At 47.9% G+C, this 54,021-nt stretch overlaps 2 protein-coding genes across 2 annotated transcripts; one reads left to right on the forward strand and one right to left on the reverse strand.

Moving 5' to 3' along the window:
* The first annotated feature begins 1,226 nt into the window (after window positions 1-1,226).
* On the forward strand, window positions 1,227-8,233 carry NODAL (nodal growth differentiation factor). Its single transcript, XM_081790537.1, has 3 exons — window positions 1,227-1,494; window positions 5,583-6,280; window positions 7,709-8,233. The coding sequence occupies exons 1-3, from the start codon at window positions 1,299-1,301 to the stop codon at window positions 7,859-7,861; spliced, it is 1,047 nt and encodes a 348-aa protein (XP_081646663.1). The 5' UTR covers window positions 1,227-1,298; the 3' UTR covers window positions 7,862-8,233.
* A 2,655-nt stretch (window positions 8,234-10,888) lies between these two features.
* Window positions 10,889-35,938, reverse strand: EIF4EBP2 (eukaryotic translation initiation factor 4E binding protein 2). The gene is made up of 3 exons (XM_081790536.1): window positions 35,478-35,938; window positions 18,263-18,448; window positions 10,889-17,349 (listed from the first exon to the last, which is right to left on the reverse strand). The coding sequence occupies exons 1-3, from the start codon at window positions 35,620-35,622 to the stop codon at window positions 17,318-17,320; spliced, it is 363 nt and encodes a 120-aa protein (XP_081646662.1). The 5' UTR covers window positions 35,623-35,938; the 3' UTR covers window positions 10,889-17,317.
* Window positions 35,939-54,021: the final 18,083 nt, after the last annotated feature.

Consider the following 54,021-nt stretch of genomic DNA (forward strand, 5'->3'; position numbering starts at 1 on the left):
TTGGAGCTCCCAGCTGAACCTGCTGGGCCTCCTCCCACTGTCTGTACCTGCTCCGGGCCGAGCCTGTGGTTCTTTGGAGCTGGAGCGTCCTGTGAAAGGCCTGGATGTGGGCCCAGCACAGAGCATTTCAGTAAATGTCGCCCAGGCTAAGAAAGGACGTGGGGAGGAGGAGCCCTCCTGTGCTGAGGGAAACAGCTGGGGCCTGACAAGGGGCAGGGATTTATATTTCTTTACAGGTAGTTCCAGCTCTGATGTGACGGCACCCGGAAGGGAGGCCGCATGAGGATCACTCCCAAGCAGCTGAGGAAAGCAGGGCCCAGAGAAAGGGAAATGAGAGGCCCTGAGCTGAAACCCAGGTCCCCCGGGGGGCAACTGCCAGGCCACACAGGGACTGCAGGCCATGGACAACACAGGACACACCTTTCTCCTGAAATCACTGGGATGACGCCCACCACACGTGCTCCACTCTCAGGGGCTGGGATCACCCTGTTAGCTATGCCCCGGGCTCCGGCTTCTGCTGAAACACTTCCCCTTTCTGATGGAGAAGTCTGTCCTTCATCCTGGTCACTTGTGCCCTTTGCCTTCTAGAGAACACTTCCATCCCTGTCTGAGGCAGGTCCCCAGGGGCCTTCCTCCGGAGCTCACCTTCTTGGTTCCAGCAACTCCCAGTACCGTCGCCCCTGGTTTCCCAGAGCCATCCAGACAGGCCTTGCCAGTTAAGGCCAGGAGTGCTCCAGGAGGCCATCTGGGTGAAGGCCCGGAAGGCTGGCACCTGGCCAGGCTGGGGGAGGGGGGTGGGGAGCATCGCAGGTCAGCCTGGGGCCTCACCTGGCCTGAGAGCCTCCAGGATGCACTGTCATTCCCTACCTGCTGCTGTTGAGCCAGACATCCATTTGGAGCTTGGAGAAACAGGAAAGGGCAGGGATCCGAGGTTAAGGCAGAGCAAGGAAGCCACAATTGTGACCTGCCAGTTTGAGGGTGAGGAGTTTACCAGGGCCTCAGAAACATGGCCTGGAGTATCTAAAGTAGCAGAGTGCCAGGGTCCTCAAACGCGGCAAACTAGAGGGTCGCGGGACCTAAGGGCTCCTCTAGCTCAGCGGGTCTCCTCCCTCCCAGGCTCAGGTCTGGCCCTCCCGCAGCAGGTGGTCCCTCTGGGGGCCACCCCCCTGGATGGGGTGGGGGGGGGGGAGGTACAGGATCCCAAGGCTTCCCCCAGGGAAGGAGGGAGAGGGCGGGGCGGCAGCGAAGGCCCAGGATAAAAGGGGGCGGAGGCGCCGTCCGGGCCCAGCCAGCCCACCATGCAAGCCCCCCGTCTGCCCTGGTTCTTCCTGCACGCCTGGTGGGCCCTGCTCCAGGCGGGCGCCGCGACCGTGGCCCCGTCGCCCCTCCGTACGCGGGGGCAGCCCTCGTCGCCGTCCCCTCTAGCGTACATGCTGAGCCTCTACCGCGACCCGCTGCCCCGGGCGGACATCATCCGCAGCCTGCAGGCGCAAGGTAGGCCGCGCAGCCCCGCCGAGCCCCGGGGGCGCCTTGGGACTCCGGAAGGGCGCTGGGAAATGCTGCGGGAGGGTGGCTCCGGGCTGGGGACCCCGCCGCTGAGGGCGCTCTGCGCTGGGAGGGAGGAGCATCGGGGGTCCAGGTCTGGGGTGGCACCGGCGTCGGCACTGGCTCGGCGCGCAGGGTCGGCGGGTGGAGGGGATTCTGGCATCGGGAAGGGCCCCGGGGCGGAGACCCCTGCGTTCTGGGCCTTGGTTTAGGGTGGGTAGAGCGCAGCGCTGGAGGGTGGGAGCCCGATTGCGCCAGTCGACGATGCGGTCTTGTTCAACTACGTAACCTCCGGGCGCCTCGGTTTGCGCTTCCGTGAAATGGGGACAGCAGTCCCTCCCTTATAAAAGTGTGGCGAGCGCCAGGTGACAAAGCACATAAAACGCTTAGCACAAAACCAGGCATGGTAATAAGTGGTCGTTATTATTGCTACATACGTTCTGTCGAATTTCTTTTCGCGCGTCAGGGTGAATGGATGCCGGAGGCTGACCGCGAACTTCGAAACCCAGCACCGAGCGCGTAACAAACATCCGGGATTATAGTTCAGAGATACGGCACTAGAGGCGGAGTGCCCCGAAGTCGGGAACTGAGGCAGGCTTGGGGACTCGAGTCCAGGCTGGGAAGGTGCCAGTGTCCCGAGTAGTACCGGGTTCGGGGCCTAGATTTGGTTTGGGGAAACGCTCAGCGACCGTGGTGACGCGGGTGTTTCACCCTCGGAGTCGGGGCAGGGCGTTCTGGGCATCGGGCGCGACGGACAGGTGGGTGCTGAGTGGAGGGACTCTTTCCGCGGGGGTCCCCTTGCCCCATGCAATCCACATCCTGACTCCTGGGGTCGGGGGCAGACCCCTGCCGCCCTGCGCCGGCCTGTGCCTCCCTCTGCCGGCTGGGGCCAGACGGCCCTCCCCCACGCTGGGGCGCAATCCACATCCGATCATCTGACCTAATTGGCCACCCGCCAGGCCTTTGGTCGGGTGCGGGGGTGGGGGCTCTTAGCTCCCTGGCCTGCCACGTCTGGGGTCAGACAGCCGATGACCCCTCTTGAAGGGTCATCTGGGGATCAGCCAGATTTAGGGACACCTGAGGGGCTAACCCGAGGGGCTTGAAAATTACTGGAGGGCTCTGCTCAGTCCCTCTACTGGAAAGCTGGTGTGGGGAGGAGGCTGGGCAAAGGGGCAGAGAGTGCCCTTCTTCAGTTCACTCTCTCCTTCTGGAGAGTTCCGGAAGGTTCGTGGTGGTTTGAGAGTCTGGGAGACTGGAAAACTGGGTTCAGTTCCCTCAAACCCTGCTTCCCAATTCCTGGTGTATCCCTTGCAGAACCAGTTTCCCCTTTTGTAAAACCGGGGGCTGGCTTTCCTTCTGCCTCATTTGTGTGTGAATGAGGCAAAATATACATGACAAAACCTACCATTTTACTGTTTTTAAAATGTACAGTGACTTTAAGCACGTTCACAGTGTTGTGAACTGGTTTCAGTTTTTGAAAGCAGCCAGAGGAGCCTGCCTGGAGGGACACGGGTGGAGAAGGGATGGTCTAACTGCTCCTTTCCCTCTTGGGTTTATCTGTCATGCCGCACCTGTAAAGCGGGAAACGGGGTGTTGGAGTCTAACCAAATTGCGTTTGCATCTTCGTCTGTGGCTGTGGACCTTCAGTTTTCTCTCATCTGCGAAACCGTGATAATGGTGGGGAGGATTCAAAGAGACAATGCTTGGCCCGGGAAGCAATGAGTGGCAATTAACTGCTAGTTTGTAATAATGTAGAGTGGACACTTAGCGTCATACCCACACCCTCCTTTCCTACGGAGCCCGGAATCCTAACTCAGCCTCAGCATCCTGTTTGAGGGTGAGGGAACCCCCAGGGCATGGGCCCAACCACTTTCTTCTTTAGAATTGGACGCGGGTCAAGAATATCCCTGGGGCCTGTGTGGCCGATTCTGTTGAGTTGCGTGGATAGGTTTCAGGGTGTCCACGAACCCTTTCCTGATACCTGATACCAACAAGTCACATTTGCTGTAGAAGTGGGAGATGCTTTCTTTCCTGGGGAGAGCATTCTTGGCTTGTAGCAAGCATCGGTGACCCCCAAAAGATTAGGCACCCCTATCCTAACAAGAACCGGAGACCGATCTAAGAGAACCTATCAGCACTGTGTCCCAAGGACCCCTTGGCTGGGGGTGGGGTCATGGAGTCAGAGACTCCGCCCCACTGGGAAGGAGCGCTCCATACACATTGTCCATCCTGGTAATGGCTGACTTTGCTCTTCTGTCCGGGTCTTTCACTACCTATCTGGACACCTTCGTTTCTAACCTTGGACGTCCGCAATAATAAGGAAGTGGTTGATGACAGCTGACACCTATTGCACGTTGGTTGTGCTGGGCCAAACCCTTTCTGCACATTATCTCAGCGAATCCTAACACTTCTGTGAGGTGATACTGTCACTGGCTCCCTTTTGCAAAGCAGGAAACTGAGGCCCAGAGAAGGAAACTAGCCTGCCCAGTGTTAAACAGCAAGTGGCAGGATTTGAACCATCACAGGAGGCACGAGAGCCCCTGCTCTTGATCACTGAGCTGGAATGTCTTCCTCTAAAAGGCCGTTTGTGGATACTTGAGATGAAAAGTCTTTAACTCCTGGTGCAGGTGGCCAGGAGTTGTTACACGTCCCACGGAATCCCCAGGTGGCTAGGGGGTGCTGCAGTGGGCAATGAGTAATGCAGGCCTCCTCCCCACACCTCCAGGGAGAGTTGCTAGCCAGGGGCGGGTTATTGCCCCCTACAGGTGCTAATGAGGAGGGAAGTGGAAATTAAGTGAAGAGCCTCTGGGGATGGGCTCGGAGAAGCTGCCAGGAGGCTGAAGCTGGAAACTGCTTCCTTATAATAACGCAGGCTGGATTCCTCAGGGAAATTCACTTACATCATGTCACCAAAGATGCTCTAGGAGGCAATAAAAAAAGGAAACTGTCGTGCGGTCTGCCCAGAGTGGACCCAAATCGGAGATCGTCACTACCCTTGAGATCTGTTCGCAAAAGGGTTAGTGTTTTTATTCTAAGGAATGAATAATCCCTGACTTTTATTTAGCAACAGACGGTCAACCCTCTTTATTTCCATGAAAGCTTGTGATGAGGCCGAGATGGGCAGGGCATGACCATTCCCATTGCAAAGGAGAGGAAACTGGGCTCGAAACAAGTTCAAGGTCACTTTTAGCCTGCGCACATACATGCTATTCCCAGATATTGGGCCAAATTAGTCCGGGACTAAGATGAACGGAACACGCTTCCCCATTCTGTTTCATCCATTTTGGGTTTTGTCATCTTGGGGAGGGGGCTGGGACCAGGCTGGGGGCTGTGTGTGTGCAGGCTGTGTCTGCCCCAGGTGTGTGAATGACCTGACAGGGGGCGGTGATGATCACCTTGCAGGTAGATGGGAAAGCCCACTGGTTGGAAAACTGCCAGGTCAGTGCAAAGTCATGCTTAGAATGCCTACAGAACCCTATGTGTGAGGCTGTCAAAAACCCCGGCAGTTTCTGCCTCCATCTTTAGGAATAGGTGGAGGAGAGGGTGGCCGGCCTTGGGCTTCTGTTGCCTGGGCCTCCCAAGAAGGTTCGGGGCCTTTCCACGTGCCCGTGAATCAGGCCACCGTTTCCAATGAGAAAACGGAGTCTGGGGAGCTCAGGGTCACAGGGTGAGGGGAAGCCCAGGGTTTAGGTCAGAAAGCTCAGGGTTTGGCCAAAGAGCAGGGAGAACGCATCGTCTACCAGCTGTTCTCTGGCTGCGGGGTGTCTTAGCGGGAACAGCAGAACCGGAATTTGGAGTGTGGGCTTTGCGGTTGGGCAAATCTGGGTCAATTCTTGGCCCCGCCACCTCGTGCAGGTAATTTAACCTCTCTGAGCCTCGATTTGAATGGGACTAAAATGGACTCCACAGTCCCAACTCGTAGGGTTGGGGTGAGGATTGAGAGGGTCCCTGTCAGGTGAAGGCTGCAACATGAGCTCTGGGGAGCATACAGGGGGCCCCCACTCACCCTGCTTCCTTCCTGGTTTCTCCCCACCCAGATGTGCACGCCGATGGGCAGAACTGGACCTTTGCTTTTGACTTCTCCTTCCTGAGCCAAGCGGAGGATCTGGTGTGGGCCGAGCTCCGGCTGCAGCTGGCCGGCCCTGTGGACCTTCCCCCTGGCGTGCTGCCCTCCATCGAGATTTTGCACCAGCTAAAGCCGGTTGCGGAGCAGGACCCAGCCGACTGCCGGGAGCGTCTTCGGATGGACTCGTTCACTGTTCCTCTGTCCCAGATGACCTTTTCCTCAGGCAGCATGGTCCTGGAGGTGACCAGGCCTCTCTCCAAGTGGCTGAAGCACCCTGGGGAGCTGGCGGAGCAGGCGTCCAGTTTGGCCAGAGAGTGTCCGCAGGGGCCTCCCGTGCCGCCGGTCGCCAGTGCGCTCCTCGTGCTCTACTCCAACCTCTTCCCGGAGCAGAGGCGGCTGGGTGGCTCCACCTTGCTGTGGGAGGCGGAGAGCTCCTGGCGGGCCCGAGAGGGACAGCTCTCCCAGGAGAGGGGCCGGAGGCACCGCCGGCACCACTTGCCGGACAGAAGCCAGCTGTGTCGGAAGGTCAAGTTCCAGGTGGACTTCAACCTCATCGGATGGGGCTCCTGGATCATCTACCCCAAGCAGTACAACGCCTACCGTTGTGAGGGCGAGTGTCCTAACCCTGTGGGGGAGGAGTTCCATCCCACCAACCACGCATACATCCAGGTGCGGAGCCCTGCCAAGGGAGGGGAGGCGGCGGGCTCTGTGGGAGAAGTGGCCATACTGCCGGATCGGGGGACAGGACTCGAGCTCTGCCATCCCATTGCTGTCCATTCATTCACTTATCCAAGCACCAACAGCGTGCCAGCTGCTGTGCTGGGATATAGGGATGGCCTGTGGCACCAGCCTCAGAGGGGCCTACGAGGAGTCATGCCCCACCGGGTAACCTCGAACACCTCCCTCCCTTAGGACTTCTTCCTTGTCTTTTCGTAAAATTAGGGGTGGCGGGGTATAGACTAGAAGGTCTCAGCTTCCCCTTGGCCCTGATTTCTAGGAAAGGGAGTTCAGAATCTGGATTTTGGGAATACACCTGGATTTGATTCCTACAGATTAGCTGTGTGATATTGACCAAATTGCTTGGTCTCTTTGAGCCTCAGTTTTACCACCTGTGAAATGGGGACGGCAATGCCGTGTTTCACAGGAATGTCGTAGGGTTCAAGGAGACGATACGTATACCCATGTACATCTGTGGGCAGATAACCAGCACGTGTGATGTTTATTATCATTACTAGAAGTCTGTGATTCGCTGATGAAACGGGGGCCACATTTATGGGGCCATGGTTGGCATAATACTGTTTCCACCACTGTACTTTTGCTGCCTGAAAGAGGAGGGTTTTTTTGCAGTAGAGAAGGCCCGAGCCTACCCCCAGGTGCCACACTCATCAGCCTAAGGTCTAGAAGGTGGTGGAGGAAAGCAAAGGGAGAATGAGAGGCAGAAAACAGAGAAGCGGGCCTAACATCGTGACCCTAATATTCGGATTCAGAGCCTCTGGGGAGTATGTGAGCTGAGCTCATGCAAGGGAAGCACCGGTGGGGCCAGAGCTCTGTGGGACCTTCCCTGGGCGGAGGCCTGAGCCTCTCCCGGGACTTCTCGCCACTAACCTACCTGCTGCATGATTAAGGGGGCCTGCAGAGACCCAGACAGTCCCAACTGGCAACTCGCGGGTAACACTCGGATCTGAAAAGACTTCGCTGGACCACAGGGACAGGGCCCAGTTCCAGAGTGCCAAGGGATTGTTACCTTTTCTCCTATTGACTCCATTCGCCCTTCTCTGGGCAACAAAACAAATCCCACAAGAATTTCCACATGACTCGCTTTTGCTTCATGTTTCTGGAATTAAACCAGGAGTTTCTTGGAATTGGTATGCACGCTAGGCTAGAACAATAGAAGGACATGTAAGTTTGCTGCTGCTTTACCCAGAGACGGCTTTTAGAATCTTCTGTTTAGCTCCTTTTTTTTTTTTTAAACAGCCTGTAAAGTTAGACTTTGCATGTCAGACTTTATGATGTGTTAGCAGGCTGATTCCTTTATGAAAACCATTTTCTTCTGTTTTTGTACCCAGAAACTGACTTTAACTTATTTCCCCCCGCCAGAGCCTGCTGAAACGATACCAGCCCCACCGAGTCCCTTCTACGTGCTGTGCCCCAGTGAAGACCAAGCCATTGAGCATGCTGTACGTGGACAATGGCAGGGTCCTTCTAGACCATCACAAAGACATGATTGTGGAAGAATGTGGGTGCCTCTGAGGAGATCCTGGTGGGAGCTGGATTTGCCTGTACCCTGGGAAGGTTCTAGAAGGTTCGGGAAGGTCCTAGAAGACACGATAGCCGTCTAACCCAATGAGGAGAGTGGGGGGAAGTTTGCTCTGCCTGCCAGATGTGAGGAGGAAGGCGCCCACTCTGTAAAGGAAGGTTCCTGCCGTCAGGAGAGAGGGCAAGCCTGTGGAAGCAGCCTTGTTGGGTTTTCTCTTTACTGAAGAGACAGTGGTGAATAAAAGCACTAGCGAAAGGGTTCTTTGACTTTTTAACCTGTGAACCCCCAGAAATTATATGCAAACGTTGGGGCATACGTGCATTCATTTTTGAGGTGGGACAGATTATAACTTTGATGTATTCTCAAAAGTGGTCTTTGACCACCCCTGCCAAGATTGAGTTCACTGTGTTAAATTAAAAACAGTTGGCTCAAGGGGCGCCTGGGTGGCTCAAGTTGGTTTGGCTAAGCGCCCTACTCTTGATCTCAGCTCAGGTCTTAAATCTCAGGGTTGTGAGTTCAAGCCCGGCTTTGGGCTCCACGCTGGGCGTGAAGCCTACTTCAAAAATTAAAAAAATAAATTAATTAAAAGACAATAATAAAGAGTTGGCGCTTATTGCCTCCGGCTGGTTGAGGGGAGCCCCCGCATCTTTCAGGCTGGCCAGTGGCAATCTGTCGGCCTTGTCCAGAGGCTCCCTGGAGTGGGTCTCTGCTAATGAGTTGCACAAACAATAAAGCCATTGTGAAATCCTCCTAGGCCAGCTGGTGCCTTTGAAGGGAGAGGCAGGAACTCTGAACTGGCCACACTGGACTATAGTGGCGGAGCCCTCAGTCATCCCCGTCAGCCTGCTCGGGCAGACACAATCTGAGTCTATTAAAGTTGGTGACAATTCACTTTGGTCTCTCATTGTGTGCTGTTAATGAGGCCCTGGAGCTTCCCATCCGGCAGGGGTGAAGTAGCCGAAGACTCGGGTGAACTTGGCTTATGGTCACACAGCTCAGCCACTGAGAAGCTGTGTGACCTCAGGCGAGTAATTCCTTGCCCAACCTCTTCCTGTGAAATCAAAGCGGATGGATCCTAATGCACTCCTGTAAAACGTCTGTTAGTGGGTGCAGAAGTGCCACAGACCTGAGGTCCTGGACTGTCCTCTGGGCCTCATCCCCATCCCCCTCTACAACGTGTGAGGCCTGCTCTACCCCCTTTATCCAACCTTTATCAGCCCAGGGTTCTAAGTCTGGCTTAATTTCAGGCTCCGCCTAGCAGCACAGCAGAAAGAACCCAAGCTTTCTCATAGGAAGCTCTCCCACAAAAACAACAGAGCGTGTCTTTGCCTCTTGGATAAAAAGACCCCAAAGGCAGCGATTCTGCTTTTCTTTTAGTTGACTCATTAAGCATTGCCAAAACGGACTATTTTTGTTTGCTTGGCAGGGATCGGGGCGGGGGGGGGGGGGGGGGGGGGGTGGCGTTTTACTGGGGATGGGAGTTTACAGTAGTTCTGCTGCTCTTTCCCAAGAAGCCCGTCCCCGTGCTCCAGAATGATCCCCACCGCGTGGGAATCCCTCCTGACTTAAGACGTGACTCAGCCACAGCCTTGGGAGTCAAGGTAGTAATCCTGGCCTAAGCATCGGCTGGCTAAGCTGAAGCCAGGCCTGGGCTTGAGAAACCTCGAAGCCCTGTTTCAGCAACAAAGCTGATTGAGCTGTGCATTCCTTGGAGTGGAAATAGACCAGCCCTCACCACAATTCCGAATCACAGTAGGATTCTGCATTGGATTCTACTCGGAAAGCATTAGAGGTGGGGAGGCCTCGCGAGGCCAGCTTTCATCCCACTGCTTTCCTAAGCGAGAGACCGTGGCGGCCTAGAGGCCTGACCACAGCTACAAGTGGCTGCGTCAAGAACTCAGCTCTGGTCTCCGGAGCCGCCCCAGGGACACTGTCCTGAATCGCGAGGTTTTTGCTCCCCTACCTTTAGGTCAAGGCCTGGACTTTGGAACCAAATGTTTGGACCCAATTTCGCTACCAGACTGAAGTTCTTGGGAGGGAAAAATCCCATCCTAAGGCTTTAGAGCATCTTCCTCACTAGATAGGTCCCCAACATTTCTTCTACGGCTAGGGCCCGGAGAGCAAAAGTTCAAGCTATTTGTGGCCACAGCTTGTGGGAGTGTTTAGTTAGCAGCTTTACGGACTCCGAACAAACCTCACGGGCAAGGCGCGTAGATGGAGGCAGAGGAGTGGACTACATTTTGCTGACCCCTGCTGGGAGCTCAGCACTGGGCCTGTCTGCAGCAGGTCACCCTGCTGCCTGGCCAGAGGCACTTGGAGTCAAGCCTAGAAACACTGCTTCATGCTCTGGGCCCTGCAGTAAGGCTTTGAACCGGAGGAAATACCGTCTCTAAGAACGGAGCCCTAACCTGGGGGCCAGGAAGGGGCTTTACGGAACAGGGATTTGAACTTGCTCTCCAGCCAAAGGCCTATCGTACTTGGAGTAGTGCTAAGCCAGTAGCTGAGTGGGGAAAATGGGATGCCTGGCTCTCCTTGGCTGGGGAAGCGGGTGGACCCGGTGGCACGTGGGAGTGGAGAAAAGGAAGGACAACGAAAAGGGAGAGCAGCAGAAGCATGGGCTACACAGGATGTGGGAAGCGGTTGTGACTCCAGCAGCACCATTAGGGGTTTGCCTCCTTCTTCTCCAGTCTCCCATTCCTAACAAGTGCTCCTGGGGGCACAGGCAGCCCTCTTCAGAAAGAGGAAAAGCCCTTGTTTGGGCTTCTGCGAGGCTGGTTCCTGGACAGGGCCTTCCCTGGCGTGTCCGGCTCCACAAGCACCTGTTCACCACCAAGCTGCTGAGGAAAGGGACACGTCACCTCGCTGTATATACAAGGCCAGATAGACAAAGAAAGTGCTCCACGAATGCTGAGAACGGACACGCGAAGTGACTGACCGTCTGGGTCCACCTACCTCACCAGTCAAGGCCCTCCAAATGGGAGGTCACCTGAAATTTTACAAACTCAAATAAAACGCAAGGCGATACTCAAGATCTTTATTGATTTGACTGTAACAGCAACCATTGGTGAGAATTTAATTTTTTCCCTAATTTCCAAACACCTGCTGGTTTAGGACAGTTACCAAAAAAAAAAAAAACCAAAAAAAAAAAAACCAACAAAAAACTGACCACGGATTCACACAGGGCTGCCTCCAGGCTGCATGGTGCCCTCTGCTATCCATCCATAGCCGTGAAATGGATGGGAGGAGTGGAGGGACAATCACATCAAAGGAGACGAAGGGAAGACCGAGGAAAGTACTGGCACTCTCCACTTTTCCACTCAGAGCCCATGGAAATGGGCCACTGGTGGCACTAAGACGGGAAAGGGCATTTTTATATATAAAATCTCTTAAAGATGCTTAAAATGGACACTTGGATACTGAGTGTCCTCTGGGCTCTCCAAGACACGTCCTTTGAGGTTTGTCCCCTGGGCACCCAGGCGGGAAGAGGTGGGCTCCGTCTCCAGGGGAAGGAAAGGCACTGGCTCACAGTACTCAGGGACTCGGACACAGCCACCAGGGGCAGGATGGCTAACAGGTACAACTCATCCTTATCTCGAGTGATCCTCCCCCACCCTCCTGGTTTCAAGTAAAAGTTACCCTCGGCTCGGGTTTGGGTTTTTCTGTTTTGCTTTTAAAGATTTAGATGGAGAGGAGGGGTGGGGTACCCTGGGTGCAAGAATGGGTATCCTGTGCTAGATTCAGGGAATTGTCTCGGGAGTGTCCAGGAATTTGGGGTTTAAGCACCGGCAAGAGCTCCCTTTGGAATTTCAGCGCGGCCACATGATTATCAAGCATTGCAGCAACTGTCAGCTTCCCGCTCTTAGAAAGGTAGCAGAGTTAAGAACTCAAGGCCCCCAGGAACTGTGTTTCATCTCGGCAATGCTTCGCCCTGGCCCTCCATTCAGTATGATGGTATGCCAGAGCTGCGGGCAGAGGGTAAGCAAAGAGAAACCAAAGACCATCTGAACAGGGACTTGAGACTTCCTAAATCTACCTTTGCCAAAAGGTATGAACTTCCAGGACCGGCCCAGAGACAGAAATTTAAATTCCAGAGGATGGGCAAGGTGACGTGAATGATTTTTTGAAAAAATAAGTTTGTATCCATCTCCCTCGAGTAGTCGGTAAGAAATTTCTCTGAGCTAGCCTCAAGGAAACTTCAGAGCTCAACCGGAAAATCCTTACTAGAACAGGAAACGCCCCTGGGGTATAAGCATTCAAAAGAATTCTGACCCAATTGCCTCAAGATCTGATTTTGTCCTTTATTAAAAGCCCAGAGCTAAAGGAACGGGGATGGGTGTGTGCGTGTGTGTGTGTGGTAACCACACCCCCTTCAAAGTCTAGACAGCAATTGCCCTTCCAAAGAAACAATGCTTTTTTAAAATGAGTATTACCCTGTCCCAGATGTCATGGGTGGGTAGGTGATTGGGTTTTCGCAGATTAGTCAACAGCTGTTGTGCCCGTAGTCCAGAAACCTGCCTAGAGGGGAAATTTCTGACCCAGACGGAGACGCAGTGGACCTCCTCTCTCCAGGAGAATGCAAAGGGCCAAGGGTCCTGGCTTCCAGCAGCCAAGACGCCTGACACCCCACCAAATATCCAAGAAGGGGAGAATGGGTAGAGAGTCTGGTTCTGGGACACGACTGCCAACATGATGAGCCCCTCGTACCAGCTGGCTTGACCCAACAGAGGCACTCAGCGTGTGCTGGCTGAACGATGGGACTCTGGGGGTGAATCCCACTCATGCAGCAGGCTGCGGGCTAATGGGAACGTCTGACCTGAGGTTGGAGCGTCCCAAAGAGCCGGTAACCCGAACAACAAAGAATAAAAGACCATCTATTCTGAATCCACCTCAAAATCAGAAGGAAAAACACAACTCATCTGAAAGTGCTGTGAAGAGGAGTTCCTTACTTGGGGAGGAAGTACCCTTTTTCTGACAGCTGCCTCGGCAGCAGTGCCTCTGGTTCAAGTTCACACTAAAACCAAGCAGGGCTAAAGAAAACGCCCGGGAAGAGGCGGGGCCTAAAGCCGGACAGGAATGTGCATCTCGAAGAGGTCTGAAATCTCTACAGTGTGGCTGGACGCGGGTGCCAGAAACACAGCAGACATTCACTAAGAATGTGTTCAACTGACTAGCCTCGTCTAAGCTTCTCTCACAGGTGAAGACAGGGTCAGTTCTCTTTAAGAACACATTCCCCTCAGGAAGCCCAGGACGAGGTGGGCGCACATGTCAGAGAAAACCGGATTTGAGAAGAGCAATCAAGCACCGCCAGACATCTCTAATTCCCAGATGTTCTGACTTCACTGGAGAAGTGGCTTCTTGGGTGAGAGAGCCAACCCCAACCTGTTCCAGCTGGTACGGCTGCAAAGACCGGGTGCCAGGCACAGACTCTCACAGGGACCCGGCTTCCAGATGCTATCATCTATTTCACCCTGAATCTGAACCGTTAAGCTTTTTACCCAGCCCGGTAACCCAACATCTGACTCCCATTTCCTCCTCTTGCTTACCAACCCTGACTCCAATGAAGTCAGCTTTAGGGGCTCCGCTAGGAGGATCCAATTCCCTTTGGCAGTTCCTGGCTACGGGAGATACCAGGAAGTGGTATGGAGTCTCAGAGTCACCGAGCCTGGGACTCGTCATGATGCATTGTCACGCTGCTGGTCATTAGGCAAATGTATGGCTCTTTATTCTCCCGGGAGATGTCATTTCTTGTCACTCTTAAAGCCAGCAGGTGGCTTTGGGGAAAGAGAGAGTGTCCACCTTCTAGCCAGGAGACATAGTAGCAGCATCGCTCTTGGTGTGTTACCTAGTTTAACCAACACCCCCCGTCGGACTGATTTTATCCTCTGTCGGGGGTAAGGTGGTTTTAAGGTACATCCTCAAATTCTTCGCTACTGCCCCATTCCTAGGTGGGGTGTAATTCCCGGCCCCTTGAATGCAGGCCGGACTTCGGAGCCTGCTTCTAAGGAACAGAATCAGGAAGAGGTGCTGGTGTGTGCTTTCAGAGACGTCACGAAAGGCACTGCAGACTCCCTCCCTGGGAGACTTACCCTCTCCCTGGGACCCCCTGCTCAGGGGAAGCCAGCCCCTGTGGTGCGAGGACACGCACGCTGCCCTACTGAGACACCCCTGTGGAGGGAACCCAGGCTTCCTACCAACAGCCACAAAGAGAGCGGAGCAGTGGCCTCTCCAGCCCCAGATGACTGCAGACCCTACCAACATCTTGCCTGCAACTTCCTGAGACCCTGTGCCGGAACCGTCCGGCTCAGCTGCTTCCCAATCCCTAACTCCAGAAGCTGACAGGTAATGTTTGCTCTCTCAAGATTCACAGTTTGGGAATAATCTGTTACACGGCAACAGAGAATGAAGACAGGTGGAAGGACAAACACGAAGGCCGCTGCTCTACAATGTGCTCTTGAGAATGTGAGCGAGTGGGGATCTCGGCAAACCGTACCAGAAGGAAGCCAGACCAAGACAATGGGCGTCTCCTGGTGGAATCTGGAGGAACAAGGTCATTTCTCATTAAGATGGACTGTCCCCAAAGCACAGAAACACGGTTTCCTCATAAGGGCAACAAATGATCACCAAGATTTTAAGAACCATCTCATTCAAATGGTACCCTCAGGGGACTCCCTCCTCGAGGGACAGATATTCATTCTTCTGGATCTGGCTTGCCCTGAAAATCATTCTATGAGGCACGGCACAAAGGCGCCATCTGTTACAAGTTACTCTGTTGCCTTGTGAAATTATCTTTAAAATGCAGACTCACGGAGGTTAAGGTATCTCTCCTAGTAGTGGCCTCCAGGAGAGAATTGCACCAAGCAGTAAGGAACTCCTTGCAGAGAGGGACTAAAGGACTGGGCCGCTGCTCTATTATACAGCTGCTAGAAAAATGGCCTTCGATTAGGGAGCTATGCGCAGAGATTCCCCAGAATGGCCAAAAAGGGGAAAATGGCACCTTGATATTACCCAAGCTGGCATGTTGTCAAGGCACTCCCCGCTGCTCAGCAAGGAGGCCAGGTTTTTATGTGCAGCAATAAAGATCAAGAAGGGGGCGCTCTTCTGCTCGTGGTCCAACCAGCCTAGCGGGAGCTGGAGCCAGGTTCCACGGATGCCAAAGTCAGCTATGAAGAATGAGAAGCCTCATTCCCAAGGAATCATGCTCCTAGGGGACAAAGGGGTCCTGAGCAAACTTCCCATGCAAACTGCAGTGCAACTGAAGTTTTTCCAAGAGTAGGTAAAGTGAAATTTGGAGTTTAATTAAAATCAGAACAGGGATACATTAAACAAACAAACAAACAAACAAAAAATACTTTTCTGATCATCAATTTTTGAGACTGAGAAGCATCCCCCCCAATTTTGGAGATCCAGCTTATTCCTGAGAGACATCAACCATCGCAAAAGGTTCACTCTTTGAACTATTCACATTTTGTAGTAAAAAACCAGAACAAAGTTCCTCAGACATCCTTCCTCTCTTCTGTCTAAAATGTGTTTGTTAACAGGGTCTTTTCATAGTTCGAAAGGAAAACAAACAGCTTTCTTTCATAGGCAATTGGCCTGTTATTCTCACTCTGGGATGTGATCTCTTCAGAGGGCTCAGGATACCACACGTAACCAGAAGTTCCCAGGACACCAGTGGCTACTTTCCTGGTGGTTCTTTGAGGGGACGGAGGCGTTAGTCTTTCTACAAGGGGGTCACTCTCCCGGGATCACCATGCCAGTCAATAGTGAGGAGAGCGGGACAGGGAGGACAGGGAATGAAAAAGCAAAGGGTGAGGGAAAAGAATGAGGCTTTCATTAACAACCCACGGCAAGGAGAATGGTCCAGTTTTACAAACCACCCACTACAAACTGCAAACATGCACACCCAAAACTAGAGGGAGAAGCAAAGAGCTCGTCAGGAACTGGGGTAGACAGAGGAGGGTGACACGGAACAGCAGACTCGCCTGTGGACATCTCTCACCTTCCTAACACTGGAAGATGTGTAATTAAAAAGTTGCTGTTCAAAACTGTATTGAAAACATATCTAAAAATAGGTCTGTAGTCATCTTAAAAATAAAAGACCCCTCCTCAGATAAGAGGAGTGAGATCTTATCAGATACCAACACTTGAGGTATCTTTGATGTATATCTGAAAAATGGCCTGGCAGAGAACAAGGTGGGAGGGAGGGCAGGAAGCGGGGAAAGAGAGGGACGGTTCCGAGTACGATGGGGAAGGCAAGAGAACCGGGGAGGGGGTGGGGGTGGGGACACTCTTTTAAGCCCATGCTCATCTATCCCAGCAGCCTAAGCAGGTCCACAGAGAAAAACAGTTTCGTTCTTTTCTAAGAGCATTCTGAAAGTCACCTTTTAAACTCAAAACATAAGAAACTGCAATCAGAGACAGCAAACATCACAACGCTCAGTGGACTGAAAAGCAAGGACAACTGAGACCAAGCACCCCCGGGGTTCTCCACGCTCCCAAGGTCATTCTTCGGTGTCACCCAGTGGAACACCATGACCAGGCCTTCCCCAGAGCGCCTGTGTCACTTGGACAGGCCTGTTCCAGGAGCGACAGAACCACTCGGGCGGCTCAGAGACAAGAGGACCATGGGCAAGGGGAATGCCAGCAGGGAGGCAGGACAGGAGGAGAGCCCCGCTGCTCACCGAGGACGCCCTTCTCAGGTAGAGCTCAAACCTTTCTGCACCAATGTGCTAAGCGAAGGCCTGGGAAGCTGAACTCGACTCTCAAAGACACAAGACACTCCTGCCAGAGGAAGGTGGGGAAGCGGGCCTCCAAACGGCACCACACAGGGATGCTACCAGAACGCACAGGCTGTGCTCTGCCCCTAAGGACAAACACCTCAAGGTAAAAGGGAGAGCGCGCCCTTCTCGTTTATCATTTCCCTCTGGTGGCTGTGAAGACCGAAAACCCAGATTCTTGCAGCTCTGAACCACAGATGGGAGACACGGAGGGCAGATAGAGGGTTAGAACATGCATAATGCTGAGCCCAGCAAACCTATCACTTCCCCAGTCTTCCCAGGCAGGCAATTGTTGGTAGGCTGATACTTGATTTGGGATTAAAAGAAGAAAGAGGGGGCTGGGGGAGGGAGGAGAGGTTTTCTCAACAGTAAAATGACCACGGAAGCCAGAGTTGAACTGCTTTCCTCTGTGGGCTGCTTAGGTCTAGGGAAATATGCCAAGGACCTTGGAGCAAACTTGACTACCTGGGAAGGGGGACGGGAAACGGAGAGGAAATAGTCAGATGAAGCTCATCTTTGCATCATTTGGCACCCAGAGGAAGGAAGAGGGGGACGCGGGGGCTGTGACGTTTGCCGACACCGCCCCTCCTGTCTGCTGGTTGTTGGTCCTCTGGGCCCCATCCGGTGACACAGCCTCGGTGCTGCCGCTTTTCTTCCGATCCTGCAGGGCACTCAGATGTCCATCTCAAACTGAGCGTCATCCCCTAGTTAGAATCAAGACAAAGTTTAGCACAAAAAGGAAAAGCCAGGCAGCTCTGTCTTTTCTCTGCACGTGGGTCAAAAAATAATCCAAATGCTCCCATTCTCTGCTGCCTTAAAACAATTATTTGTTTGCTTTGGCTGGGCATTTTAATCTGGGAGGGGGAAAAGTGGCAGTCGGGGCCCCTGGGTAGCGGTTAAGCATCCGACTCCTGGTTTCCCCTTAGGTCATGATCTCACGGTTCATGGGATCGAGCCCTGAGTCAGGCTGATCGCTGACAGCATGGAGCTCGCTTGGATTCTCTCTCTCCCTCTTTCTCTGCCCCTCCACCACGCGCCTGCTCTCTTTCGTGGTCTCTCTCAAAATACTTAAAACTGAAAAAACAACAAAAAAAGACTGGCAGTCGAACCACCCACAAGGAGGAGCATCTGGGGAAAAAAAATGCAAGTGAAAATCTGCCTCCGTCTGCAGGTGGCAGTCCTAGAAAATGGGGGAAACAAACCATATTGTTTCCCCTGGCACCACAAAAAGGACATTCTTCTTGTAAGCAACGGGTCTATTTCTGGGAGGCAATAGAAAAGGAACCTATTCGATTCTGTTTTCTGTGTGTTACTCCCAGTCCAATACAGCCCAGGCTAGGAAGTACTTGAGACCTGGTTTCATGACTCATCTTAAGGATTTACTATTCCCTGGTTTTGGATTTCCCGCCACCCTTGGGTTAGATTTGCTTATGATTTAGAACACAGGATTTCCAGAACATTTCAATGAGCCTTGCTGATGGGAGCGGAGAACCTGAGAGACACATGAATGAATGTCAATTGTAACTGAGGCCTCGACAACTGTTCAACCCACAGCCGAATGACATTTGAGTTCCCAAGCATACCCTCTTGGTCCCCCCAAAACCAGCACTCTCTTACCAACTGCCTGCTTCCTGTCATGATTGTTCAAGTTGTTCAAATTGTTTACTTCTACTTTGGAGTCTTCGATTAAGGTGCCAGGGCTGGTGACTCCTGGGATATTGGGCAGATGGCAGGGCGGGGTCTGAGCCATGGGAGAATTGCGACGATCCAACAGAAACTTTCGATCATAAATGATTCGCGTTCCTGGAAAACAAGGTTGAAGAGTCTGAAACGAATTAAGGGGTTCTCAACAGATAATATTCCCCAGGAATTTATTTTAAATTCCATCCAAACCTAGGCCTTGAGGATTCACAGTTCAAGCAAACAGGCTAAGTTCTCCCCTCCCTGCCTGGGCCCAGGCTCCTTTGCCACTCATCTTTTAAGGCTCAGCCCCAACATCGCTACCTTTACAAAAAAAAAACCTTGAAAAAAAACATTCTGCCCCCAACCTTACTCAATACATATCACCTATCATAAATGTCCAGTTTATCGATTTGCCTCTGTAAAGACTGGGACTTCCTTATGCCAGGGCTAGGTCTTATTTCTATCTGACCTAGGTCCTGCCACGAAGAGTTTTTTTTTTAGCTTACTTTTATTTATTTTGAGAAAGATACAGAGAGACAGCTGGGGAGGGGCAGAGCGAGAAGGAGACAGAATCCCAAGCAGGCTCCCTGCTGTCAGCGCAGAGGCCGACGCAGGGCTCGAACACACGAACTGTGAGATCGTGACCTGAGCCGAAATCAAGAGTCAGACACTTAACCAACTGAGCCACACAGGCGCCCCCTAGAAAGTTTCAAATGAAGTAATAAATAAGTATGTGAAAAAAAAAAATCACCAACAGATAGATAGCTGCCTGTAAGTTAAAGGCTTTCTAAAGGCACGGAGGCCAACATTCTTCCCAGACTGAGCTATGGTAGAAGCTAGAAGGGGCAGCCCGTCTCTACTTTACAAAACAATCTGCATACCAAGTGCCACCAGAGTGTTTCACAACAGTTCCGAGGAGTGCATTTGATGTGACGAACAGTTAAGAAAACCTGCTGCTGCTGTTTCTTCTGTCATGGTCTTCCCAAGGTACTAATGGCCAGAAATAAGATCTAAAGCTAAGCAACAGGGGCACCTGGGTGGCTCAGCTGGTTGAGTGTCCGACTTCAGTTCAGGTCATGATCTCACGGTTCGTGAGTCGGAGCCCCGCGTCAGGCTCTGTGCTGACAGCTCAGAGCCTGGAGCCTGCTGCCGATTCTATGTCTCCCTCTCTCTGCCCCTTCCCCGCTGGTGGTCTCTCTCACTCTCTCTCTCAAAAATAAATAAACATTAAGAAATAATAATAAAATAAAATAAAAGTAAACAACAACTTAGAGGAGCCTGATGTTGGCTTAAGGTAGTGGATGCCTGGGACTCTGCTGCTGACTCTGAGTACAGCTGGCTCAGTGATAAAGAACTTGGCCACCATTTAGCGATGTCTGCTGAAGGCAGGAGGGGAGAAGGGGGGGATGGCAGCCACGCGCACCCGCCACCCCTGCCTACGGAACAAAGGGAAGTGAAGGCATCTTGCTCACACCAGGCTTAAATCCAGAGAAGAAAACGGTTCGGGCATCTGCATTAAAAGCAATATTATATGAAAATGAGATTGTGTACCAAGTCATCCATTTAAAGAGGTAGAATGTAAACACTACCTGCTGCTCAATGCTTTTAAATTCTCAAGTGAAAATACTCCCGTCATAATAATGAGAGTCTGATTCAGGCAGATTTCCTCAAACAACACGTGACAGCTACGTCCCAGGAAACAGAAGAACAAATAAAACAGCTAACACATCTACCTGAAATGTGAGGAAGCAGGTAGGAAAAAGCAAGGCATTTATTGCAAGAGGAACGGAAACTCTGGACAGTGTTTCCAAAGAAGGAAGGAGACGAACATTTAAATCTAAAGAAATGATACCAACATTACGCTAAAGGGCTGGAAAAGGAATTGCAAACTCAGTGGTTTTCCTGGGATTCAAATCTGTGGTAGTGCCACGACAACACTTTCATGCAAATGCCAGGAAGTCATTTCTTTTCAACTGGATGGAAAATAAGAGTCACACTAAATGGCTTCGAGGTGAGAAAGTGGCCAGGAGAGACTCTACCTGCAATTTGCCCCCCTATCCTTCCTTTTACAACCAGAATCAAGTGCTAATAAACATATTCTCCTCTCCATAATACTACAACACCTGTCACAGGAAAGAATGACTAGGTGTCTCAGGATGGAAATGTTCTCTGATGGGCACCCATCAGCAGCACATGTAGGCATCTTAAAACAAAACCTTTAAGGCTTTCAAACCAACTCCAAAGGGTATCAATTTTGTTTTTACTACCTAGTTCCGTTAAAAGTACACTGCACAAATAATCATATCTACAGCTTATAAGAGGCGAAAATAAAGTATCTAGCTCCCAGCCTCTACCTGATAAAGTACTCAGAAAAATGCCGTGCCGTATTTGGAACCTATTAGGACAGTCTTTTTTGCAAGTAACTGCATCAGAATCTTCTGGCAAGCTTGTTAAAAAAGATTCTATCTGAATCGGAATTCTTAGGGATTAGAATCTGGAAATCTGTATTTTTTAAAAATTTTTAAATGTTTATTTATTTTTGAGAGAGAGACAGCGTGAGCGGGAGAGGGGCAGAGAGAGAAGGAGACCCAGAATTCCAAGCAGGCTCCTGGCTCTGAGCTGTCAGCACAGAGTCTGATGCCGGGCTCAAACTCACAAATTGCCGGATCATGACCAGAGCCAAAGTCGGACGCTTAACCGACTGAGCAACCCAGGTGCCCCTGGAAATCTGTATTTTTAAGTTCCCCAGGCCATTCTTCTGTTCACTAAAGTGAAGAACACGGCTTCAGGGGCACCTGGCTGGCTCAGTCAGTGGAGGATGAAACTCTTGGTCTTGGGGTTGTGAGTTCAAGCCCTCTATTAGGTGTAGAGATTACTTTTAAACTAAAATCCTAGGGACACCTGGGTGGCTCAGTCGGTTAGCATCTGACTTCAGTTCAGGTCAAGATCTCACAGTTTGTGGGTTCGAGCCCCCACGTTGGGCTCTGTGCTGCCAGCTCAGAGCCTGGAGCCTGCTTTGGATTCCGTGTCTCCCTCTCTCTCTGCTCCGCCCTCACTGGTGCTCTCACTCTCTCTCAAAAATAAAAATAAATAAATAATCCTTAAAAAAAAAAAAAAAAAAAGAACCCATCTTCAACCTTCTACCAAGAGCCTAGTAACAGTGATCCGAGAATAGATGAAATACTAAAGAAGTACGAGGAATTAGGAGGAGAATGATGAAAGGGCCTATCGAGGTCACCCCGACAGGTGAAGCCGAGACCCAGAGAGTGACTTAATGGAGTTCACAGCAAACCAGAGGCAAAACTGGAACTGAGCCCATGGTCTCCAGACTCCCAGGGCAGCCCTCTTGCCGCTCGGCCCCAGTCTCTGGGCCGCCCAGAGTGGGGGCCACACCGTCCGAAGCGAAAGCAGTGGGAAGGTAACTGCCGCTTCCCTATAGACAACAGGGCGACAGTAGATGGTGCGAGTTTACACAGCAGACCCCACCCCGCCTGCCCTAAGCACGGCTTTTCCAGAGGGAAGAGTGGGATGCCGGGGCGGGGGGGGGGGGGGGGGGGTTACTGCCCCCTCAGGAGTGTGACAGAGATGGGCAGAGGTGGCTTCTGGGTTTTCTTTTTGGTCTTCTAGTTTGCCAAGGCCTGAGTACTTACGTTATTTGATAAATTAGTTAATCCGGTTTTGTGTACATAACAGAAATAAACAGTTTTGAAGGTCCCATAGTCTAAGAAGTCTATTTCAGAATAGTAAACAGGGACTTGCAGACTACTGTAATAAAGGAGGTGCTGGAGAGGCTAACCTCTGAAGGACGGCAAGGCACAACCCAGGTCAACAGCTCTAATTACCCTAAGTGCTTTTTTTGTTTTGTTTTTTTGTTTTTAGTTTACTCACTTATCTTTGACAGCGAGCGAGCAGCGGAGAGGCAGAGACAGAGGGAAAGAGAGAATCCCAAGCAGGCTCCACACTGTCTGTGCAGAGCCTGACTCGGGGGCTCAAACTTACAAACCATGAGATCATGACCTGAGCCAAAAATCAAGACTCAAGAGGCTTAACTGACCGAGCCACCCAGGCGCCCCTGGTTCTTTCATTTTTTTTTTTTAACGTTTATTTATTTTGGGGACAGAGAGAGACAGAGCATGAACGGGGGAGGGGCAGAGAGAGAGGGAGAGACAGAATCGGAAACAGGCTCCAGGCTCTGAGTCATCAGCCCAGAGCCCGACGCGGGGCTCGAACTCACGGACCGCGAGATCGTGACCTGAGCTGAAGTCGGACGCTCAACCGACTGAGCCACCTAGGCGCCCCGGTTCTTTCATTTTTAAGGCTCCACGAGATCAGCAAAGGCTGCAAACTTCAAAAAGGAAGTCTCCGAGTCCTAGAGGGGGCTAGAATCAACCTCCTATTTTTACTCACAGGATGACTGAGACACAAAGGCCCGCAGCCCAAGCGCGGCAGGAATCCCACCACAAACCCAAACCCAGCAGAGCAGCTTTGCATACGCCTCGCTCCAACCTTGGAAGAATACCCGGAAAAGTTGGAAATCCCTGGTTCCTGGTTTAACGAAGACACATGTCTTACGTCCCATCTCAAATATAAATTCAGGACAAGGACAGCAAAAATTTACCTTCAACCCTCTTTGCTTTGAAAAAAATAAGAACTATAGTAACACCTTAAAAAGGCATCTGGAAATGATGAGGAGTCATTCTGGATGGCAGAACACTTAGCTCAACTTTCAACAAGTGAATAATGTGAGTTATTTTAGATGGCAATTTTCTGTGTACAGACTTAAAACTTTTTACCACCTTAAACAGAAATCAATCCAAGCCTTTCTTGGTGAAGTGGGGTCGTGGGCGTGAAGATCACTTCATAAACTGCGCTGTGGCCCACGAAGTCTCTGGGCTCATGCGCCTTATCTGCCTTCCACTGCACAGCCACACCAGCGCCCCTTCCCTCATCTGTAGTCCCTCCCTCACTGTTAGGCCTCTGAACTGCCTTTTTCCCTCCAAATCTCAGTCAGCTCAGGCTGCACAACAAAATACCACAGACTGGGCGGCTTAAACAGAGAGTCATTTTCGCACTTCTTGAGAAGTCCAAGATCAACATGCCAGCCAAGGTCTGTTTCTGCTGAGAGCTCTCCCCTGGGTGTGTGGACAACCACATTTTCATTGTGCCCTCAGATGGGGCAGGGTGGGGGAGCAAGCTCCCTGGGGCCTCTTCTTACATGGGCACTGATCCCATCACGAGGGCCTCGCGACCTTATCTAAACCTAATTACTTCCCTTGGCCCCATCTGCAAATATCATCACCTGGAGGTTAGGACGTCAACATATGAACTTGGAAAAGGGGGCACACCCTCTATACCCATCCTAACTCGATGCTTCTAACCTTGTAGGGCCTTTGAAATCAGCGATATGCTTACTAGAAGGCTATGTAAAATAAAAGCAAACAGGCTGAGGGGGGCCCGATGGCTTTCCAATGAAAGGGACAGAGCTTTAGTGGATGGACTTTACACATTTGCTGTGTCACCTCCACTTTTGTTCACAGCTAGGTTTCCAAAGAGTGAGATTTCACTGTGAGATGTTCTTCGACTAACAGTCAACTTGCAAGTTGGAACAAGATTATTCTTATTTCTGTAGTACGCCAAGCTTGGAAACTCTGGGGAGGAGATGGTAAAAAAAAAAAAGCACAGGATAAAAGCAAGCTTTATATTTCTAAATTATATACTGGCAATAACCCATGCTTTAAAGAACTGTAATTGGACCAACGAGGAAATAAGTAGTAGAGATTCTAAGATAAACTTTGAAGAACTTCTAAGACCTTGCAGAGATGAGAAAATACATTTTTTTGCAGCTTTACTGAGCTATAATTCACATACAATGCATTTCAAGTATATAAGTTTTTAGTGTATTCACAGAATTGTGCAACCATCACCACAATTTTAGAAGACTGCAATCATCCCAGCAAGATAACCCGTAGACACATGTAGTAATCCTTCCCCATTGTCCTCTGACCTCTACAGCCCTAGGCAACCGCTGTTTTCTGTCTCTCCAGATTTGCCCATTCCGGACTTTTCGTATAAATGGAATTAGACAGTGTGTGATCTTCTGTGACTGCTTCTTTTAGTTGCGTATGTTTTCAAGGTCCGTCCTTGTTTAGCATTTATCAACACTTCACTTCTTTCTATAGCCGAACAATACTCCCTTACATGTATATATCACATTTTGTCCAGGAATCAGCTGCTGGGCAACTGGGTTGCTTCGACTTTGAATGATGCTGCCATAAGCATACACCTACATGTCTTCGTGTGGACGTGTTTTAATTTGTCTCAGGTATATACCTAAGAGTAGAATTGCTGGATCATGTGGTTAACTGTTTAATCTTTTAGGAACCATCAGACTGTTCCAAAGTGGCTCTACCATTTTTACATTCCCACCAGCAGTGAGCGAGGGTTCCAATGTGTACACACTGCAGGCAACGCTTGCTATCTTTTTTATTATAGCTATCTTTTGGGTATGAAGTGGTATCTCATTGTGGTTTTTTTTTAAGTTTTTATTTAAATTCCAATTAAGGGGCGCCTGGATGGCGCAGTCGGTTAAGCGTCCGACTTCAGCCAGGTCACGATCTCGCGGTCCGTGAGTTCGAGCCCCGCATCAGGCTCTGGGCTGATGGCTCGGAGCCTGGAGCCTGTTTCCGATTCTGTGTCTCCCTCTCTCTCTGCCCCTCCCCCGTTCATGGTCTGTCTCTCTCTGTCCCAAAAATAAATAAAAAAAAAAAAAAACGTTGAAAAAAAAAAAAAATTTAAATTCCAATTAAGATGCAGTGTAAAATTAGCTTCAGGCGTACAATGCAGTGAGCCAATACTTCCATACATCATCCTGTGCTCATCCCAAGTGTCCTCGATCTCCGTCACCTATTTCACCCATCCCCCCACCAACCTTCTCTGCGGCAGCCATCAGTTCTCCATAGTTAAGAGTCTGTTTCTTGATTTGCCTCCCCACCCCAGCCCCATCCCCGCCTTTGCTCACTTGTTTTCTTTCTTAAATTTCACTGTGGTTTGATTTTATTTACATTTCCCTGATGGATAATGGTGTTGAGCACCTTTTCATATGCCTCTCGGCCATTCTGATGTACAATGTCTACTCAGATCCTTTGCCCATTTTTTAGTGGGTTGTCTGTTTACTATTAAGAGTTTTTTATATCCATGAATACAAGTCCCATATCGACCTATGATTTGCAAATATTTTCTCCTATTCCGTGCATTGCCTTTTCACTTCCTTGATATTCTTTGAAGCACAAAAGTTTTTAACTTTGATGCAAGTCTGATTTATACCCTTTTCTTCTGTTGTGTTTTTGGTGCCACGCCGAAGAAACTATTTGCTAATCAAAGTCATGATGATTTGTGCCTATGTTTTTTTCTAAACGTTTTATAGTTTTAGCTCTTAATACATTTAGGTCTTTCAGCTGTGGGATCAAGTTTTTGTGTGTGGATATCCAGTTGTACCCAGTAACATTTGTTGAAAAGACGATTTTTCCCCCGTTTAATTGTTTTGGCATCCTTGTCAAAGACCAATTGGTCATTAATTGTGACAGTTCATTTCTGGACTCCCAATTCTATTCCACTGATCTATGTTTATCCCTATGGCAGTGTCACACTGTCTTGATCTGTAGTAATTTCAAAATGTGAGTCTTCCAACTTTTTCTTTTTTTGAAATTGGGCTATTTTAGGTCTCTTAAATATTAACTTTTGGGTCAGCTTGTCAACTTATGCGAAGAAGCCAGCTGGGATTGTGATGGGATTGTGCTGAACGTGTAGATCAATTTGGGAAGCACAGTCATCTTAACAATGTTGTCTTCTGATCCATGAAGGTAAAACGGCCTTCCATCTATTTAGGGCTTCTTTAATTTCTTTCAAGAATGTTTTGTAGTTTCCACAGTGTCAGTGTTGTGGTCTTTTCATTAAATTAAAATCCTACACATTTTATTTTTATGTTGTTAGAAACGGAATTGTTTTCATTTTTGTATTGTCCATCAAAAGGGTACGGAAATACACTGGTTTCTGTATACCAATCTTATAGCCTGTAACCTTGTTAAACTCAATGAGTTCTAAGTGGATCTAGTTGTTTAGTGGATTCCTAAAATACATTTGATTTTGAATGCAAACAAAGCAAATTAATTCAGAAGAGACGACACCCTGAAGAACTGGAGTCTTAAGTGATGCCATTAATATTCTCAAATATGACCAGGGAAAATAGAAGTACAGAAGCAAAGAATTTTAAGTGCTTGAATTTTAGATCGCGGCTAGTTTAATTGTAGCAGATATAGAGCAAAAATGAGGAATCAGGCTGTCAGTGGGTAGCTAAGGATCTATGGTGTGATTTAAAAGCACCTGATCATTCAAAAAACCAAAACTATTCAAAGAAAAACATTAAGACTCAATTATGAATAAAATGGCAAGAAAAAAAAAAACCCTTTGTTTCCTTTGTCACATGTTGTGTTTACCACGAGATTGTATTTTTTCCAAGAAACAAACTAAAAAACCTAAACTACTCAAGGTCTCTCATACGTGTCCCATGCAGAGGCATACAGTTTTCTGAAGCAAGAAATTCCTGGTAATTCACATTTCACCCAAACTACCTGCCACATTTATGTCAGGCCAATTTAATGTCAACCAGTCAGGCCACAAGTGACTAGAAATGAGTTAATCCTGAATTCCTGAAGAAGGAAAACAAAAGACCACACAAGAAATTCAGACCTTGAATATAACATTTTTTTAATGTTTATTTTTAAGAGAGAGAAAGACAGGGAGCACGAGCAAGGAGGAGCAGAGAGAGAATTCCAAGCAGGCTCTACACTGTAACACAGAGCCTGATGCAGGGCTCAAACTCATAACTGCCAGATCACGACCCGAGCCCAAAATCCAGTTAGATGCCTAACCGATGGAGCCACCCAGATGCCCCTTGAATACACCATTTTAAAACGGGGCATGATTCTGATCAACTGATGGGAGTGTTAAAAAAAAAAAAAAAAAAAAGTATCTATTTCACCTTGACCATGGACGTTTTTCCTTCTGGTGAGTTTTCTCCGTTTCCTTTTCTATGAAAATAATCACACCCCTCGGTTTTATATGGAAAACTTAAGAACCAAAATATCATATACGGTATATACAGCTTTTAATGATTATAATCAAACTATAATAAAAGCGAAGCAAAATAAACACAGGAGAGTATACAAATGTTACAGGCCCTGATATTGCAAAAATTATGGAAAAGTTGACCTATCAGGGGAAGGAGAGGCAGGACGGATGGTATAATTTCATATAGTGGAGAGCTAAATTGACAGATCGAGACACGGAGGTTTGGACTCCATTGTTTTGCACTTTAAATAAAGGCAGCTACCAGAGGAACCAGAACCAATAATACAATTTACAAAAGTTGGTAGATGGAGAGGAGGGGAAATGAGAGGTAGAAAGTAATGAAAATGTTCGTCTTTCGTAACAGGGAGTCAGAGGTATTATCGAAGGTTAACCAAGAAACTGGCACACATATGTATGGCAACAGTGATAACCAACAGAAGCACTATACACAGAAACTGTTGAAAGTAGTTGTCTACTGGCATTTTACTTTGGATTTTAGGTGCTTCTGTTTTAATTTTTATTTTTCTGTTTTATTTTTTAACTATGCATATAATACTTCGTTCTTCATGTTTGTACTTCAGAACAAACAGGAACGTTTCGATCTAGGTTAACATTAGATATTTATAAATTTTCTTCATCCCTTGATGACCAGTTACTAGGATAAATCTGATACCTTACCCATTACTTTCTAGATGCTGACATTACTAGGAAAACATGAGAGTAAAACGGCAGAGTTCCTTTGGCGGAGAACAGAAAGGCGGGGGGGGGGGGCACTTCTACCCTTTGATCTAAAAACTAGTGATTTTCAAGGGGCAAGGAACAAGAAAGCCAAAGAAAGAGACCCAAAATTACACTTGCCAAGAAGGTTAGGTACATAAACAAGGTCATTCAAGCCTAAGGGTCTCTTTCAAGACCGAGTAACTTAGTTTAAGTAATTAATCCAGGCATTATGCTATAAACATCCAAGAAATTGTATTAACTTCAAATTAAACCACCTAGAGAAGGCCCATTGTAATGCGGTTAACTGACAGAGTAGTAGTTACTGTACTTTCACAGAGTCCCCATCATAAAATTCTGTTCAACTAAGGCTGCTTGCTGTATTAGAATTAAGCATCCACTCATGCAAAATGACAACTCAGAACAAGAAACATCAAGTAACTTGCCCAAATCGCATAGCTTGACTAAGCTGGTGACAAAATCTTCCAAAGGCTGAGATGGACCTACACCTCCATACAACAGTGTCTCAAGGAGGAAGGGACAAGGACTCAAACAGGGTGTCCCTCGGGGGATTTTTTTCTACATCCAAGAGAAAATCTTTCTCAGCAAACCCTTAGCAGATTTGCCCCTACATCTCATTTGGCCAGAACTGGGTCAGATGCATACCAGACGAGACACTGGGGGAAGCCATGACTGGTAGCCATGGTGCATGTCCTGGGGCTTGGCACACTGCCACTCTATAAAAAAAAAAAAATGTCTGTTTAAACCTCTGTTCTTCAGGGAGGCTCTGGATGAAAAGACAGACTCCTAAAACGCTCTATGCCAGATAACCCGGAGGAAACTAAAAGCTGCTCAAGCCAGCATCCTCCAGGTATGCTGATGATGGCCAAACCACATTCAGTGTGTGCAAACAAGTCCCTAAAGGGATAATAAAATCAAGAGAGGGACAATTTTTTACATCAACAGAAGGCACAACTGGAGCCTCAGGATCTTGTAACTTAGTATGACCAAAGTATTATGGCTAATGGGACACATCTAAGATGTGTGAAACGCCAATCCTACTATCCTTTAACTCCAAGTCTCAATAAGTGGGAGCAAAGATTTTCAAGATATTGTCAAAGGATGGCTCCCGGCCCAATCACTTAGGACATGGTCATCACAGAACACACGCCCAAGGCTGAAAGTTGATAATGACTATGCTCCTATCCTGAAGGCCTCGTGTTAGAAGAGGCCTTAGAGATCATCTGGCAAAAGGCTGTCATTTTCGACATGAAGCAACTAATATCCAGAGAAGTTAAAAGTATTTGTGAAAGGACACACAGTGACACAGGGCTCAGGAGACCAACACAAATAAGCTAGCGTGCTAAGCAACTCTGGTGTTCTTGAGTCTCAGCTGCAACATGAGTTGGAAAGATGATCTTTTTAGCTAGTAACAGGTCCAAAACGGTATACGAACCACAAGCTAATCTTAAATAAGTGCCAAATGATTTTAAGTCTGTCTAGCCTTGACCATCAGAAAATCCGGGTCAAAATAAAGTACATCAAATATGCAAAAATCCTCAATCACATATTAGCACAACAAATTTAGCTACATACGGAAAGGGCTATATACCATGACCAAGTGGGATTTATCCCAGGAATACGAGGCTGGTTTAACATCCAAAAATTGACACAATACATCATGTCAACAGAATAAAAAACAAAATCACACAATCAACTCAAAAGGTGAAAAAAAATATGCATTTGACAAAATTCAACCCCCTTTCATGACAGGAATAGTCAACAGACTAGGCATAAAAGGGAACTTCCTCAATCTGATGAAGGGTATCTACGAAACTCCCCAGCTAACCTCTTATCTAATGGTGAAAGACTAGATGTTTTCTCTCTAACACTGAGAACAAGTCAAGGGTGTCCGCACTATCTTGCCACTTCTGTTCAACATTGTACTGAAAGTTCTAGCCAGAGCAATTAGGCAAGAAAAAAATAAAAGGCATCCAGATAGACAAGGAATCAGTATTTACAGATGACATGAGCTTGTCTATAGAGAATCCCATGTAATCTGCAAGAACTGAATTGTATTTTCCAGTCAATCTGTCCTTGCTCGCTAAGGTTTTTACTTTCTTAAACTACTCGATGAAATGAAGAGCTTCTGTTTGACGGGGCATTCATCCTAAAGATACGAAAGATTATTTACTTAGATGTAAACACTCAGATATCTGAGCTTTTGGCTTCAAGCTACAGCCTGAGAACAGGTGAAGGGGCCCTTCAAATACTAGTCACCCTTGGGATGGACAGCTGTCGGGTGTTAAAACTCAGGTTCTAAGGGACCTTCACAAAACAAAGTTCCATGATGAACAAATCTGAAAATGGAAGTCTAGGCCTTACCTATTCAGTAAGCTGAATGGCCGCAATTCTCAACTGCCTTTTATTATAAATTACTGAAGTAGCGAAAATCTTTTAAACGTTAGTGTTTTCATCCAAATACTTGGAAGCCAAGAAAAACGTCTGCCACTCACCAACAAACTATTCTCCTGCTCAGGCTGTCTTCCTCTCCAACCAGATGGGCTAGCCTACTGCACGTTAACTGTACCACGTCTGACCCGCAAATCTACACACACACACACACACACACACACACACACACACACACACAGACACGTGATCAAGCCAACGCTGTGGCCAAACCATGCAAGACCCCTCTTATAAAATTGTCTTTAGGACTCCAGTCCTACAAGTCTTTTGTAGTAACCCCGCTAGTGCCGGTTTACAGATTCGTCACTTGGCCCTCTTCCTACTGCCCACAACAGGCCTCAGCGGAACTGAAGGAGCTGTGCACAGCGCCTTCGTGCATGCTACCCTATTAACTTGTTAAGAGCTATCCTCCCTGGTCAGACCGCTTCTGGCTTAGGACAGACATTGCTATAGGCCTTCAGGATGCAGACTGCTGCCTCCCCCACAGGCTCAGAATTCAGTCCTGCGGGAGCCGAAATGCACAACATAAAAACTGAAGTACATCTTCCTTAGTATATGGTTTGGCAGCTGATGAATACGAGACTACAGCTGAATCGCCCACAGAATGACAAATATGTTAATAATTAGCATTATTCTGAGATGAGTAAATGCCATCTTCCTCAAACACAAGGCAGAGAGACTGAACGCCTTTCATTATGTTTTTCATGTACTTCTCAAGTGTAAGAATGAAGTTCTTTGGTTAATAATGAAGCTAGAGAGCCAAGTAAGTACAGTTGTTGGTTTAGAAGTTTTTGGCCTAGAATAAACCCAAGCCAAGGTCACAGTCAGATAGATACTGGCCTTCCTTCCCCAAATCTACACACAACTCCATTCGTCTCCCAAGAAACAAACCAGATGAAAACTTAGGACTCCCACCCAATACTCTTATTTTATTATAGCTCACTCCAAGTGGATTATTTTCCCTTCTTCCTACCTTCTCCTGTATTTCCAGACCTTCCAATGGCCTTCAGGTAATTCTGCCTCAATGAACCAATCACAGCAACTCTCCAGCTGGCAGAGAGGAAGCCCAGCAGCGCGAACAAGATTTTAGACCATCAGTTAGTTCCCCTCTGGTGCTCTTGTTATGGCAACAGCACTTTTCCACAGCTGATGAGGATGTTATGCAGGAAAAGAAAGGCAGAAAGAAAGGCTAAAAAGAGTTCTCTATGTTTCTTCTCATTTCCCAGAGCACAACACTCCCAGAGGGAGAAATTTCAGAACTTACGAAAGCATTAGCTCCCTTCCAGCTAAGCAAAGTGTTATAAAAGTGAAGACAACTACAGTAACTTTCCCTTCCATTGGGGCTAGATGTAGTGTCTCAAAGGAAGAACCAAATATCATTCTCACTCCTCCACAGGCAGATAAAACAAAATAAAATCCAAGGGCATTTTTGTTTTGGCCTTGAATTTACTTAAAAATTGTCCTCCTTAACAATGAGAAAAGGTACTCTTCCAGCAATTTGAGAAACCCAAAGGTCACAGAGCAAGTTGTGTTTCCACCCACCTCTCATTTCCCAAACCACAGGAAGGCAATTGTGAGAAACCTTTTCAAGGATAAGCTGTATCCTCTGATTCCCAATGAATAAAGGACTCTCAAAGAAGGAGAAATTGTAAGTTCACTGTGTTGTGAATGTCCCTGCCCAGTCTGATCTTTGAGGGCATTCAGCACATCAACTGTTATCCTGGAATGCTCCAACATGTGTATGACACTCCAGAAGGTCTCCAGAAGTTTGAGACAGGACATGCTAATCCCCTTCCTTCCCACTAAATAGAGATCGCCAATACAAACCTACTATCATTTTTCTCAATGTTTTCACATGTTAGCACTTGATTCTATACATCTTTTGTTCTAGAACGAAAAATCTTGTCACTCCCCAACCCCCTTCAAGATTTTATGATCATTCAGAGCAAGGACTGCATTTCCTACTTTTGTCTGTGGTCCTCTTTTGTGCAAAGCACTGCACTAAGCCCACAAAACTCATTTAAGATACCTAACCACATTAATTCAGGTGCCTGGAAGAGACCAAATAACCAACTATCTTACCCTGGTTCAATTACATGGTGGGAGAGAGAGGAATGTAACAAGAGAGATGAACAAACCTTCAGAGGATGGGAAAATTTCCAAAGGGGGGAAATTTAATTAGTAAGTACTGTACATCTAAACAGCACTGAGTTAATAGGTGATTAAATCCAATCCCAACAGTGCTATATCCTATAAACACATTATGTAAGTCTTTGTGTTAAAAATCCAAAGAAGGGGCGCCTGGATGGCTGAGTCAGTTAAGTGTCCGACTCTTGATTTCGTCTCAGGTCATGATCTCACGGCATCAGATTGAGCCCCCAAGTCAGGCTCCTCGCTGGGCAAGAAGCCTGCTTACGATTCTCTCTCTCTCCCTCTGCCCCTATAGACGCGTTCTCTTCAAAAAACAAACAACAAACATCCAAAGATTACAACCTGCTCTACCAACGAATACAAGTTCAATATGATAAATAAGCCAAGATGACAAGTATTTAAATGAGACAAAAAAAAAACTGTGGGTATCGAAACTATCTGGAGACAGGCTAAGTGATATTCGAGAAAACAGTAGTGGCTGTGTAAGTTGGGAGGAAGGGTAAATGAATCAGTATTTCTGGCGGACTCTTTCCAAGCATTTTAGGAACTAATCCAGACTATGAGACAGGCTTCTATCTTTAAAGCAATTCTTAAGGACTATGCCCTTATTTTTAAAAACATGGTAGCTTGGTTGGTTGAAATACGCCCAAAGGGTGCCCCCTCTGTAAGTCTTCCTTCAGGGGAAAAATGATTAATATATAGCTAAAAGTTTAGTTTCTCTCCCACATAACTAATAGCTGAGTGCAGTTGTTACCATGACATATGTTCTCAACTGCTGAAGGCACAGGCATTTACTGACAAATAGCACAAAGAATTCTGCAGGAAGCCATATATCTCTATCACCTTGGAAAACAATACCCATTTCTTAAAAGCTGTCAGTTCCTTCGGCTCAGGTCATGATCTCACGGTCAGTGAGTTCGAGCCCCGAGTCAGGCTCTGTGCTGACCACTCAGAGCCTGGAGCCTGTTTCGGATTCTGTGTCTCCCTCTCTCTCTGCCCCTCCCCTGTTCATGCTCTGTCTCTCTCTGTCTCAAAAATAAATAAACGTTAAAAAAAAAAAATTAAAAAAAAAAAAAAAAAAAGCTGTCAGTTCAAGTTCAGGACAACTCTATCTGGAGCAGAAACTGGTCTGCAAAAATCTTTCAGGATCAAAAAAGCAAGACTTCAGCACGCCCAGGGGCTGGCCTTGAACACATCGGGTCAGGAGAGAGGGTTCTCCAATGAGGCAAGTGGCCTCGCCAAGTCAGCTGACTGGCCTGCAAAGTTAAGACTTCTTTACTCCACACATATTGAGGAACTCCTCCTGTTTGGGTCATTTTAAAGTCTTCCATGCCCCCCTCTCCCCCCACAGTGGCCTGGATGGATTCCTCAGTAGAGCGCTCTTCCTAGATTTTTATCCCTTGTTGTTGGCAAGAAGGTCTTCCTACTCTATGGGCCTTGCTATTGTGCAACCAATCCAAGGATCGCCCAGGCCTAACTGCACTGGGTTGGTTGTAGTACAGCTGGTGAGCCGGCCCACGGGAACGAAGCTAGCAATCTCCTAGGGCAGGGGCTGCAGCAAAGTTCAACCCTCTCGAGAGGCCACGCCATCACCAAAAGAAGGCAAAGTTCCGAAGTTAAACTGAAGCGCCATTCCCTTCAATAAGGTCCCACGAGATCGCTCTCTAGTCTCCTCCTCCCTCTGGAGAACAGCCCAGTCAGGGTACAGACAACCTTTGAGCTCCCTTTTCCCGTGACCAATTCAACATGCTTCACCTCTACCCCAGTGTTCTTCCTTGTAAACAGTTCCTGGTCATACTTCGAAAAGCAATGCTCAGGAAACTCTACCTGCACTGCCCTTGCCCAGGGTCAAGCAATCCCATCGATCCGAATGCCCTTCCTGACAATGCCCTCTTCGTCTACCCCCAAAAGCGTCACCGCCAAAACCCTACCGTTAGGGCTGCCAGTGCTCCACTACCCCCTTGGCTATTACTTGAGTTATTTCTTTAACATTCTCTCATTCTCCCCCCCTAGCCTGGGGACTCCCCTCCCACCCCCCTCCGCGGGGCCTCGTCCAGCAAGTAAACAATGCTGTCAAAGCAGGATAACGCTGGGCGAGGCGTCCAGACACTGCATTCCAGCCTCCTCCCGCTGTTCTAAAAGCAGCAAAACAAGTCATCTCAGGGTCCCAGGAGCGAATTACTCTGCCCAACTTCCTTTCTAAAAAAGCCCGGGAGAGAGCTCCAAAACCAAGCCCTGGTGTGCACAAATGCACAATATGCAAGAAGCAGAGGCAATGCAGGGTGAGAGCAAGGCCAACTATACACGAGTTTGCCCAGGAGGAGGCAGAGAGGGGGGAGAAAACTGGGTCGAGCGCGTAAAGCTGCCACGAAGCGGGAACAAGGGCTTTTTTCACCGCCCCCCCCCCCCGCCCCCAGCGACGGGAGAGCCACGTTCTCAGAGTCGGCGGCGCTGAATCGAGTTGCAGCCAAGAGATAATGCGAAGTTAAGGTTCCCGAAAGCAGTCTCCCGGGGGCTTCCGCGGAGCTGGGGCGGGGGGAGGGGGGGTTGGGGGACTCCGGTAGAGCTGCGGTGGCCGAGGTGGCCCAGCGTGGACACGCCCTGAGTTAAAGGCCCGCGGCGGGAGAGCGGCGGAAGAAACCGGCTGCAGGCTCGGGGCCGCGGCTGGGCGGCCGGCGCTCACCTCCCGGCGTGGTGGAGAAGAGCGTCCCCCCGGGCGTGGTGCAATAGTCATGAGGTAGCTGCGCGGCGTCGCTGATGGGCACGGTGCGGGTGGGGATGGCGCGGCTCTGGCTGGGCTGGTGGCCGCTGCCGGAGGACGAGGACATGGCTCTGGGCGCGGGCTCTCGGGCTTTGTCCGGCGGGCGGGCGGGCAGGCGGCTGCGGCGGCGGCGGCGGCGGCTGGGGGCCGGGGCTGCTCGGGTGGCTCCGGCGAGCGGAAGGGCGGGCGGGGCTGGGCGCGCTCCGCTAGCTCCTCGCTCGCTTCCTCTCGCTCCCTCGTCCCGCTCCGCTCCCGCCGCCGCCCTCTCAGCCGCCGCCGCCGCCGCCGCCCGATCCTCCGGCCTCCGCCAGCAGCCTCAGCAGCAGCAGCAGCGGCAGCAGCGGCGACGACGACGACCGGAAGCGGGCGAAGGCGGGAGCCAGAGGGAGTTCGGGGAAGCGGATCGGCGGAGGTGACGTTGCGGGGGGCGGGGCGAGGCGGCGAGGGGCGGGGCGGGCGAGGGGGCGGGGCGAGGGCGAGGAGGGACCGAAGACAGGCGAGCCGGACGCAAGTGGGTGGGAATCTGCGCGAAGTGTTTGGCAGTAGCTCGAAGGTCGGCCCGGAAAACTTAGGTGTTGTTTGTTGTTGTTGTTGTTTTGTTTTGTTTCAAATTGCCAGTCAACACTACTTTACTTGAGCCAACTTCTGTTTTCTAGCCACGTAAACAAAAGTGTAAGTTTACTTTTAATTGCTTCGTATTAAATATAGACAATGCCCGCACTATGTATTAGGAAAAAAATCAGAGCTGGAAGGTTAAGTACTGTCTCCCAGTTTCCCAATTTCCCTTTCCCGGGTAAACCATTGGTACCAGCTGTGTACTTGTGAATCCTTCCAGAGACAGTCCTTACACACACACATAATGCAACATATAAACATTAACAAAAGAAAAATTAATAATTCTCCGTGTCGCAAGGATTATTATTATGTTAGAGAGAAAGGAACCGAAGCACAGAGAAAGGTTGAGAACACGAGGTACCTGAAAAATCTAGATTTGGGACGCCATTCTTTCCTCTAGGGGTTCTCAAACTTTTCAGTCTCAAAGTTTACATTCCTAAGAATTATTGAGGATCCTGAAGAGCTTTTGTGTGTGTGGATTATATCTGTTTATAATTGCTATATTAGAAATTAAAACTGAGAATTTTTTAAATGTTCATTAGTTTATAAAATAATGTCATTACATGTTAACATGACATGTTTATTTAAAAAATTCTATTTTCCGAAACAAAAAGACATCACTGAGAAGCGTGGCATTGTTTTACTTTTTGGCAAACATTTTAATGTGTGTTCCATAGAAGTCAGCTGGAGCCTCACATCTGTTTCTGTACTCAAACTGTTGTGATGTATTATTTTGATTCAAGTCTGTGAAGGAAACCCAGACTCCTACAAGTATGTACTTAAAAAGAGGAAACTTCACAGAACCTTGGAAGGGGTCTCAGGGACCCCCAAAATTCCAGACCACTCTTCGAGGACTGTTGCTCTAGGCAGCATTGTCTCTACCCGCAACATATCCAAGATGGAATTGAAAAGAGAATCATGACTACCACCAAATATCCTACCATCATTCCCGTTTTGCCAATAAGGAAATTGAAGCTACAAGATATTAAGTGTTTAGCCAGAGGAAAACAGCTACCACCTCACTACTGAGAGAGCCAAACGGTTGCTTAGTAAAGATGGAAACAAACAAACTTACATAGTGGAGCAAATACTGTGATTGGTGGTCAGGTTGGGCCAGAGCATGACATGGAACCAATTTTGTGGTGAGTGTCCAAGAATTCAGGAAGAAGAACCTTTGACGGTCCCCAGGGTTGGAGGGGACTGAGCTCAACCTTGGAAGTTCTATGGCTTTGCCTATGTCAAGGAAGGAGGCACTTTCCAGGGGAAAGAAAAGGTGGGATACTCGTTTACATCTGTATAAAACGAAGTGTGTGATTACAGCGTGCATCCCTCCTTGATCTCGCTTTTGATGATAGATACTGGGATGTTCTGAGATGAACAGGGAGATCTTTCTGGCCAAAGGTTGGGTTGGAATATGGAATGAAATGAAGTAAATAAGGTTGACACCAGGGTTCAATTTTGAAATTGAAGAGACAGGGAAGTATCATCTGTTTTTTAATTCATCTTGACAGGCAGCCTGGAGTACAGGAAGGAGCTCTTCCATTAACAACTGTGTGACCCCAGGCAAGGTAGTCACACTCTCTGGGCCTCATTCATATTAACACCTTTACCTCACTGAGTAGTCCTGTGAGCGAAGCATATAAGGTGTTTAACAAATAATTGTCTCCTGGGAAGGTCGTATTGAAATTAATGGAGGTTTATTATTTTCCTCTTGGGAGCTCCCGTGTCTTCGTTCCCCACATGGAAGGTATCATAGCCACCTGTCCTGATTTCAGAAACCCCACAAAACTGCTTTCGTGGGGCTTTTGAAATGAAACGTGTGTGTGTGTGCACGTGGTTGTGTGTGCGCATGAATGGCTAGATATTATCACCTCTAGAATACCCTAAAAAACACACACACACACACAAACCCTCAACTAATTTTTTCACACCCTTTCGAAAAACTTGCTCTTTTTTGTGTGTAACAGCTTTATTGAGATATAATAGTTTACCATAAAATTCAGCCCTTTAAAGCTGATTCAGTGGTTTTTAGTATAGTCACAAAATCATTCACCTATCATCACCACTGTCTAACGTCGGAACATTTTTTCACCCCAAAAAGATATCCAGGATGCATTAGCGGTCGCTCATATTTACCTCCAACCTCCTCAGCCCTAGGCAATCACTACGGTATCACTACTAGGTTTCCCTATTGGGACATTTCATATAAATGAAATCAGAGATCATGTAGCCTTTTGCAACTGGTTTCTTCCATTTAGCGTGTTTGAAAAAAAAATTTGTTGTCAATGTTTATTTGTTTTTGACAGAGAGAGAAAGAGAAGGAGCATGAGCGGGGGAGGGGCAGAGAGCGAGGGAGACACAGAATCCGAAGCAGGCTCCAGGCTCGGAGCCCTCAGTACAAAGCCCGATGCTGGGCTCGAACTCACAGACCGCGAGATGGTGACCTGAGCCGAAGTCGGACGCTCAACCGACTGAGCCACCCAGGTGCCCCTTTAGCATGTTTTTAAAGTTCAACTTTGGGTAGCATATATCAGTACTTTGTTCCTTCTTTTTTTAGACTCTTTTTTTTTAAATGTTTATTTATTTTTGAGAGAGTGGCAAGAAGGGGAGAGGCAGAGAGAGGGGAACAGAGGATTTAAAGTGGGCTCTGCACTAACAGCAATGAGCCTGATGCGGGGATTGAACTCATGAACCCTGAGATCATGACCTGAGCCGAAGTTGGATGCTCAACCGACTGAGCCTTCCAGGTGCCCCAGTACTTTGTTCTTTTTAATGACTGATACTGTTCCGTTGCATGGATATACCTACCACATTTTGTTTATCCATTCATGAGTTGATGGAAATTTAGTTTGTTTCGATTTGGGGGCTGTTAGGATCACACTGCTATGAACATTTGTGTGCAAGTTTCGTGTGAGTATATGTTTTCAGTTCTCTTGGGTGTACACCCAGGAATGGAATTGCGGGCTCATATTGTAACTCTAGACGTAACCATCTGGGGAACTGCCAGGCTGTTTTCCAGAGTGGCTGTACCATTTCACATTCCCACCAACGATGTATGAAGGTTCCAATTTCTCCACATCTTTGCCAATACTTGTTATTATCTGTCTTCTTGATTATAGCCATCCCAGTGGGTGTGAAGAGGTATCTTATTATGGTTTTGATTTGCATTTCCCTGGTGACTAATGACGTTGCGCATCTTTTCATGTTCCTATTGATGCTCCAAAGTATATCTTCTTTGGGGAAATATCTCTTCATATAATTTGGCCATTTTAAAATTGGGTCGTCTTTTTATTGAATTTTACATGTTCTTTATAAACATTCCCAAAACTGCAACCTTATCAGACAGATGATTTGCAAATAATTTCTCTCATTCTGTGGGTTCTTTTCACTTTTTTTGATGGTTTCCTTGGAAGCACAAAAGTTGTTAATTTCAGTAAAGTCCTGTTTATTGATTTTTTTCCCCCTTTAGTTGCTTGTGCATTTGGTTTCCTAAGAAACCATTGCTTAATCCAAGACCACAAAAATTCATGCTTGTATTTCTTTCTAAGAGTTTTGTACTTTTAGCTCTTACTTCTGGGTCTTTGCTCCATTATAACTTAATTTTTATATATGGAGTGAGGTAGGGGTTCGACTGGCACCATTTGTTGAAAAGGTTATTCTTTCCCTGTTGAATTGTCTTGACAAAAATCTGCTTCTTAAACTAGCATTCTGTGGGGAAACGTACTTCCGAATGAGGAACTTGAGGAAGTGGGACCATTGTAGGTTGGCAGAGTACTTTTAGAATCAACAGAGCAATGACTGTCACCACAACTCACGTCCAGTGTCTCACTCTTTCGAGTAATTTATGTATACCACTGCTTCGTGTATTCCTGACAACAACCCTATACAGTAGCCTCCATTATTGTATCCGTTTTACAGATGGGGAACTGAGGCTCAAAGAAGTGGAATAACTTGCTGTATTAGTTATATATTGCTGTGTCACAAATTACTCCAAAACTTGTGCTTAAAATTATGCATATTTATTTTTTTAATGTTTATTTATTTTTGAGAGAGAGAGAGAGAGAGAGAGACTGAGTAGGGGAGGGGCAGAGAGAGAGGGAGATGCACAGTCCGAAGCAGGCTCCAGGCTCCCAACTGTCAGCATAGAGTCTGACACGGGGCTCGAACCCACGAACTGCGAGATCATGACCTGAGCCAACGTTGGACGCTCAACTGACTAAGCCACCCAGGCACCCCAACAATGCATATTTATTATCTGTCAGTCTTTGAGGGTCAGGAACGTGAAAGCCACTCTCTCATGAGGTTGCAAATGAGGATGCTTGCCAGGTCTGTAAGTATCTGAAGGCTTGACCGGGGTCAGAGGATTTACTTCCAAGCTCATTCACATGGCCAGAGGCAAGAGGCCTCAGTTCCTCACCATGTGGACCTCTCCAGTGTTGCTCGTGTGTCCTCATGACATAGCAGTTGGCTTCTCCCTGAGTGATTGAACTGAGAGGGAATAGGGAATGAGTTACAGTGAATCTCATGACCTGACCTTGGAAATCACGTATCCTACCGTTACGTCTGCCACATTCTGTTCATTAGAATCAAGTCACTCAGTAAGGCCAGCATTCTCTGGGGAGGGAATTAGGCTCTACCTTTTGAAGGGTGACATATCCAAGGATTTGTAGACATATTTTAAAACTGTGACACTTGCCCAAGCTCACAAAGATTATAAGTGCTTTAACAAGAGAAACCCACTGTGCAAGCACTGCTAAATCCCTGCTCGCACCACACTTGTTAATGTCCCCTTGGCCAAAGCAAGTCACGTGGCCAAGCCCACAAGCAATGGGGAAGAGGACAAGAGTCTCTCAACTAGGAGTTAGAGTTCACTGGGGGCCAGCAATATAATAGCCTAGATAATGCACTGTCTTTTATCTCCCTGAAATGTTGGAGTCTTCTGGAATTGTCTTTTCCAACTTGCATTGTCTCTATTTCCTTGGGTTTACTTTCTCTGCCTGTTTTTAAGCCCCCCTTTTTCAGGTTAGAAACATTCCTCACATGTCTGATGATCTTTGGCTCTCCATTCATGAGGGACTAAAATACTTAAGGAAGCTCTGGGGTGGAGAGTGGAGCTTGTCTCAGAAGGAGATTCTTTGTATGGTAATCAGACCCAGACCTGCTATCTCATAGGAGGGGGGGGGGGGTGGATCCCCAAACGTCAGTATCTATAGATGTTTTCTCTTCTGCTGGTCAGTGTTCCCCAAAAAAGCAGCCTCCATATTCCTGCCAGGGGAATGGAAGTCCGGGCCTGGGTTCTGAAAACCAAGCTGGGGCCAGGCAGGGAGTAGGGACTCTCTCCATTCAGAATGCAGACTTTCACTTGCTTTCAGTACAGCGCCTTCCCTAGGCCACAAGGCCACGCCTGGAGTATGTCTCTGAAGACCCAGGTGTCCCCCAGACCTCCTGTATCTATTGTTCAACCTCTCTCAGAGGTAAACCTCCCATCATCTGTGGGTATCACGGAGGGAAAGGTGCTTGGCTGGGCAGGATAGTGAAAGAGATTTGGGGGTCCCAGCTGTTCCTTTTAAAGACTCTAAGCCAGTCCTTCTCTGTCCAACACCACCTTGCTCTCCAACTTCCAGAATGTTGTAACTATCATGGGTCCTCTGCCGTATCCTTTCCTGACTTCTTAGTCCTTATGGATTTAAGCTTTAAAAAAAAAAAAAAAAAAAAAATTCCTCTTCTCTCATTTAAGGGGGAATCTAATGGGAAAACATGTAAATAGCTAAACACATATGTTTACCTGGTTTCATTTAAAGAACACAACAGGTTTTTATCTTTTTAAATGTTCATTTGTGAGAGAGAGAGCAAGCAGGGGAGGGGCTGAGAGAGAGAGAGAGAGCAAGCAGGGGAGGTGGGGGGAACCGAGGACAACATATGTTTTTAAACAGCCTATCAGTTAGGAGTCAGTTGTAGTAACAGAAGAGGTTTATTCAGAATAGCAGGTGCTTAAAACAAATTTCATGCACTAGAAGAATGGTTTCCAGGCTAGGCCTCCAGGGATGACCCTCAGAACCCTGCAGAAGTGACCCTCCAGGAGAGCTGCTACCCAGACCAGAGTCAGGAAACTGGGGAGTAAGCAGCTGCTGTCCCAGCTGCCAGCCCCACCTTAGCCACGATGAGGGATCCGAGAGCTGCCGTCAGACCGTTGGCCTCAAAGCCACACAGAGCTCACTAGATCCATCCAGAAAATGGATGCCTGGAGCAACAAAGCCGCTCCCCCCTCTACTTAACTCCGTTCTGAATTCAAGTCTTGTGTGAAGGCGTCTGACTGGTGGAACCCCAACCCCTGACACGCATCTGGGGGGGCTTGCCATCTTTTAGCTTTCCAGCCCCTGCAGTGCAAGAAGGCACAGCGGAAAGAAGTTAGAACAGGTGTTGAGTGTACCAATCTACCTATCCACCACAAAGGGTAAGAAAATGTGGATATCTGTTTTGTAACTGGACACTAGGATTCATTCCCTTGTTCTTCTCACCTTACCTAGCTTCCTTCCTCCTAGCCTTGAGTTAAGGATTAAACTCCAGGGGCGCCTGGGTGGCCCAGTCAGCTAAACAATAGGCTCTTGATTTCAGCTCAGGTCATGATTTGATGGTTCGTGGGATCAGGCTCCGCTTTGGACTCTGCTTTGATAGCACAGAGCCTGCTTGGGATTCTCTCTCTCCCTGTCTCTGCCCTTCCCTCACTCGCGTGCATGCTTGCACACACACTCTCTCTCTCTCTCTCTCAAAATAAATAAATAAACTTAAAAAAAGGGGGGGGGGATTAAACTCCAGAAGCGTCCCCTCTTGCCTTTGGTCGGGGGTTAGCAAACTTGGAGAGTAAATACTTTAGGATTTGCAGGCTAGATGGGCTCTGTCACAAGTATTTGACTTTATTGCTATGGTGAGAGGGAAGCCCTAGACAACATGTGCACAAATGAGTGTAGATCCAGTAAGACTTTCTTCACAGAAGCAGGCAGCCAGCCGGATTTGGCCTGCGGGCCATAGTTTGCAGACCCCCGTGTTTGCTGTTACTGTCTGTTGACTCAACAAATCCTTACTGAGCATCTACTATGTGTCAGGTGCTTTCTGGAGGAGGGGATATAGCAGTAAACAAGGCAGAGACGCCCCATGTCCCATAGAGTGAACATCCTACCAGGAGTGGTGGTCTCCTCCCCCACCCCTTCCCTGCCTAACACACACTTTTATTTAACACTCCATTTAAATGTTTTTTTTTTTTTTTACTGTTTATTTGTTTTTGACGGGAGGGCAGGGAGGGGCAGAGAGAGAGGGAGGCACAGAATCCAAAGCAGGCTCCAGGCTCTGTGCTGCCAGCACAGAGCCCAACACAGGGCTCAAACTCACGAACCCTGAGATCAAGACCTGAGCCGAAGTCGGATGCTCAACTGCCTGAGCCCCTTTAATACTCCATTTAGGCCGACCTTCCTGGACTTTCCTCTCCCCAGCCAGGGTTGGCACCCTGCCTCTGAGCTCTGGCAGGTCCCTGTGCACACTGAGGTCACTTGTACCGACCTTGTGCAGGAGCATTGTCTGCTTCTGTATCTGGTCCCCTGCAGAACTGCTAACTCTACGAGGATGAGAACGTCCTTGCCTCAAATCCCGCGGGGCCTGGCTCAGAAGCAGCCTGTGGTCCGTATGTGCTGAACTGACTTGAAAAACCTTTTGTGGAAGCCGAGAGATAAAACAGCAGACATAGTTGTGGGCACATTGGTCTGGCGTGGCCCTATTCAGATGAGAACTTTTGTTTCTCAGTTGAGCGATGGTGTAATTGACATGCTCCCTTCTCAAGTATGCTTGCTTATGAGTTTGGTCAAATGTTTCCATTCTTGTGAACACCACCACAATCAAATGTAGAATATTTCTTCATACCCAGAAGTACCCCTGAACCTTTTTGCAATCAACCATGCCCCTGTCAAAGCCCAAACCCCAGGCAATCACTGATCTGCTTCCTATGGCTGCTGATTAACTGTGTTCTCAAACTTTATATACGTGGAATCATACCGTATGTATTATTTAATGTCTCGCTTCTTCATGCAGCACAATGTTTTGCTTGTATGAGTAGTCCGTTCCTTTTTATGGCAGAGTAATAGTCCACTTATGGACATACCACAGTCTGTTTGTCAGATGAGAATTTAAAGATATCTCTGCCTCTTCCCCCAGAGCCTACCATGGGGGACTAGGAGAGTCTCATGTGGCCTCAAATGTACTAGTTAGGTATTATCTCTGAATGAGGTTATCTAGATAGTTGGGATTGGAAAGCTGCAGTGCAGTTGTGACACCCCCCCCCCCCCCCCCGCCGCTGGCCAGACACTGGACCCCTAGGTCCATACCTGAGTTACTGCCATTGAGCATGCAAATTATTAATGAAACATGCAAAATATACCACATTTCGGCAGCTCTTTCTTGGAATGTTTAACATTTGATAATATAATTGAAGTTGCAAAAAAAAAAAAAAAAAAAAATGGAAATGGCCTGCGTGTCTCTGACCCAGGGATACCCTCCCTGTAGTCTCTTATTGTGGTTAGCCACCGTGGCTTTCCAAAACTCATTCCTTCTCCCTACATTTATCTGGTGCCTCTGTTCCCTCTAGTTCTGTCTTTCCCAAGGGTGGAGGGAGGCTGGCCCCACCTCCTGTAATGAGGCCATCCACACAAGATCTGTATCACCATAAAGATAATCACCCCTTATCTTTGGATAACACTTTTCCGCTTTACAAAGCACTTTTGGACCATTATTTCACTTAAGCTGAGCCACAGCCCTGCGATGGAGGCAAGCTGCTTATTATTCTCACCTACGTTTTACAGATAAAGAAACTGAGGCTCAAAGAGGTTATGACTTCTCTGAGAGGCCAGGGAGCTGGGACTAGCGTTCCCGCTTCTGGCTGGCCATCATGTGCATTTTCTCCTGCCCCTGTGGCTTCCTGCATTGTAAAGAGGGCAAGATGTCCCTTGGGTTCCCATTCTTTATCGTCACATTTCTGAATTCACTGGGCAATGAACAGCATCCATTTCCCGAGCTCCTGCAACATAAGAGACAGAATGTGTTCAGACGGTGATAACGATCATAGATAATTTTGTAGGCATGCAGGCTGAGTCAGGTGCTGTACTAGGCCTTCTAGGGATCTTATCTCTGTATTCCCAACTGCCATACAAGGTAGATATTATTATGCATGTTTTCCAGATGAGGGAGCAGCCTTAGAGAAGCTAACTTGCCCAAGGTCACCTGCTATATTTCTAGAAATTCTCTAGCCTCTTGCCGCGGTTGGGAACAGTCTATTGTGCCTAGGCTTTGACATGCCTTGATTCAAATGCTGGCTTTCCCCCCTGCTTCTTATATGATCATGAACTTTGAAGCTATTCTGTCATCTGAAAGATGGGAGGACGAACCCCTCATTCACAGAGTGCCAAGGCCCAGTCTCCCGTTAGAGGCTCTCAGGTCACTGTATGCCCCGCCTGCACATGACCTGTCCAGGTGTAGTTGTGTGATCAATTACTATGTGCCCCTCCGCTAGACTGTAAGATCCATGAAAGCAGTCTATCATGGTCTCCACTTCTCCCCACAGACTAGGAAAGCGGATAATGGCATCCTAAAAACTCACTTTTGTCATGACTTATCTGGACAACGGAAGCTAACCTTGTATGTCGGGGCATCCTTGGTGGGAATAATATGTCCGTACAGCAGTCACACTGAGCCACCCCCAGGGCTTGGCATGAGTGTGTTTCTCTTGGAAGTTTCAGACTCCTTCCTTCTTTCAGAAGAACATTTTGTATTTTGATCACCAGGCAACTCTCTTAACAATGTCCTCCCTTTGAGTTTCTGCTTTGAGGATGGAAAACACAGGGGGAGAAAAGAGGGACAGGTCAAGTGAAGGGAGCTTCAGTTTGGCAGTTCGGGAAGGCCCACGCAATGCCAAATAGCCTGCTCCCATAATAGATAAATGGGCAAGTATGTGGCACGAGGTGCTGGATGTGTCCCCTCTGCCCCCAATCCATATGTTGAAGTTCTAACCTCAGGCACATGTTGTATTTGGAGATGGGGTGACTATCCTTGGAGATGAGACCTAGAAGGAGGTAACCAAGGTTAAAAGAGGTCATAAGGGTAAGGCTTTAATCCATAGGGCTGGTGCCTTTATAAGAGGAGGAAGAGATACCAGAACTTTCTCTCTGCTATGTGAGGATAGAGTGAGAAGGTGTCCATCTACTGTCAGGAAGAGAGACCTCACCAGAAACCAAATCAACTGGCACCTTCCTCTTGAACTTCCCAGCTTCCAGGACTATAAAACAACAGATTTCTGTTGTTTCAGCCCGCCAATCTAGGATATTTTTGTTATGGAAAGCTGAGAAGATTAAGACATGGAGTTATCCAGAAGGCTCTATTCTATGTTGTAAAAATAACGTTGAGGAGCCTCAGAATTTAGTCTTGTGTTCTCCTGTATCTTCGACGGGATTTTTCCTGTCTCCTCTGGTTTTTCTGGCATCAAAGTTTAAACATGCCCAGGTCTCTACAGCTTTAAACACCCCTCTCTGGGGCCCAAGGCCCTTCCTCGCTATGGCCATGTTTTCCTCCCTACCTACCAGCCAAGCTTCCGGATTGTCTACACTTGCTGGCTTATCATGCTGTCATTTCCGTTTATTCACTCTTCAGTCGCCTCAGTGAGGCCTCCACCCTGCAGTAGCTCAGAAGCTGCTTTGATGTCCCATCCAGCAGACACGTTTTGGTCCCCGTCTGACTGTTCTCTTTTTCTCCGCCCTTTCTCCTCCTTTGAGTTTCTGGACACTGGTCCCTTCTGCTTCCTTCTGTCCCTTCCTGGAGTCTCCTTTGCGGTCTTTATCTGCCATCTGTTACTCTTCTGCCCTCATGGAAATGTTGATGTTCTCCAGGTTTTGTCCTTGGTCCCCTTCCCTTCTCACCCCATACCTCTGTCCATTAAGCTCCCCCAACTCCTTTATGCTCTAAGCATCCACCGCGGGCTGCCAAACCTATGGCTTCCGTCCAGATTCCTCACTGAACTCCCGGCCCAGATATCTAACTGCTGCCTCGGTGTCCCTCAGGCACCTCTAACTGTACATCTTGTGAGTCGAGCCTGCTGTCTGCCCCCTCCTCCCTCTCCACATCCTCCCCGCTCCCGCCTGCCCTTTCCCGGAACATGAGACCATCATCTTCTGCTCACTCCGGCCAGAGACTAAAGGTCAGACTCCAATTCCACTTTTCCTCACTCCTCAGCTCTAGTCAGTCCCATGACCTACCTTTTCTGCCTCCTAAATGTTCAGGTTCATCCACGCATTTCTATCTCCTCTGCCTCTTAATCCAATATGGAGAGCCTGAAAGACTCTGACATGCCTGTTGCCTCCGTATGGCATTATTTTAACAGCCAAAGGGAAAGGTGCAATAGAGGTACCGAGGAAGAGGTCTTTACTCCTTCTAAAGCTGCAGGAGAGAAGTGGATTGTAGGGTTTAGTGGATTTTTAATGAACTCTGCGTCATTGGAGGCACTCAGGGCAAGGATACTGTAGTGTGGTCTACTGCTTTGCGTGTGACATGGGGCTGGACCAGAGGTGGCACTCTGGTGACCACGTCTGGCTCACAGATGCATTCCGTTTGGCTCATACACGGTTCAAAGTTGTTAATGAGTTTCCAATATTAAAAAGCTGGAGAGTTCAACATAAGAAAACGGATGTCTAGCTTTTCTGGAAAAATCAGGTTTAGCAATTCTGGGCCCAGAGCGCAGGATCCAGACGGGTTGCTGACTGAGAGCTGCTGCATCCAGTGGCCTGTTCTCCACGGTCTTCACCTGCGGCTTTGCCTACTCATGCTACTGCCTGGACTCTAGAAGCATCCGAGTTTATTAAACCTGAGCTAGGTGTTCTCCAGTGTCCATCCAGCCTCTGCTTTTACACTATCATATGTCAGCAACGGAGGAAGTTCCCTTGGGATTTTCTCTAGATTCCGCTATGTCACCAATCCCGGAAAAGCCCCTTCCCTACTCGCCGCAGTAAGAAGCGTTGCTGGACCTGTCTGCTTTTTCCTCTGCCTCCACTTCCCTTTCCTGTCCACCCCACTCGTCTTACTGCTTCGGATACGCTTGTGGTTCAGCTCTTCGGTTCTCTGCGGCCCATTTGGTTCCAATATTGCATCTCTTCAAAGCCCAGCCTCTTCAGGCATTTCGGTAGAGGATGTGTGCCCGTGTCTCGCCATTGCTCTGGAAGTCACATGACTTGTAGAATAAGACATGGGAAGAGAGGTGAATGGGAAGTTCTCATATAAAGGTTCTGAATGCCCCCTAACAGATGCAGAGGAACTAACAGCTGTCCAGGGAGATGCTGGGCTGGTTAGAAATGCTTTCAGCTGCAGATAAGAGGAAAATGTCCTCAAAATCCTGAATAAAAGCCATGTAAGCAGGTGTCCAGAGCCTTGAGGTTGCTGGAGTTGGTTCAGGGCCCCTGTCACAGTCAGAGAACTATCGTAGTCACATTCAAGGCAGGAAGAAAGTTGTCTAATCAGGAAAGTAAGTACTTTCCCGAATACCCCCAGTTGATTTCTGTTTTTATTCCACTGCTGTCACGGGTGTCCTTCCAAAAAGGATACGTTGGTATTCTAAGCATCAGTACCTCCGAAAGTGACCTTTTTTGGGGATTGCATCTTTAAAGAATCAGCCAAGGTAAAAAGACGTTGTTAGAGTTGGTCCTAATCCAATAAGACCGGTGTCTGTGTAAACACCAGGGAAATTTGGACAGAGACAGGCACGCACAGAGGCAAGGCCACGTAAAGAAACAATGGAAGAAGGTGGCCATCTACAGGCCGAGGAGAGAGGCCTGGAGCAGAGCCTCCCCTCAACCCTCGAAAGGAACCCGTCCTACCAACACTCTGCAGGTCTGTGAGACAAGAAATGTCCACTGGTTAAGCTACCCAGTCTGTGGTACCATGTTATGGCGGCTCTAAGACAGTAGGGTCAGGCAGACCATGACACATGGCTTCCTCTGGTTTCAAGAGAGACAGAGAAAGCAAGTATTTCATTGACATAGTGCTGCCCCAAACAAAATGGGATTCAATTGACTGAGAAGAAAGAAGGCAGCAGAATTTGGAATGGCCACCAATTGCATCAGCCAATATCCCGGGGAGTCAGAGACAAGAAAAGCTGATCCATAAGAAAGAGTGCAGAGAAAGGATGCATTTCCTGGTCTGTTGATAAACAAACAGTTGGTTAATAAACACTCCCTAAGCACGTAGGGTCTCCAGCCCTGTGCCATTTAGAGGCTACTTCCACAATCAGTCTCTGCCCTTCCCTCAAGTAGCTTGCAAGTAGACTATAAGTAGCTTGTAAGATAAACACAAAATCTGTATCTATGGATCATATTTTCTTGGGCCCCAGTAGTCTGAGCATGAAAAACAAGGCTTATTCCTTTTTTAAAGTTGATTTATTTATTTTGAGAGAGAGTGGGAGAGTGAGCACGAGCAGGGGGGTGCAGAGAGGGAGGGAGAAAAAGAATCCCAAGCAGGCTCCGCACTATCAGCATGGAGCCTGACATGGGCTTGAACCCAGGAACCGTGAGATCATGACCTGAGCTGAAATCAAGGGCCAGACACCCAACCAACTTAGCCCAGCACCCCAGCATTTATTTCTTTGGCTTAGTCCCCACCTACTGAATTGTAGGAACCCCTACCTCAAACCTCCCTCTGGTAGAGACACTGGTTGTTCCCCAGTATCCCTTTTCAGCTTCTTCTTTTTCATAATAAAATTCACAAGTTTTAGTTCAGCATATGACCCCTCAGCCATGGACTGTCTTTACCCCAGCCTCCCATGCAGTGAGGTGTGGTCACATGACCAAGCCAGGGCCATGGGATGCGAACAAAAGCGATGCATGAAACATTCGGGTCATCTCCTTAAAGGCACAGTGGCTTGCTCCGGACATTTTCTTTTCTCATTCCTGCCAGCTCAGAAATGTTCTAACTCCAGGAGCAGCCTGGGACCCAGAGGTGGAAGGAGCGTATTGAGGATGACACAGGAACCGGCCATCTGGTTTTTAGATGACCTTTGGAGCAGGCCTGTCAACCTTCCGTAGATCACCGGTTTCAGGAGAGAGAGAAACAAGTATTTTATTTCAGTGGAAGTATTTTTGGGTCTTTCTTAACAGCAGCCTAGCTGTACCCTACTTGATGTACCCCCTGAGAATAAAGTGGGGGCATCCCATGTGTACTTGCAGACATAGTACCTTTAATGCAGTGTGCAGTGTGTGTGTATGTGTTGGGGGGGGGGGGTGTGCTCTCATTGTGACATGTCTTACATGTGCTTTGTTCCCAAGTCACATTGCAGGCCTGTCTCTGGCTTTCGGTTTCTCACTAGGACCCAGGAGTTAGGGGCGGGGCTAGGGCAAGGCCGCACCTAAAGAGGCACTTTGAGGCTGTGCAAGTGTGGGATTGGCAGTGGAGAGTGAGTGGCTCCTTAAATTCTGTACCCTGGGGGCCTCTGGCACCACTCCCCAGTCTAGGACTGCCAGAAGCTATAGCTTCATTGGGGCCACCCTCTTTGTCTCTGAGGGTTCTTCTCCCGTCACATGCTTTCGACCAGGGCCTTGGACTGGTGAAACTGCCTCCTGAGCTCCAGCCCTGGTCTGTCTCTGGACCTCCTGACTCTATCTCCAAGACCTTGTTGGACAGCTCCCAATGGATGTCCTTCTCAATGTCCCCTGAATCTCCCTCATCTTTATTTACCCCTAGACCGCATGTCCTTTGTTCTGTACAGGGCATAGCCTGGTCCCCCACACCTCAGCCCTCGCCCACACATTTTTCTCCTTCATCTCCACATCCTTACCAAGTGCTGCCCAGTCTCTCTTGAAAGCATCTCCTGAATCTGTCCCTTTTCTGTTCTCTCGACAGCTCCCTTACGTCAGGTCCTTGTCTTCCTCACGTGGACCACCATCTCACATGGGCCCTTCCAGAGTTTGGTCACTATACAAGCAGACTGTGGAGTTGGGCTACCAGAGGTTGAATTTGAATTCTACCACCCTGTGACCTCGGACAAGCTCTTTAACCGCTCTGTGCCTTAGTTTCCTCCTCTTTACTTATTTATTTCTTTTTGGTTTTGCTCACGATGACTTTAAATTTTTTTTTTTAATTTTTATTATGATTATTTTTAAAAATTGAAATCCAAGTTAGTTAACCTATAGTGTAATAATGATTTCAGGAAGAGAATTTAATGATTCATCACTTACATATACCCCCACCCAACAACCCGCCAGCAACCCTCAGTTTGTTCTCTGTATTAAGAGTCTCTTATGGTTTGTCTCCCTCTCTGTTTTTATCTTATCTTTGCTTCCCTTCCACTTGTTCATCAGTTTTGCGTCTTACATTCCACATATGAGTGAAATCATAGGATATTTGTCTTTCTCTGACTTATTTTGCTTAGCATAATACACTTTAGGTCCATCCATGTTGTTGCAAATGGTAAGATTTCATTATATATATGTATATTTTGTATATATATGGGTATATATATATATGTGTGTGTGTGTATATATATATATATATATATATATATATATATATATATATAACATTTAGATGTTATGTATCTATATATCTCTATCTCTCTCTCTATATATATACCCAGCACATTTTCTTTATCCGTTCATCAGCCTGTGGACATTTGGGCTCTTTGCATAATTTGGCTATTGTTGATAGTGCTGCTGTAAACATTGGGATGCATATGCCCCTTCAAATCAGCATTTTTGTGTCCTCTGGATAAATACCTAGTAGTGCAATTGCTGGGTCATAGGGTAGTTCTATTTGTAACCTTTTGAGGAACCTCCATACTGTTTTCCAGAGTGGTTACACCAGTTTGCATTCCCACCAGCGGTGCAAAAGGGTTCCTCTTTCTCTGCATCCTTGCAAACATCTGTTGTGTCCTGAGTTATGAATGTTAGCCATTCTGATTGGTATGAGGTGGTTACCTCATTGTGGTTTTGATTTATATTTCCATGATGATGAGTGATGTTGAGCATTTTTTCATGTGTCTGTTGGCCATCTGGATGTCTTGTTTGGAAAAGTGTCTATTCATGTCTTCTCATTTCTTCACTGGATTATTTGTTTTTTGGGTGTTGAGTTTGATAAGTTCTTTATAGATTTTGGATACTAACCCCTGATATGTCGTTTGCAAATATCTTCTCTCGTTCCGTTGGTTGCCTTTTAGTTTTGTTGATTGTTTCCTTCGCTGTGCAGAAGGTTCTTATCTTGATGAGGTTCCAATAATTCATTTTTGCTTTTGTTAGTTACCCTTGCCTCTAGAGACACATCATGTAAGAAGTTGCTGCAGCCAAGGTCACAGAGGTTGTTGCCTGTTTTCTCCTCTAGGATTTTGATGGCTTCTATCTTACATTTAGGTCTTTCATTCATTTTGAGTTTATTTTTTTGTATGGTGTAAGAAAGTGGTCCAGTGTCATTTTTCTGCATGTTACTGTCCAGTTTTCCCAACACCATTTGCGGAAGAGACTGTCTTTATTCCATTGGATATGTTTTCCTGCTTTGTGGAAGGTTAGTTGGCCATACATTTGTGGGTCCATTTCTGGGTCCTCTGATGTGTTCCGTTGATCTGAGTGTCTGTTCTTGTGCCAGTGCCATACTGTCTTGATGATTACTGCTTTGTAATACAGCTTGAAGTCCAGGACTGTGATGCCTCCTGCTTTGGTTTTCTTTTTCAAGATTTCTTTTGGCTGTTTGGGGTCTTTTCTGGTTCCGTACAAATTTTAGAATTATTTTTTCTAGCTCTGTGAAGAATGCTGGGGTTATTTTGATAGGGATTACAGTTTCCTCATCTTTAAAATGGGGCTGCTAACAGGTGTGTGTGTGTGTGTGTGTGTGTGTGTGTGTGTGTGTGTGTGTTTAAGACGGAATAGATAACACAGAGTGCCTGGTGGAAAAAGTGACATTTTAGGTATAAACTGTTTAGGTCTAAACTATATCCCATTTAGGTATAAGCTGTTGTTGTTGTTGTTGTTGTTATTTCACATCATCCCACGCTCTGTTCCTTCCTCCCAGAGTGCCTCTCTAATCAGGTCACTACCTTACTTGTAGGTTTTAAAGCTTTCCGTTACGTGCTGTGGGGGGATGGTTGCAGTTACCGTTGCAATGTGTTTACTCCTCTCTGTATCTACTCCCTTAGTGGCCCTTCCATATTGTCTCTGTGCTTGGCCATGTTTTGGCTAATGAGGTAATGAAAAGTTTGTGCCACTAGGCAGAGGCTTGAAAGGTGCTTTCACCATGGGCTTGTCTTTTAGATTGAGCTGGTCCCCTGGGTCCTAAGAGACCACGTAGAGCAAAGGTCCCAGTCTGTCCTCACTGAGGCCCCTCCACCAACAGCCTACCAACTGCATGGATAACGGGAGTCAGGCTGTTCTAGACCATTGGCCCCAGCCAGGTGCCAGCTGACTGCAGAGATCAGCCCAGCCAGTTCAGACCAGAACTGTCCAGCTGACCTACAGAACTGTAAGGAATAATACATGTCTGTTGTTGTAAGCTGCTAAATTTCAGGGTGGTTTATTGTAAAGCAAAAGCTAACTGAAACACCCAGGAAATCAAGTATCACCTTGTCATCCCAAGAGCAAAGGTTCTCGTGATGACTCAACATACATTTGCATGCCATTCCCACGACCCCTTATCCTCGAGGCCTCAGTTGGAGGTGAGCACTTGGGTGTTCCCAGAATACTTTCTGCCTCCTGGCTTCTAAACCTGTGCTCAAGCTGAACCCCACTCCAGGAATGGTCTTCCCTTCCCTATTCCTTTCTCTCTCACATGCCCTTCTTGGCCTTCTGTGCCT

This window comes from Panthera onca, chromosome D2, assembly GCF_046562875.1.
Source record: "Panthera onca isolate mPanOnc1 chromosome D2, mPanOnc1 haplotype 2, whole genome shotgun sequence".
NCBI classification, from domain to species: Eukaryota; Metazoa; Chordata; class Mammalia; order Carnivora; family Felidae; genus Panthera; species Panthera onca.

What these genes read in the sequence shown, in the direction of transcription:
- NODAL (XM_081790537.1), top strand. Translation starts at nt 1,299, where the DNA reads ATGCAAGCCCCCCGTCTGCCCTGGTTCTTCCTGCACGCCTGGTGGGCC. An exon ending in CCGCAGCCTGCAGGCGCAAG is followed by an intron (nt 1,495 to 5,582) that starts GTAGGCCGCGCA and finishes CTCCCCACCCAG; the next exon opens with ATGTGCACGCCGATGGGCAG. An exon ending in CCAACCACGCATACATCCAG is followed by an intron (nt 6,281 to 7,708) that starts GTGCGGAGCCCT and finishes TCCCCCCGCCAG; the next exon opens with AGCCTGCTGAAACGATACCA.
- EIF4EBP2 (XM_081790536.1), bottom strand. Translation starts at nt 35,622, where the DNA reads ATGTCCTCGTCCTCCGGCAGCGGCCACCAGCCCAGCCAGAGCCGCGCC. An exon ending in CTTCTCCACCACGCCGGGAG is followed by an intron (nt 18,449 to 35,477) that starts GTGAGCGCCGGC and finishes CTTGTTTTCCAG; the next exon opens with GAACGCGAATCATTTATGAT. An exon ending in TGACAGGAAGCAGGCAGTTG is followed by an intron (nt 17,350 to 18,262) that starts GTAAGAGAGTGC and finishes GATTCTAACTAG; the next exon opens with GGGATGACGCTCAGTTTGAG.